At 37.7% G+C, this 72,089-nt stretch overlaps 4 protein-coding genes and 1 non-coding gene across 5 annotated transcripts; all 5 read right to left on the reverse strand.

Moving 5' to 3' along the window:
- Positions 1-7,558: 7,558 nt before the first annotated feature.
- Positions 7,559-8,500, reverse strand: LOC101558246 (olfactory receptor 11H6-like). Its single transcript, XM_004609719.2, has one exon. It carries the CDS (start codon positions 8,498-8,500, stop codon positions 7,559-7,561), a length of 942 nt encoding a protein of 313 aa, XP_004609776.1.
- Positions 8,501-22,740: 14,240 nt separating this feature from the next.
- Positions 22,741-22,873, reverse strand: LOC129403951 (small nucleolar RNA SNORA70). The gene has a single exon (XR_008629579.1). It is a non-coding gene; the product is annotated as a small nucleolar RNA SNORA70 (small nucleolar RNA).
- Positions 22,874-26,233: 3,360 nt separating this feature from the next.
- Positions 26,234-27,184, reverse strand: LOC101558509 (olfactory receptor 11G2-like). Its single transcript, XM_004609720.2, has one exon. It carries the CDS (start codon positions 27,182-27,184, stop codon positions 26,234-26,236), a length of 951 nt encoding a protein of 316 aa, XP_004609777.2.
- An 8,717-nt stretch (positions 27,185-35,901) lies between these two features.
- LOC101558780 (olfactory receptor 11G2-like) lies at positions 35,902-36,852 on the reverse strand. Its single transcript, XM_004609721.2, has one exon. It carries the CDS (start codon positions 36,850-36,852, stop codon positions 35,902-35,904), a length of 951 nt encoding a protein of 316 aa, XP_004609778.2.
- A 30,800-nt stretch (positions 36,853-67,652) lies between these two features.
- Positions 67,653-68,603, reverse strand: LOC129403472 (olfactory receptor 11G2-like). The gene has a single exon (XM_055132099.1). It carries the CDS (start codon positions 68,601-68,603, stop codon positions 67,653-67,655), a length of 951 nt encoding a protein of 316 aa, XP_054988074.1.
- Positions 68,604-72,089: the final 3,486 nt, after the last annotated feature.

The raw sequence follows: 72,089 nt of genomic DNA on the forward strand, positions 1-72,089 counted from the left end.
TGCTCTACCCTTTGAGTTATCTGCCTCTCTCTCTCTCTCTCTCTCTCTATATATATATATATATATATATACACACACATACATATACATATGTATATATATATATATGAGCTTGTTAACATAAATTGTGTTCCTTGAACTTATTGTATCTGTAGTTGGTGACTGACCAATTTCATAAAATTTGTGGTCATGCTGCCACATGAATGAGTGAACATGGATGAATCATGGATGAACATTTTGAAATACATTAGCTACAAAAGGCCATACATTGTATCATTCCATTTTTATGAAATCTCCAGAATGGGCCAATATCATGGGGGATGGAAAGTAGATTCAGATGCTAGAGAATGGAGAGGGGGTAGTAAATGAACTTTCTTTTTAGGGGTGATAAAAATATTCTAAAATTTGTTAGTGGCAATGTTTATACAGTATCACTGTATCACCGTCATCCTATTGCTCATCGATTTGTTTGAGCAGGTGCCAGTAACATCTCCATTGTGAGACTTTTTGCAACTGTTTTTGGCATATCGAATATGCCACAGGTTAATACAGTAAACTAAATTAAAACAAAATTGTTCACTTAAAAAAAACAAATTTTGTGGTATTGAACTATGTTCCAACCAAGCTGTTAAAAACAGAAAGGTTAAAGATGTTAATTTCTATGACTGGATTGTGGTCTCTGAGAACAGAAAAGACATGTTGTTAATTACTTAATCATTAGTTATTGCTAATTAGTTGTTGCTAGTTTGGGGCCACTCCAAAGGGTGGTACAAAGCTAAGATCATTTTCATATTGTTTCTTCTTTTAAAAAAGCATAACCCCCAGCTATAATCATTAAAACATTCCAATTTATTAGTATTATATATTTTTTTGGGGGAAAGCAACGATTATTATTGTTTTTTTTTGTCATTCCTATTGCTATTAAAGCAGGCAGAGGCCCTTGAAAATGAATTTCAGATAAATTTAATCAAGTCAGAATCAGCTTGAGTCCATCAAAGATCTATAGAATAGCAATTAAGGGACAGTTTTGCATCTTCCTTGACTGTGAGTCCACAAAGCCACCTCAGGACCTCCTCAGACCTCCCCAGTAAAGAGACAAAGAGATAGGGTACCACAGACGGATGGTGAAAATGACCCATTTAATGCAGAGCTTCTAGCACACTTATAGAGCATTTGAAGGAGGCTGAGATATAGGTCATAGGTGTGATTGATCATTTACAGAGATAAAACATTTTGACAGGGCTAATTCTCTTGGGAGATTAACTCAAGGAGACACTCTGTATAGACAATCTATATTGCTTTTCTCTTTCCTTCTAGTTGCATGTGTTAAACAATTAAGTTTACTTCTTATCTACACTTGCAGTTATTTGAATAAATATAGTAAGAGATAAATATTCCAAAACTTAATTCTAGGGTCTCTGAGAGCAAGCAAATCTTTTACTGTAAATCTCAGACTAGGTCCTCAAGCCAGTTCATCATCTTCTTCCCCATGGGGGTCCTGTTTCTTTAGTCATAACAGCTTGCATCAAAACATTTATGCTTTCTAGACTGTTCCCATTTCAATGTCAGGGTAGCTTCGCCACTCACCCTGGGTTCAACCCAGTCCCATGGCAGGACCTTCCTTTTGGGGTATTAGGAACTTTACCAAAGCCCGAGTCAAGTAATTATGATGGATGTCCAGAAGTGGATATATTTCAGAGTCAATCAACTCCCAAATATTAATGGTACACAGCATTAATCGTCTTTCTGTGTTTAGACAAAGAACATTGCTTTTATAGTAAAATATAAAAAGGCTATAGGTGAAATGGACTGGAGCAATAGCACAGCAGGTAAGCCGTTTGCCTTGCATGCGGCAGACCAGGGTTTGATTCCCCCTCTTCTCTCGGAGAGCCTGGCAAGCTACTGAGAGTATCTCACCCGAATGGCAGAGCCTGGCAAGCTACCCATGGTGTATTTGATATGCCAAAACAGTAATAACAAGTCTCACAATAGAGATGTCACTGGTGCCCGCTTGAGCAAATCGATGAGCAACGGGATGAGAGTGATACAGTGATACAGTGATAGGTGAAATAGAAAAGCAGGTAATTCACTACAAATACAAAGTCCAAAGTTGCCAGAAAGTTTTGGCTTTTAAGTAACCAAGACTGACTTGGGGAACTGTGACAATGAGAGGTAAAATACAAAGGGAAGGTTAAAGATAAACTCAAGGGGATTAGGGATACTCCCAAGAGCGTGGTAAGCTTTTCTGGGAGGAGGAAAAGGAACAATTCCTCCCCGATGAAGCCTAAAACACTTAGGGTTAATATCCAACACTTTACAATGTAGTAGCAATAGACCCCAAGGAGAGAAAGCTTGGAAAAGGCCAAAACCAGCTTTGGAGATGTCAGGTGCACTTGTCACCTTGCCTGAGAGCCTCCCACACCTGTTCTCATTGGGCAAACAATGGATGTAGGTGATTTGGGTGCTTTCACCCCAGGATGTGTGTTCTTGAAGTTTCCCAAATGGTGTCTGTGGGAGAAGTGGGGAGCAAGGGAGGAAGTAGCTTTTATAGAGTCTTAATGCCTTTGTGCTCAACCCACACTGGTCTTCCTGGGGATGTACCTGGGACAGTAGGACTGTAAAATTTGCTATAAGCACCAGCATGAGCATCCCACCAGTCCCACTGGGTAGTCATTAGGCTACACCTAAAGTTCACTTAAATTTCAGAGTGAAATCTGTTTGCCCCCTCTCCCCTATACGCACACACACACACACACATACACACACACATACACACATACTCACTCACACTCACACACACAGTTTTTGGAAGCCGTGACATCAGGCTGAAGCCAGGGATTGCTCTTTGCAGGAAGATGAAGGTCAGTCCTGACCACTGCCCAGTTTCCAGATCCCGTGGAAAAATAAAAGTTTTACTTAGAAATATGAGAAAGAGCGAGCAAGAGAGAGAGTGAGAGCAAGAGAGAGAGAGAAAAGAGGGGAGAGAGAGGAGAGAGGAGAGAGAGAGAAAGAAAAAGGAGAGAAAGAGAGAAAGAGAGGAGAGTAAGAGAGAGAAAGAGAGAATCACCACAAGGCTTCTCCAGAGAGGAGAGAACTGAGGTGCACACTATAAGTTGAGGTGTGGATGACTCAGGATAGGTATGCGTTCCCTTTGCCTTTGCAAGGTTGATTTTATAGTTTAACTTTTCCTCTTTTTTTTTTTTTTAAATCAAATTGCCCCTGTTCTAGGCTTTCTTTTTCTTTTCTTTTTTTTTGCTTTTTGGGTCACCCCTGGCAATGCACAAGGGTTACTCCTGGCTCATGCACTCAGCAATCACACCACCTGTCGGTGCTCAGAGGACCATATGGGATGCTGGGAATTGAACCCGGGTTGGCCGCGTGCAAGGCAAACGCCCTACCCGCTGTGCTATCGCTCCAGCCCCCCTGCTCTAGGCTTTCTATCTGGGTAAGAATCTTGCTAGGATGTTGTCAAGGGAAGAGCTTAGAACTTTTGGTGGTTTTCTTTCCTGTTTCTTACCACAGTCTTTTGTTTCCACTGAAAGATCTCTTCTCTGGAAGGTTCCAGCCTTCTCCAGGTGGTGCTGATCCTAGTTAATATCTTATCAAGCTTCAATTCCCGCATTTGTGAAAGATCTTCATGCTTTGGGATTACTTTAAGGCTGGCAACAGAACTTCTTTATGTTACATCTTTTAGTACTTCCTGAGAAACTGATTTGTACCTGCCCCGCACCCTCCCCACCTCACACCAGTCCCCTGATTTCACAACTGATTCTTTTTACTTTATGGTATACATTCTCCAGCTTGCCTGGGAGTTTCTCATACCTGACTACTGGGTGTACAACATTTCATCTTAACTTTATGTAGTACAACATTTCACCTTCACTTCATGTAGTTCATCCCATTCCTGAGTGTTGCTTACAGAGCAACTTGGCTGTGTAATTACTTTATGACTCTCCCCCCTACCCCCTGCGGCAACTCCCTCCTACCCACCCCCCCCACACTTCCCAAATTACACTTCTTTGCTACACTCTTTGTCTTCTGAAATTTTTTTCTGCCATAATGGAAAACAGGCCTGGAAAATGTGGGGAGAGGTCAGTCCACTGTGCAAAGCTTTAGCGAGTCTTGACCCTCCTGGGCACTCACTGCTGAGGCTCTGTTGGATCAAGCGGAAGGTTGGTAATAGCACACTCTGGTGCCTACCTCTCCCTTTCGTGGCTCCCACCAATAGCCCCATCTAATACTCATTCAGTTTGGTTCATTTGTAGGATAGCTTTTGTTTTGTTTTGTTTTGGTTTTTGGGTCACACCTGGCGATGCACAGGGGTTACTCCTGGCTCATGCACTCAGGAATTACTCCCGGCGGTGCTCTGGGGACCATATGGGATGCTGGGAATCAAACCTTTGTCAGCCGCTGCTTGCAAGGCAAACACCCTACCTGCTCTGCTATTGCTCCAGCCCCTGTAGGATAGCTTTTGAAAAGGAATGTGGAAGTGTTATAATTTTGTGTTACCATAGATTGTAGGAATTTCAAAAGTTGAATACAGTGGTTCATAACTATCTATGTAGTGTAGGATAACATAGCCTCAGGTAGTTTAGGTTTATTGGGTTACTCCCATCACAGTGCTCCTATTCCTCTTTTTTTATTTGTAGCTTCTTTCTTAGTGTTCTGTTGACTTGTAAAGACTGTTTTTCTCTTCTCCTTGAGTCCTTTGCATAGTTTATTCAGAGCCATGTCCTTTTTGTATGGACACAGGAAGACTTAACAAATGTTATGCTTTTATAACCTGGGAGTCATTTGACTCTACATGATATTTTCCTCCTGGGCATCTGTTCTCTCGACCTAAGCCTCAGCTGCCCTTACTTCCTAGCACCCCCAAAAGCAGGGTCCCAACGAGGGATGAGACAGACCCAGGGCAAGCGGTGAGTTGTGTGCTACCCTGGCATCAAGATGGGCCTGGCCAAAGTGCCTAATGCTTAACTATAAGTTAAGAGCTTGATCATGGACAAATGTTGTCCTGATCCAAACAGTGATAACTAGATTTGGACCCTGCTAGTGTTAGGAGTGATTAATCTGGCCTGAGTGCTGTGGTCTGAGTCTGTGGCAAGATGTTGCCAAGAGAGCTGCCTTGCAAGCCTCAATGTATCTCTTGCTATGTCCATACAAAAATAACTAGTATTAAGATGTTAATAAGTGTTTGGACTAAGGAAAAGAAAAAAAAAAAAAAACCTAAGAGTCAGGAAGGGCTTTGGAATGCCCTGCCCTCAGGAAGGGTTTTCTTATGTTGATTTTGCTACCTGGCTGGGTGTAGCCTAGAGAGCAAGGTGGGAGAGACAAGTAGGAGGAGAGACTAGAGAAGTGAGAGCCTTCAGTAGATCGAGAGAGAGGACGGAGCTGGGAGTGCGAGAGATGAGAAAGATGGAAGATTGAATAAATGGTAACTTATCAGCAACCAGCTTGGTCCTCGTTCCTTCCGTCGCCTGCCCTTGACCAACAGCCATACACAGCGGTTCCAGAGCACCGGGGCGGTGAGACAGAGCCACCCGGAGAGCCTGCGAGTGCACGAGCCCCTCGGCAAGCTTTAGTTTTTTGCAATGTAATACTATCTCCTGTGAGCCTTTAAAAAGCACCAGTGTCCAGTGACCAGAAGGACTGGTCCACTGTTGGAAGCCTGCCTCAAATGCTGGGAAGAAGGCAGTTGGGATAGAGAAGGGACCACTATGGCAAAGATAGCTGGAAATCATCACTGAATAAGAACTGCTGAAAATAGATAAAGGAACAAACATGAGAACCTCTCTGTATCTGTATTGTAAACAAAAATGTGTGTGTGAGAGAGAGAGGAGAGAAAGAAAGAAAGAGAGAGAGAGAGGCTGTGGGGGAGGGTGTTGTGATGGAAAATGCACACTGGTGGAGGGATGGGTGTTGGAACATTGTATGACTTGACACCCAACCATGAACAGCTTTGTGTCTGTATATCTCATGGTGATTAAATTATAAAATAATAAATAAAATGACTTTAGGGGTAAAAACAACTACAGCAGCAACAACAACAACAACAAAAAACACCAAAAACCCAAACAAGAAACAGCACCAGTGTGTAGGTCCTACTGTAGTACTGAGCTAATCAATGAAGAACTGTGGCTCAGGAGTGAGCCTTTCAGAGAATCTGGGGCAGAAGTGGTTTTCCAATTTAAATGTGCCTGGAAATCAATGAATGATAAAGTAAAAACTTTGCTTCAATGGGCCAGTGATAACCCTGAGACCCTGCCCTCTCAATAACCCCCCCAAAGCAGGAGTAACCCTCCCTGAGTATCACCAGGTTTGCCTAAAATGCTTTTTCCCAGGACTGGAGTGATAGCACAGCTGGTAGGGCATTTGCCTTGCACGCAGCTGACCCAGGTTCAATTCCTCCATCCCTCTCAGAGAGCCTGGCAAGCTACTGAGAGTATCCCACCCGCACGGCAGAACCTGGCAAGCTACCCGAGGCAAGCACGGGTGTGGTATATTCGATATGCCAAAAACAGTAACAACAAGTCTCACAACGGAGATGTTACTGGTGCCCGCCCAAGCAAATCGATGAACAATGGGATGACAGTGCTACAGACAGTGCTACAGTGCTTCCTCCCAAACCACACTTTCAGTAGAAAAGGTTGTGTGAAAAAAAGTATATGTATATACATATATACATATGATACTTATATACACATATACATAGAAATATATATACATGTACACATATAGACATATACATATATACATACACATATACATACATATGTACACATATACATATACTTACATGTACACATATAGACATATATACGTAAACACATATACATGCATATGTACACATATACATATCCATACATGTACACATATAACTACACACATACATACATATATGTGCAGAGTGAAAGCACATTTAATTAGATGAGAATAAAATAAATCACATTATTGGGCAAAGGGATTGATGAAGAGAAGGAAGGCAGTAATTTCTAAGGATTAACTTTTTGGGGACACCTCCCAAATGGTGCTCAGGCAGTCGAGTGGTGACTCCTGGAGACTACACTTCATCCAGGAGATGTTCTTTACACTTTATCTAGGAGATCTAAAATATAGATTGTCACCTAATTTGTATGCTTTCTCTAGATACTGTCCTGACCATCAAGAATGATCTAATTACTCAGAAAATATGAATATACATTTATTTAAATTGACATTTTGATTTTTTTGTAGATGTTCTGTTGGGTTCTAGAATTTCATAAGTTAAAAAAGCATAGTCTCTGAATTTAAAAAATAACTCACATTCAAATACAGAAGAGTATTTGCAAACTTCTAATTATAATACAAGAAATAATAAAAGATACATTAAATAGAGTTACAAGTAATGTGTGATGGAAGAGACAATGAATTTTTCCTAGGGAAAGGCTTCACCATGATCTGGCATTTAGAATTTTGAAATGCCTACTCCAAAAAGTTCACTTCTGTTTTCCAGATTTTCAACAGGAGGCTCATAGACGGAGCTCCTTTGGGATTAAGTCACTAACATTACAAACCACTTTTAAGAACCCCCAAAAACTTTCTTCAAGGCATCCTTCATTTCTTTATTCCGAAGGCTGTAGATCATGGGGTTGAAAAAAGGGGTCAAAACAGAGTAGAACAAAGTTGTGAACTTCTGCATACCCTCGGCTTGTCCTGACCCTGGACTCACATATGTCATCATGACAGAACCATAGAAGAGAAACACCACAGCTAGGTGTGAGGAGCAGGTGGAGAAGGCTTTCTTCCTCCCGGCACCAGAGGGCACCTTCATTACAGCCCTCAGCACCAGGGTGTAGGAGCCAGTAATGTAGAAAAATGTGGCAAAGATGAGAAGGGAACTCATTGTGCCACATATGAGAACAGTCCCTGGAATAGGGACACAGGCTGAAGCCAGAGCCAGCAGAGGACCCAGGTCACACAGAAAATCATCAATCACATTGGGACCACAAAATGGTAGCTGGGTAACAAGTATCACTGGGATTAGAAACCAGAGAAAACCATATACCCAGCAAAAGATGACTAGGCTGTTACAGAACTTAGTAGTCATGATGGTGGGATAGTGCAGTGGGCGGCAGATGGCCAAGAACCGGTCATAGGCCATGATAGAGAGGAACAAGCACTCAGTTGTTCCCAATGAGAAGAAGAAGTACAACTGGAGGAGGCATCGAGCAAAGGAGATGGTTTTGGTCTTGGAGAGGAAGTTGGCCAGCATGTTGGGAACATCAGAATTGACATAGCAGATCTCCAGGAAGGAGAAGTTGGCCAACAGGATATACATGGGAGTGTGGAGCCTCCGGTCCCAGCGTACAGCACACACGATGGCCATGTTCCCAAGGAGAGTCAGGATGTAAGTCATGAAGAATATGGAAAATAGGACTATCTGTGTTTCCCAGTCACAAGAGAAGCCCAAGAGGATGAACTCCCTCACAGTGTGGGAAATATTTCTGGCGTCTGAGGTCATTTCTTTCTATGCTGGTTAGAATTGGAGGAGAAATAACATATATATGGGGGGTTACACCTCTTGCTTCTTCCCTTCCCTCCACCTACCATCACCTGCCCTTTGTGAGCACATTTTTCTTCATCATGATTGGGGCAGCAGGGGTTGTGTCTAGACCAGTGGTGTCTGTTTTTGACATTGATTATACACATGTCTAAATTACATACATTCATCAAGAAAATATTGACAACAATTTTTTAAAAATTTCTTTTAAAATTAAAACAAACAGGGAAATAAAGTTGTTTTGTTTCCTTCAGTGATCTGCCATTTGCACTCAGCTTTGGAGAACAACATTCCAGACATAGTTGAATGACTAAAGTGAAATAGGGTTACAAACTTTTAAATGGATAATTCAATGATAAGAAATTGGGCTGGAGTGTTAGTACAGCAGGTAGGGTGTTTGCCTTGCATGCGGCCGACCCGGGTTAAATTCCCAGCATCCCATATGGTCCCCTGAGCAATGCCAGGAGTAATTCCTGAGTGCATGTGCACCCCTGTGTATAGCCAGATGTGACCCAAAAACCAAAAAAAAAATTAGAAGTGGTAGATTTATTGAACAAAAGAGCAATTTTTCCTTACTGGCATTAATCAGAGAACATGAAGCTTTTAAGCAAAGTATGAAAATAATCACAGAATTAAAGGTGGCATTTCTAGACCATTATTGCTGTATTTTTTTTATATCTATGGATGGTTGTGGTACATACAATTCAGACTTGAACATTTTCATAGTCACTTGGGGAAGGTTTTGAAAAGTGAAAGTCCTGGAATTTAACCTAAATTTGGGATCCACTTACATGGTGGAATATGACCTAGAGACTTTGCATATCTTGACTCTGCTATTTCTTAAGCAAAATTTCCTTAGTATAGAATTTAACATCTGAAACATTGCTACTTTATCTATAAAACATAGATTTCAATATCTTCTAGGAAGATATCATGAAAAAAATTTTAAAGTAAAATTTCTTATTTAGGAAATAGAAGAGAGAAACTTGTAAAGTAGAAAAAAGGAACCACACACTCCCTGTAGGGTTGTGGGGCAACCCCCCCAAAGAAGTGCACCCCAGAGTTGCACATCCAGAATAGATGGGGGGGGGGAGACTTCAAAATGAGCTTGCCTTTTCTTAAATGACTAATCCTCTGGGAGAAATTCAACAAATTTATGCGTAAACTTAACCCACAACAACTATGAAGGTTTAATTTGTAGTTTTCATGTCATGTCTGCAAGGGCACATAACCATACAAGTAGCACAACAAATTTATTCACATAGAATTTTCTGAGGATGGCCACTCATACATCTATTGCAAACCACAACACCCAAAAGGAGAGAGAGAAAACAAAAAGGATGCCCTGCCACAGAGGTGGGGTGTGGTGGGAAGGGATGGGGTGAGGGTGGTGGGAGGGATACTGGTGGTAGAGAATGGGCACTGGTGGAGGGATGGTTTCTCGAACTTTGTCAGACGGAAACACAAGCATGAAAATGTGTAAATCTGTAACTTTACCCTCATGGTGACTCACTAATAAAACATTTAAAAAATAAAAAAAAGAAAATGTGTAGACCCAGGATCATTGCACATTATAATTAAAATGGCTCAGAGAAATACCAGTTATTCAATGCCAAGAGGACACACCAATTTCTGAGGGTCTTTTTAGCCACATGGTTAGGGAAGAACTCACCCCTAACAATGTAATTAGATGTTGGCTATACTATCAAAATGAAGACAGCTTGGCTCTCATCCTATTTTTAGGTTCCAAATTGGGGAATGGAAGATTCAGAACTTGGTGTGATTGAGAACCACCTTGCATTTGCAAATTTAGAGTGAACGGAGCGAATGTCCAGTTCTTTACATTGTCATGTGATGGAGAAGATAATTGCCTTAAGTTCTGACATTATCTACTATTTAAAAAATTATTATTATTTTTATTATCTGCTTTTTAATGGAATTTTGCAGAAGGAAACTTGCTTTTTGGGGGAACAGCTTGAAGGAACAGTTAACCCTTAGGTACAAGCCAATACCAGTTAACCTTCCTATTAATACAAAGAGTATAAATTACCTTTTAAGTATAGTGATTGCCTTTTTTGTTATTTTAGAGGGGAGACTTAGCAAGGATTTAAGTCTTTACTTAATAAATGAAATAAAGACTCAAAGAGGCTATGCTCAAAAGGCTACTTGGTTTCCAAACCAGAAAGACATGGTCAGGATAGATAGTCAGGATAGTATTGTGGCTCTCATCTGACTATTCAACCATTTTAGAGACATGACAGAATAAATGTATCTAAAATGTCACCTATCCCAGGGAAAAGGTGCTTGGAGTTTTTATTGCCCCATAGCTATTTTATATTTTAGTAATAAGAATAGTTAGGGTATACAATAGTTGAAAAGCTGAATGTGTGAAACTTGTTTAGTGTGGTCATCAGCTGACCATGAAAGTGAGATTTATGCCATGTACTATTTCATGACAGTAGAGCTTGGCAAGCTACCAAGAGTATCCCGCCCGCACGACAGAGCCTAGCAAGCTACCCGTGACATATTTGATATGCCAAAAATGGTAGCAACAAGTCTCACAATGGAGACATTACTGGTGCCCACTGGAGCAAATCGATGAACAACAGGATGACAGTGCTACAGTGCTACAGTCAAAAAAAAAAAAAGATGACAAGGGGCATGTCTTGGGAACTTTGGTAGTGGTGAGGTAAGAAAACTGTACACCAAGACCATAAATGTTAATGCCATTTTAAACACATTGACTTACCTATAACAAAGAAAAAGGCGAAGAGATCCATTTCAAATAAATTGGAGAAGGCAATTCAGAGATTTTCTTTATCTTTTTTTTTTGGTGGGGGTGGGGGGGTAGAGGTTTGTTTGGGCCACACCTGGCAGTCCTCAGGGCTTACATACTCTTGGTCTTTGCTCAGGGATCACCCCTGGCAGTGTCTGAGGGAACCATAGGAGGTGTCAAGGATGGAATTGAAAGTTGCTGTACACAGAACAAGTGCCTTACCCATGGTACTCTCTCTGGACCCAGCAGATAGTTTTTTAAAGTTAATCACATTTAATTGACTTTACTGATATGCAACATTTAGCTCCTCAATAGTTATTCATTACCTGTGGCAAATCAACGTTCATTCCTTGATGTAAAATCAAAATAAGATATTGAGTTAAAAAAATGAAATGAGAAGAAATTTAAGATCAGATGCTAAGAAACAGTAAGAGGCAGAAGACACATATAGCAGAACAGATAATTGCTTCTTAGAATTTTTGGATGTTATACTATTATTGGGGCTGGAGCGATAGCACAGCGGTTGGGCATTTGCCTTTCAAGCGGCAGACCCGTGTTCGATTCCTCCGCCCCTCTCGGAGAGCCCGGCAAGCTGCTGAGAGTATGGAGCCCGCACGGCAGAGCCTGGCAAGTTACCCGTGTGTATTGGATATGCCAAAAACAGTAACAATAAGTCTCTCAATAAAAGATGTTACTGGTGCCCGCTCAAACAAATTGATGAGCAACGGGATGACAGTGATACTGTTATTAGAAACTTTGATCATTAGCCTATTATTAGTTTTATTTAAAAATACCCTACCAATTATATATTTTATCCTTGCTTCCTATTCCTGTCATCTTGAAGTTCTATTTTATAACTGTTTTTGTGGCAGAAAGGACAATTGACTCAATGTGTTACCTTCTAGAGACTCACTTAAGGGAATGGTTGACTTTTTTTTCAGATAGCTAGGTTCCTCCTATATTCAAGGAAATAAACTGAAATCAGTCTAGGTATTTCTTTGGAATAATACATTGCTTACATTTTGTGGTATCAAAAGTATCATGAATTAGGAAGGGATCTAAAAATATCACATCTTAGTAATCTAAACTCACTGAATCTTAGAACTGGAAGAGATTTTTAGCATCACTAGCCTGTGATCACTAGTCACAAGATGTCATTGGAAATCAGGAAAGCTTTCATTTTCAGTAGCTTCAAATTTCCTTTCTTGTATTATAGGGTCACTTTACTATTTTGATTTAGGCTCTGACCTTGGTTTCAGTGAAGAGAGTTTAGCAATTAAGTACCCAACATATGTATATGCATTGCTAAAATTTTTGTTTGGTTTTTTGGTAGTATAGTCAGTCATGTTCAGGATTTACTCCTGGCTCTGTGTTTTCGGATTACTCCTGGCTGTGCTCAAGGGACTATTATATACAGTACTGGGAATTGTACTCAGTTTGACTCTGTGCAAGGCATGTGCTCTATCTGCTGTGCTATCTGTTTGGCCCTGTTTTTTAAAAAAAATTTTTGGGTGAAGAGGCAGCACACCCAGTAGTGCTCAGGTGCTATTTTTGGCTCTATGTTTGGCTATTACTCCTGCTTGTGCTTGGGATATTGAACCTGGGTTAACCATATGCAAGGCAAGCACTTTACTCCCTGTACTAGTTCTTTGGTTCCAGTGTTAGGATTTTGAACAAGCATTCTTTCTATTTTTCAACAACAGCTAACATAATGATTGAGTCACAGGAGGCAGTTCTTGGCAGCACCTACCAGATTTGCATTCTTTTAATGGTATTATGTTGATACTCAGAATACTTCTGAGCCTAGAATATTGAATACTGGTAGAATTTTTTGAAATATAAAAATATTAGAATTTTGATGTGAGTTCTCAAGTATTTTTTGAAATCTGTATTTATGATAAGCATTTGTGTTTTTTTTTTCAGCTGAATACAACATGATTTTTAGGGTGTTCATCATCCTAGTTGCTTTTTTTCTTGTTCATGTCTTTCTGATGGTGTGATGTTTCTATAACAACGAGTATCCCTAATTCTATGTATTAGCAAAGAGCACAGCTATATTATAATCTCTGCTCTAGAAAGTCATGTAAGTCTTAAGTTAACATTGTTTATTGTTTATTTTGAGCACTATTATTATTATCACCATTATTTTGGGTTTGGGGCCACAACTGGTGATGATTACTCCTGGCTCTGTGCTCAGGCAGTGCTCACTGGGCCATAAGTGGTAATGGGGATTGAACTGAGATGGCTATTGTGCAAGGCAAGTGCTTTATTTATTTATTATTATTTTTTTAATGATTGTTTTGTTTTTAATATGTCATACTCTTATTGCAATTTTACCAAGGCAAAAAATACGTAACATAAAACTACCTTTTTTTTTTTTTTTTTTTTTGCTTTTTGGGTCACACCTGGCATTGCACAGGGGTTACTCCTGGCTCATGCACTCAGGAGTTACTCCTGGCGGTGCTCAGGGGACCATATGGGATGCTGGGAATCAAACCCGGTCGGCTGCGTGCAAGGCTGCGTGCAAGGACCTACTGCTGTACTATCACTCCAGCCCCATAAAACTACCTTCTTATCTATTTTTTTAGCCTTTTTAAAAAATTTATTTTATTTTTATTTTATTTTATATTTAAAAAAATTTTTTATTAGTGAATCACCGCGAGGTACAGTTACAAACTTATGCACTTTCGTGTTTGCATTTCAGTGCTTTAACCTTTATACTAGCTCTCCAGCCCTTTATATTTTTGACTTTTTTTAACTTTGCATTTTACAAAAATCTCTATAGCTTGTTCACAATAACTTACTTAAAGTCTTTTTTTTGACACATGAGATGTTTGGTTTGTTGAGTTTTTAAAATGAGAGAGACTATTTAATTTTACTAAGTGTATAAATCTCTTATGATCTTATTTCAAATATTAGCTTTCTTTTCCAAAAATGGAAAATAAATCACCCATAAATTTGATAAAATTTTTTGTTTCACCCAAACATTTGATTAAAAATTATGTCGAATGTGAGAAAAATGTTATTTTAGTTCAACTAAAATGGCTAACCTAAAAATAGTTTTATGGTATAAAGGCAGAAAAATGCTTATGTCTAGAAAAAATTCTGGCATATATTATCAAACAAAAGTTTAATAACATTTTTGCAACACAATTTTGAAATTTAAGATGATTACTAAATTTTGGTGTTTTATTTTCTTTAAGTATCTAGAAATTTTTTGTGAGATTGGCTTTGAAATCACATCTAAAACTTCTTTCTGCACCCTGATATATAATTTTCCTAGGTTTAGGAACGTAAGCCTATTTTACATATTGATGGTCCTTTTATTTCATTTTCATGTATCAATTCTCTTATATAGTTGTTCTGTTTTCTTGAACCTCTTTTTCTTGGTTTGTTTTTTGGCCACATCCAATAGAGCCAGGGGCTATTTCTGGCTCCGTGGTCAGGAGTGATCCTGTCACTGCTTCTGGACCTTGGCGGTGACCATTTGTGATGGCAGGAATTTCAACCAGGGTTGGCTGCAGACAAGGCAGGTGTTTTACTTCCTTTTTGTACTTTGGTCCTAGAGCTTTTTTTGAACATAGTCTACTTTAAATCCATAGGTACCTTGCCTTTCTCTCTCCAGAGATCAGGAACCAACTCAGCTTTTTCCTTCCCTCTCACAAACTGTGCAATTCCAGAGACCCTCTCATTGCAATACTATTAGCAGGTTTTGGAAATGCCTTCTGTAGACATATCCTAGTAAAGTGAAAAGCTAACTAAATTTTTAGTCAGCTTTTTTAGAGAAACCCATTTTTTATAATCACTTCTTTTCATTAAACTTTCTATTTGATGTTTCCTTATCTCCCTTACCCCCTCCACTAAGGTTTTTTAGAAATACTCCTAACATGACTTGATGAGTTGGGATTTCTGTTCCTGGAAAATAAATCACAAAGCTACCCATCTGATATTTAGAACTTTATAATTAAGAAACAGTATTTTATAACATAATGTAACTAGTCAAATGTTTTAAAATTACTCTATTTTTTCACTGTTTCCATAACAAACTATTGCTTATTTTCATTAGGTATTTTTATAATTTGCTATCAGTTGTTTGGAAGTTTATAGACTAGTTACAATCTTTCCAGGCTTATTTTCTAAATTTCATTTGCTTTAATAACTAGTCTGGCCAAACCATTTAAAAAAAATTCAACAAGTTTACTGAGAAGCTATTGCATTCTTATGTACTTTTAAATGCAAGAAACATTTTGAAGAGTATATTTACACTCTTGAATGGTGAAATGTCTTAAATTATGAGATACTGTTCTTTATAATAAACTCAAGGGTCATTTTTAAAAAGTGAATATGAAATTTCAGCACAAATTGACAAAGCTAAATTTATAGCTTTCAGATTTCTGGATGGAATTTGTTAAATTTAAATATAAAATGTATTTTTTCTTGCTTTTTAAACTAACAAAGATGAATAAAGCTAATACCAAGGTTGGGAAAGGGGCAATAAAATGATTATCCAGAAAAATTGTTGGAGGGGATAAAAAAAAACTTGTAACTTTTTTACCTGGCAGGACTTTAGAAATGCTCAAAGTCTTTATGTTCATACTCATTAAATCAAAAATCAAAAATAAATAATTAGCAAGGTTTTCTTAACAATGCATAACAATTTTTAGGAATTAAAATATAGATTTTGATTCAAACCGGGTAGAGAAATTCATGGAAAAAATAAAACTAGTGGATGCTTCTCAAAGTCAGATGATAATTTATAATATTCTTCATAGGCATGCAATTTCTCAAGATTTTAATAAACATCTTTTATAATCTGAACAAAATCATTATCTAACATGGTTTTTGGAGATATTTACTCTTTGGGTCTTTTACCTCCTCTAAGCACTTTAAGTGACATAACGCTATTCCTGAATTGTTCCAAGCTGTTATGAAGTCCTCATATTTGGGTCATGTTTGACTTACCACGGAGTAACTTATCTCCCATTCACTTCTATGTGACACCAAGTCAATGAAGCTGGCTTCCCTGTGTCAGGGCTGAGAAAGGGAAAAGTCTTCACGGTACAACCCGAAGACTGGGCTTGAGTTCTGGGTGATCAATGCCATTTCATAAACCTGGAGTGAGGATTAGGAGTTAAGTTTGAAAGATCAAATGTAACATTATGAGAAACAAAACCCCATATCTGAGAATGATTCCTTATCTCTTACCTTAATAGGCTCTGGGCTGGTTTGTTTTCTCCCAGTGGAAGGAATCATATCTTATCCTGGGTCTACTTTTCTTCCCTAGAAAAAAACAAAAAAACCATGATATTATCTTGAATTTTGGATTTGCTTTTCTTCAGTAAATTTTATTTTTAGGAGAATTCTGCAGTGAGAATTTGGGTCACAAATACTGTAGTTCTAACAGAAAAATTATATGAAGGCAATATTTTAATTTTTCTCTAATATTTCTCATTGATAACGTTGGAAGGGAATTATTTTTCTTCCCCAACAAGTAAGGTAGAAAAGCAGTTTCTAAAACTCACATTTCCATACTCAAAATATAATGGATATATTTTTTTGTCCCACATTCATGAAATAGAGGTATCTGTCCTTTGTTGATGTTGATTCAGACACTGATAAGATACTGATAATTCAGATGCCTTTTTCTTGCTCTCCAATTTCCCTGGGTCTCAGAGTTCTGTCTCTTGTGCTTTCAATTTCAGTGCTTTTGGGAATTTTCTTTTTATTTTTAGTTCTGAGGGACATGTTGTTTTTGTTGCTGTCTTCTTTTTTTTTCCCTCTCCAGCAGTGATAAGAATGGAAGCTTGGTATCTCCTTTGTCCCTAGGTAAAACTATTGCTGGGTCAAAGCCAGCTTTCCTAAAGGGATATTTTGCCAAGATTCCCTGGGTGGACCTTACTCAAAGGATCAAACCCTTGATAAGTTAATTTCAAATATCTGATACTCTTTTTTTGTCCAAGTATTCTATTCTGATCTATTGGCAAGGTTCAGTTGATATGATATTCTGCACCTTTCATTAAAGGAACTCCTATTTTGTCTACTCATTTGAATTCATTGCATAGATCTAAAAGTCTATCCATGCTTGGAGCTTTCATTTACCTTGCCATACAAATATTAGTGATTTATATTGATTCACTGGAGCTATAGCACAGCAGGTAGGGTATTTGCCTTGCCCTCGGCCGAGCCGGGTTCGATTCCTCCGTCCCTCTTGGAGAGCCCAGCAAGCTACCGAGAGTATCCCGCCTGCACGGCAGAGCCTGGCAAGGTACTGGTGTTGTATTTTATATGCCCAAAACAGTAACAACAGGTCTCACAATGGAAACGTTACAGGGAACAACGGAAAGACAGTGCTACAGTGCAATGTTTGTTATATGCCAAGAAGTAAGATGAGTAACATTTATAAATAAGCTCATTTAGTTCTCATAATAGATCCAGTAGTTTATAAATTATTCTATTTATTTTGTAAAGTCATTAAAACTTAGAATTTAATCTATTTAGGGTTTCACATAAAATTATTTAGAAGCCAATATCTGAGTTAAGTTTTCTAAAATACTAATAAACCATTTACAATGCATCCTTGCTTGGAAGAGAGGAAAACTCATCTCACATCAAGCACTATGTCAAATTTTTCTATGTAAGTTATGTTACTTAATTCTTGCAAACTCTTTGCTATAAGTATTACCGTTGCAATGTAAAAAATTCAAAGTAAAATGAAAGTAATATTTTCATACAAAAATTTGGGAGACTCAGAAAAATTAAGGGGTTAATTTCATCTGCTGTACATAAGTTCAGATTAAAAACTTGACATAGTTCTCTGGTCTTTTATGATATAACAATTTCTCATATACACATACACACATATGGTCATAACATTTACAACTCAGCATCTTCCTTGTATTTTTTAATGCAGTTCAACCTAGGCACTGTATTAGAATATTCTACTTGTATTTTTATATAGGAATTAAAAAATGTAATTCAAACTTTAATATCTTAAGAATTTACAATAATTACTTTGATGATATTTTTCTTAATGTATTGAGAATAAAAATAAAATTGTTGTGGAGGCCATTCCCAGTGATCCTTGTGGGCAATTCAATTGCACAGCCAAGCTGTATGGGTGGGATCATGCAGGCTTGGAATGAAACTCAGAGCTTCACGCAAGCCAAATGCTCTACCATTTGAGCCACATCTCTGGCTCTTAGATTATTTTAAATGTCCTAATCTTAAAATAATGTAATAAAGATTCACTGTCACTGTCACTGTCATCCTGTTGTTCATTGATTTGCTCGAGTGGGTGCCAGTAATGTCTCCAGTCATCCCAGCCCTGAGATTTTACCAGCCTCTTCTTACTCGTCCTTCCAAACGGTGCCATATTGGAGGCTCTTTCAGGGTCAGGGGAATGAGACCCGTTATTGTTACTGTATTTGGCATATCGAATATACCATGGGGAGCTTGCCAGGTTCTGCCGTGCATAATAAATATTATTGTGTCTATTTGTTTAATGTTGCAATATTTTCTAAAATAGGTTGTTTGAAAGAGAAGTATACTGTAATGTAAATCTTCAATTTTTCAATACATATTGCCAAATTGTCTTCCAAAAATATTTATCAAAAGATATGCTGATGAGGATACTATCTCCTGGTATGTTTTTATTTTATTTACTTATTTATTTACTTATTTTTAATTGATTAATTAATTTATTTTTTAATTGAATCACCATGTGGAAAATCACAATGCTTTCAGGCTTAAGTCTCAGTTATACAATGCTGAAACAACCATCCCTTCACCAGTGCACATATTCTACCACCAAAACCCCCCCAGTATACCTCCTATCCCCCTACCCACCCACCCCCCGCCTGTGTAACTGATAAATTTCACTTTACTTTCTCTTTACTTTGGTTAAATTCAATATTTCAACAAAAAACTAACTATTATTGTTAGGAGTTCCCCACTAGAGTCAGACCTGCTGTGAAGAAACATGAAGTCTCTCTTAGCGATTTCGGCCATGTGGTTTTGGATTTCTGTATTTTAGCAACTAAGTCCAGGGAAATTTCTTCCAGAAATTGGATCATTGCAAGCTTGTATCTCTCATTTGTGGTCCTCATAATATGGCGGTCACCACGCCCTATCCCCCCCCCCCCCCCCCACGGCAAGGAAAAGGCTAGAGAGAAAAACCTTTCCCCTCCTGGGCAGGCATAGGACCGAGGCTTAGTTCTCAGTCTGGAGACACTTCTGCAAGGAGATGCTGGTACCAAAAGTAGTTTAGCTGGCCTCTGTGATCATGCTCGTGCAGCTTTGGTGAGGCCGCACACATGCAGCCCCCGGGATCACATCTCGGCGACTCTCCTGGTATGTTTTTGATCAGCTTAAGCACTTTAAGCACTGTTGTCATATTGTTCATCGATTTGCTTGAGCGGGCACCAGTTAAAGTCTCCATTGTGAGACTTGTTGTTACTGTTTTTGGCATATCAAATATGCCATGGGTAGCTTGCCAGGCTCTGCCATGCAGGCGAGATACTCTCAGTAGTTTGCTGGGCTCTCTGAGAGGGAGGAAGGAATCAAATCCAGGTGGGCTGTGTGCCAGGCAAATACCCTACCTGCTGTGCTATTGCTACAGTCCTGATTTAATCAGCTTATAGATTGTATTTTAAAAATATATCCCTAGGGCCAGAGATATGGAACAGGTAAGGAGCTTGTCTTGTATACATCTGAACTCAGTTTGTAGTTTTATATTTGTTTGTGAACTACACCTGGCTATTCTCAGGGTTTACTCCTGGCTCTGCACTCACCTTGTACAAGGCCAGTGCCTTATCTGCTGTACTGTCTTTCTAGCCCCTTCTGGCCCTGATTTGATCTCTGGCACTGTGTATGGTCCCCCAGCAATGCCAGTAGTGTTCCTTGAACGAAGATTCAGGAGAAAGCCTGAACATCAGCCATACCCTCAAATCTCTACAAATGAAAAGCACTTACATCACACTTTATAGATATATTTATTTGGTTACTAATAATGCTAACCTCCCTGCAGTTTTTTAATTGACCATATAAGTTTAGAATATGCAGCATGATGTTTAATTTACATACACTATAGAATGACTGCCAGAGTAACTGTAGCTATCATTCATTATCTCATGGTACCAAAATTAAAGAAAAATTTTTCCTTATATAGAAACTCAGGATTTTTTCATAACGTTCTTATATATTATATAGCAATGTTAACTATAGCTATTATGTTATGCATTCCATACATAGTACTAATTTATGTTTTAGAACTGTAAATCTATAATTTAACAAACTTCACACAGTTCTCCCTCTTACCAATTCTTGCCTATGGTAATCACAAATCTGATCTCCCCTAGATTTTTATTTCTGTTTTAGATTCTTCATATAGGTGTGATGACACATTTTGTGTCTTTCTCTGTCTGACTCATTTCATTTAATATATCACTTTTAAGTTCCATCATTTGGGGGTATGAATTTGCTGTGTGTATAGTATGATTTTCTCTTTTTTTCAGCTTAATAATATTAAACTCTATATATTCCATATTTTTAAAAATATCTTTGTTAATTGATGGACAGTTAGGCTGTTTCTATGTTTTAACTATTATAAACAATTCTGAAATGACATGAGTGTGTATCTTTGGCATAATCTTTCACCTTCTTCAGATATATTCCTTTAAGTGATATTTCTGGATCATATGGTAATTCTATTACCATTTGTTTTTGGTGGTGGTGGGAGACACCCCTGGCAGTGCTTAGGGGACCATCTGTAATGCTGGAGGTTGATCCCAGGTAGGCCATGTACAAGACAAGCACTCTACCCGCTGTACTATAGCTCAAGCCCTTATTCTTAAGTTTTTGAGTAAACACCATACTGTTTCCATTTGATTGTACCAGTTTATAATGCTAATAGAGATTTAGGATTCCTTTTATCCCCCATTCTCTTCAGCATTTACTTCTTGTTCTTCTTCTGATGCAAACTGTTCTAACAGTTATGAGATATTTTGTTGTTTTGCTTTGCATTTCCCTGATGATTAGTGATTTTGAACATTTTTTCTATACGTATTGAATACTCATATATCTTCTTAGAAAAAGTATATTAAAGACCTTTGCCAGAGGCCGGAGTGATAGCACAGCGGGTAAGGCATTTGCCTTGCATGTAGCTGACCCGGGTTCGATCCCTGGCATCCCATATGGTCCCGCAAGAACTTCCAGGAGTAATTCCTGACTGCAGAGCCAGGAGCAACCCCTGAACATGGATGGGTGTGACCCAAAAAGCAAAACAAAAAGACCTTTGCCAATTAAAAATTTATATAATTTTTCTACTGTCTTCAATTAGTTTATATATTTAAGTGTTAACTTTTTAATGATTTTACTCTCTATGACTTGTTGCCTACTAAAATCATAGAGAGTAATATATATACATATACATATATATGTGTATATATATAAGTATATATACACATACATACCTCTCGGAGAGCCCAGCAACCTACCAAAAATATCCCTCCCGCACAGGCAGATCCTGGCAAGCTACTCGTGGCATATTCGATATGCCAAAAACAGTAATGATAGGTCTCATTCCCCTGATCCTGAAAGAGCTTCCAATCATTAGGAAAGACGAGTAAGTAGAGGCTGCTAAAATCTCAGGGCTAGAGGAATAGAGGAATAGGAAATGAGGAATAGAGACGTTACTGGTGTCTGCTCGAGTAAATCGACGAACAACGGGATGACAATGTTACAGTGACAGTGAACTTTCTAATAAATATATATTTTGTAATTTTCACCATTTTTTTGGTTGGCCTTTCATCTTGTTGATTATTTTATTTTCATAGGATGGAAAGCAGAATTTCTGGGCAAGGGAAAGAGGAATTTAGAAGGAACTTGGACTTGTAAGTGAGTAGTAAGCCATAAAGACTCCAATCTTGCTTCTTCTTATAATCTCTCCCTACTGCTCCCTCATTTGGCCTTTGCTTTGTCTCAGTCCTAAAAATTATTATTATGCATTGCATATTTAATGTTAAACAGTTCAGTTATAAAAGCTGTTGAGAAGAACAAAAGCACCAGGCCCTAAATCTTGAAGATTATCATGAAGACCCCAGCGATGGTTGATATTTAACCAAAGAATTTCAAAGTTTTATAAGGAATAGACCACTTAAACCAGACCAGACTGCCTCGAGACAGGACTCTCTTTCCTTCTACCCTCAACTACAATTTTTTTCTAACTTATTTTCCCAACCAGTCCAAGCTCTAACCTTAAAGTAAGATGTTTGTTTTTCTGTTCATTTTCTTTTATGACAAGAAGTCCAAGATGCCTATCATTTTTCTCAGGTTGCTAGGTCCTGCATGAAACTTTAAAAAAAAATCAACCTTATCTCCTGAATTGTCTTTCAAGCAAGGAGCCAATCTATGAATGTCCACTGCAAAGGGCTGTCTCTGAAGTCTCCTAGGGTGACTTATATAAGTATCAGATTTTGGGAACTCCCAATGAGTCTACTGCTTGCAGTCATTGTGTACCGACCCCAAGGGTAAAAGAGCACAGTTGACTTAACTGAGTGCAGAATTTTGATCATTTCTTTCACTGTGCAGAAGTGTTTTAGTTTGATTTAGTCTCACTTGCTTATTTTTAATTTTACTACATGTGCTTTAGGGATCATATCCAAAAAAGTCATTGTCAAGATTCATGTCAATGGACAGTTTTTCTATGTTTTCTTTGAGGATTTTTCCTTTTTGTTCTACATGAAGTCTTTTAGCTGTATTTAATTATTGTTTACTGAGTCTCAGTTAATTATAGTATATACTAGCAAAGACTAAGATTATGTCTGTGTATATGATAGGTTAGAACAATATGCATGTTTTGCATAAAAATGTAATGAAAATTTTGATTGGTTGAGGTGAAATGAGAAGACAGATTTCATCAAACTTTGTCCTACAAATCTTTCATGAGACAAAGAAATATGTGGTGCGTTACAAAAATACTTCTTTGATTTGAATTTTCACTAACAACTCCAAATCAGACCAGCTACATTTCCAGTGTGCTGTATCATTGATAGTGGTTACCATATCAGACAGAGCAGCATTAGAGCTTTGTTTCTCCTTAATAATTAAAGGAAATGGGGTGAACTGTGTCAGTAGATTAAAAACTTTCATATGTAACCATACATGACTTACTCTATTTTATTTAATTATCCATTGTTTCCCTTCAGAGATCTTTCTCTTAAGGAAGACTGGAGCACAGAGGCTGTAGCGATAGCACAGTGGGGTAGGGTGTTTGCCTTGCACGCAGCCAACCTGGATTTGATTCCCAGCATCCCATATGGTCCCCTGAGCACTGCCAGGAGTAATTCCTGAATGCATGAGACAAGAGTAATCCCTGTGTATTGACAGATGTGACCCAAAAAGAAAAAAATAAGGAAGACTGGACTTGAAAACATGGTTTTTAGAGATGAGAAGTGATTAAAAAACTTGGAAACAGAAGAAGAGATGGGGGAGGGGGCAATCTTTTTGTCACAGTTAGAGATAGATAAGTGCTTTTAAAGGGAGAGAATATAATGTAATTAAAAATTTTATTAAAGAACTATAATTTATAAAGTTATTGATAATTGAGCTTTAGGCATGTAATATTTCAACACCAATTCCACCACCAGTGTCAAATTTTATCAGTGTTCCAAATCCCATCCTTACTCCAATCTTCACCCCCATCCCCTACTTGTCAACATGACAGGCACATTGCAAAGTTCCAGTGGATGCAGTTTAGATCTCATGTTTTCAGTGTTGTAGAATCTGTGGTCTGGATATATAGATATGCCAATCACCTGTATCAACAGTATAACTGAAGCCCTGACGCCTTTTCACCCATTATATTCCATTCACTTTCCCAATCAATTTCTTTCCTTCTCTGTCCTTCTGTTCTCTAAACATTGAGTCAAGGGTGATATAGTTCTAGGCATTCCCCATTTATTTTTGGGGAAATATATTTCCTAATCCAGGATTATATATACCACAGATAAATGAGAAGACCCTGTGTTTATCTTTCTTTTCTTGGCTTATATAACCCAACATGATATCTTCCAGTTTCAACCAAGTTGCAGCAAATAGCATGATTTCATTCTTTTCTGCAGCCTCAATGCAATTAATTTGGCATTATAGATATTACTAAACTTCGCTAAAAACAGTTGAATTAATTTTCAAGTATATGAACATGGCATTAATAATAAATAGATCCAGAGGATGTTGTATATTGTAAAATAAACAATTGTACTCCAAATACACTCAGTAGAATGCAGTTCCATCAAGTGATTTAGGAGGAAATAAAAGTTATCATATCAAAGTTATCATATCATAACATGTCATATCAAAAAGTTATCATATCAAAACATATATCATACATATATTCAAGGTTGGACTTATATAGAAATCCTTCCTTTTAGTTGTGATTACTAAAAGTTATAAAGCTCCATCATGACATATCTGTCTTGGAGACTTATGGTAACTATGGTGTACTGAAATCTTCATGAATGTTCTTAATAGAACAGACTTTGAGTCCTCCCAAGTGGTGCATTCAGTTCCTCTATTAGCAGCAATTACTATCAAGCTTGGGTTTCATTCCATTAATAGAAGGCAAACTGAAGTAGAAGGTGATGTAAATAGAAGGTGATCTTCCTAGGATACAGTATACCTTAGATATATGGGCCTCATTGATTATTATTAAAAAGTTTGTTACAAATGCAGAAACCATACAGTTTTAGAAATATTAATAGTGCATTTTATTAATTACTACACATTTTAATCATTTTTGTAATCACCAGATACAAAGTAGAGTGACAGAAACATAAGCAACCAAAATGGAAACAATAAAAATACTGAAGAAAACATCAGCATCTCACAATCATATTTGAAATGTTTTAAAAGAATTCTTAATAAAGGCTTACATAAATCGTCCAGCTCTCTGATTTAGATTTTCCCACTCACCTTGTTATAGTAAGTTATAAACACATCTTTTATTAAGAAATTTTCATAAATCATATGTATTCAAGGCCAAGCACCTCAAATACTTTGTTTGTTCCTAAAGGAAGTCCAATTAAAGTTGCCCTTCACTTAGTGAATTAGTTGATTTCCTGAAGATATCAAATGTAGATTTTTAAACTATACCTTAATTCTTTATTGTCTTCTGCTGTACTTTAGAGAGTCATCCTTGAAAAGCTATGGTCGATGGTTAAAATAAAATATATAATTGATACAAAAGTTTTAACATATACTTTAAGAAGAAATTCTCTAGGGATATTTTAGATAATACTTATGAAAGACAGCAAAAGTGCTGAAATAAAACTTAGTCATAAAAACTATCAGTTGACACTGGATTTGTAGCAAAGGGAACTAAATCTTAAGAATATGACCATTTACATCTAACACCTATATTTTTCCACTCTCAAATAAGCAAAGCAACTAAATTCCTTGTTTCAATTTTGAGTACTCTCTGATCTATTACTTATTATACAGCTAAAGCACAAATCTGTTTCTATGGAGCAAAACAATTATTTTTCAGAGGTAGAGTGATCATATCATATACATTCAAGTTTGGACTTATATAGAAATCCTTCCTTTTTATTGAAATTACTGAGAAACTGTGTATAGTGTTAGTCAAAAAAATTATATGATCTATGTTACATTGTTATATGTTGCTTCAGGATTTCCTGAAATACAAAAATTTGGTACTTTTTGAGACTAGTGATGAGTTCAATTCTTAGAAAATTAATTTATTTTACAAATCAGTCTAACCATTTATATAGTTAATGGAATTTAAGATGATAATGGGTATTATTTTAACAGGTAACAAAAAAGTACTAAATTCTGTAGAGGATATTCTGCTCATAAATTATTAAAGTAGACTTAATTAAATGTGGTTTTTTATGGTTTCTGATTTATGTCTTATTCACAGGTATTTCAGTTCCAAAAACTTTCTTTAGGGCAGCCTTCATATCCTTGTTCCTGAGGCTATATATTAGAGGATTACAGAGGGGTGTTATCACAGAATAAAATAAGGTCACAATTTTCTGCACTTCCACTGGATGTTCTGATCCAGGACTAACATACATCACCATAACAGAGCCAAAAAACAGGAAGACCACTGCCAGATGAGAAGCACAAGTAGAGAAAGCCTTGCGCTTGCTTGCTGCTGAGGGCATTCTTAGCACAGACAAAATCACCAGAGCATAGGAGCACAGAACAAAGAGAAAGGTACCAATCATGAAAATAGCATTGAAAGTAGAGTAAGTACGCTGGATGATGTTGTTTTCAGAACAGGATAACATCATCAATGGGACAGGATCACACATAAAATGGTTGATGATATTTGGGCCACAGAAGGGCAACTGTGAAATGAGAACAACTGGAGTTAGGAAGATGATGAAACCACAGGACCATCCAAAGATGACAAGGCCAGTGTACAGCTGTTTGGTCATGATGCGCGGGTAATGCAGAGGACGGCAGATGGCAAGGTACCTGTCAAAGGCCATGATGCAAAGATAGAAACCCTCATCGCACCCAAATGAAAAGAAGAAGTAGAACTGTGCAAAACACCTCAAAAAAGAGATAGCTTTGGTGGTGGACAGAAAGTTGACCAGCATATTAGGGACAGTTGTGGTGACATAAAATATTTCCAGGAGAGAGAAATTCCCCAAGAAGATGTACATGGGTGTGTGGAGGCGTCGGTCCCACCTCACAGCACAGGCAATGGCTGCATTCCCCATCAGGGTTAGGGTGTAGGTTACTGAGAAAAGCCCAAAGTAGAGGAGCTGCATTTCTGGGCTGGAAGGAAAGCCCAGGAGGATAAAGTAGCTGACAGAGGTGGTTTCTCTGCTGGAAACATTCATCTGTCTGAAACATGAAGATAACATTGGTTATTGCACTTTAATGGAGTATGTGAGTTCTTCCTGAGAAAACCAAATTTATTTACTTTTAAAAAATAAAGGTCTTTTTTAAATTAAAATGAGCAAAAACCAATGATTTCAACCTATTCCTTAAGTATATGTTTTCATTTAAAAAATTTTTAAAACTTAAAATATAGAATTTTTTCTATTTTACACTTTAGACACTGTGGTTTACAAAGTTGTTCATGATTATTTATTACAGGCATTCAAGATTCTAACACCAATCCCACCACCATTACACCTTCACCATTACACTCCACCATTGTTTCCAATTTTCCCAGCAACCCCTTAAGCCTGCTATTTTTTCCATTTTGAATAGATGACAATAGAAAGATAAATTAAAAAGTACAATCTGAGGCAATTAAATAAGGTCAAGATACTAGATTACAGATAAGAAATGCAAAACTTGTAGTTTTTTGAATGTCATGAATATCTATGTATTTGAACCCATTTAACCTTCTGTAGCACAAACATATTAATGTCTGCAAAATTTCTTCTGATGTGTTATGTAAATTATCCTATTATTACTTATAACATTGATATCAAAACACATGAACTACTACTCAGAAAAAGACATTTCAAATATTTTGTCTCACTGAAATACAAAGATCAGGCCCAGGAATATTCTTCTTTATGCTTGTTTGAAATCTTGTAAAATAATAACTCAAACAACCTCTTGAGTACTAGGACAGGCTTATAAAAAATATGACCATATTCATCTCTCTCTCTTTCTGTCTCTCTCTCTATTGTTTGTTGCACAGTAAGTCCCACACTCTGGTACTAGAATTTTTTTGTTTGGAATTTGATAGCCCCTTTGACTGTGAGAAATCAGTTACTTTGAGGCAGCTGCCTTCAGAAAGGTGATTTATTTGAACCTCTCGGCTATTAAATGTGAATTTCTGCAAAAAAAGTTGAAAAGCAGACAACTTATTTTTCTAACGGTTAGAGAGGCAGTATAGTGTGTAGGACACCTGCCTCCCCCATGACTGGTTCAATACTCAGCACCACAGGTGGTTCCATGAGCTCTGCCAGGAATGATCTTTGAGCATCTGACCAGGAGTAAGCCATGAGCATAGCCGGATGTGACTCAAAATAAAAACTTCTATTTAACTATCTCATAATTTTTCTGCATTTGGCTAGTTTTCCTTTTTTGGATATATTTATCATATGGGCTGGAGCAAGAGCACAGCGGGTAGGGCATTTGCCTTGCAAGAGGCTGACCCAGGATCAATTCCCCTCTTGGAGAGCCCGGCAAGCTACCGAGAGTATCTCATCTGAATGGCAGAGCCTGGCAAGTTCCCCGTGGAGTATTCAATATGCCAAAAACAGTAACAACTCTCACAATGGAGACATTACTGGTGCCCGCTTGAGCAAATCGATGAACAATGGGATGACACTGCTACAATGCTATATACTCAATATAGTCTTTTATTTTTTTAATTGAGACAAGCCTGAAACATGGAATATCTTGCTTTAATAATCCCATGCCTTCAATTTAATTTGCTGTTATTGAATCAAAATTTAAATTTCATATGTCTTGTGTCCTTAGAACTCTACCATCACATTTGTCATACAAAGTGGAAAGACTGCCAGGTTAGTATCTTCATTGTTCTTGTGGCTATGTATCAATTACGAATGTTCATGAGAATTTATATTATTTGTTTCCCATAACTGTCACTTATATCAAGTGGCAGTTGAGCTAGTAACAGAGCTTCTTAAGTTGATCAGGTTCTTTATATATTTTTATTATACTGGAAGACATGTTTCTTCCTTGATCTGATATGATTATTGAATAATAGGAAAAATTTCATTTAGGTATTTTATTTTGAATAATTTTATTATTTTGTTAGATGTGGTAATTGTACACTATCTGAAAAACAATAGGTATTCTCTTGCCTTCAGACTGCACACTATGTTACTAAATAACTCCTGGCTAGTTATATAAATGAAAAATAGAGTGCCTTTAACCTAATATTTAAATTATTATAATGCTCATACTTTGTGTACAAAATATACATAGGGAAAAGTTATAGAGGTAAAGAGAGTAAAGCATATTTTTATCATGACTGAACATTGACATCATTTAAAATATACCTAACTTATAAGGTGTGCACAAATATTCTTGTGCATTTTCTGGGGGAAGCATTTCTGATAGTGCTTGAGTTTTTTCCTGGCATGTATTGCATTTTAATCATTTCTAGCAATGCTCAGGGAGCCACATATCGTGCAGGGACCAAACGGGGTTTGGAAACATCTGAGACAAGATCTTTGATTTCTTTACTATCTCTATGGTCACTAATTTATTTTTATTGGAAAAAAAACAAAATTCGCTCATCTTTTGTCATACAAATATAGTTATTTTCGTTATTCATTTGAATGAATCTTTAAAATTCATATTTTTTCTCATGTAATGTCTGTGACTTGATGCCATGGTACTCCAATGTAAGTTACCTTAGTAATTATCACTGACACTAGGACCTTGGAACATTATATCAGTATCAGTACTCACCCTGTTTGTGTTTCCTGTATCTTAAGAATGCTAACTGTATAAAGTCACAATCCAAAGGAGACACTATAAATACAAGAAACAGAAAGCACATAGATGCTGAATAATTTTATCATTTAATAAAAAAATGAAGATGTATATCTAGTGAAAATAAGAGTAATATTTGATTTTGAGAGAATCTTTTCAGAATGGAATTAAAGATTTGTTATATTTTCTCATTGAAGATGCAACACAATTAATAATATTGATAATAAATTCCCCTCCAATAATTTAAGTTACATATTTTCATGCACTTTTCATCTTTTTATGAACAATATTCATTCATATTTTAACACATAAGAAAACAGAAATACATTTTATCTTCCAAGACTTGTGGAAAATTAATATTTCAAACTCTCTTACTTGAATTTTACTCTATTTATGTATTCAGATCTTTAGAGAAAAAAGATACCAATTTGTATTACTTCATTTCAGTCGAAAACTCAGGGTATTTAGAAGGGAATGCAAAATTCAAATCCCTCCCAGGATACATGTAGAGAAGAAAGGTCAGAGAGGCAAGGAAATATTACCACACAGAGTGAAAACCATGGAGGGAGCTTCTGAAGAATTGGGCCATCTAGTTTATAACCTGCCATGAGTTCCAAACAGTGAACTTCAAAAGATTTTTCTCTCCATCTTGAAAGCTCTTATTTATGGTTGAGATGAAAACCCAGATGAAGTTATTGTTTCTGTTTCCTTGCATCATGGTCTTGTGAGATTTGGGATCCTTTCCTCTATAATTTTAAAAGTATTTGTTCCACAGTTGAAATCATTTCTGAATTCTACTTATTTACAATGAAGTCCCAAGCCTTGTTATTCTCGGAGGACTCTTACACTTGTAAAACTAAGCTCTTATCTTCTGTGGTTCTTCTACTAACAGGGCATACAAAGGTTCCTAGGGGATAATTAGCAGTAGAACTTATTATAATAACTATAATAGGAAAATGTGTTATTTTGAAGAATAAAAAATTTTTCATCAATATTTTCAAATTAGCCTGACCATATTATTTATTTGAAATGTTAAAAATGTAGGCAAAGACATATTGTTTTGCTTTGTAATATAACTTGAAACGGGGACGTGTGATACCTCTACCTTTGTTCTTATTTTCCAGTATTGCTTCAACTATTTGGGTCTTTAAGATTCTGTACCACAAAATTTTATGATTGTTTTTCCATTTCTGTGAAAAAGTGACTTTGAATCTTGATAGTAACTGTACCGAGTTTGTAGATCAGTATATAAGTTATGGACATTTTAATAATATTAATTCTTCCAATATATTGTGTTTTCTTCAATTTCTTATTTCAATGTTATGCTTTTCAGTATGTAGATGTTTTACATTCCTGGTTAGTTTGTTCCTATATGTCTTATTCCTTTGGAAGATAGTGTTCTGGTATTATTTTCTTAATATACTTTGAGATATTTAATTTTGTTATATAGAGCAAAACATTTTCATGTTGATTTTGTATTTGCAATTTTACTGAACTTATTAACTCAGTTGTAGAGTTGTGTGGAATTTCAGCAATAAGAGATCGGAACGAGGTCTTGTAGTTATTTCTGGGACTTCAGTCAGGTCTAATGATTCCTGCTGTTCCCATGTGGGTGTGGATTCTGTCGTGTCTTTGGGTAGAGGGAAAGTACTTAGTCCGTTTGTTCACAGAACTTGCCTGAGGAAAGTTTCTATTTCAAAGTTCACAGTGGGGTCTGCAGATGACGTTATGAAGGGCAGGGACATATGGCTCCCACTGTGTCCCTGTGAGGGCTCCTATGAAGTCACTGAGTCAGTAACTAGAGAGGATGGAGTGAGCTGAAACCATAGCTAGGGTAACTGGGAACAAATGGACTGCAGTCTATGTACTGGTCTTTTGGGATACAGGTGTATGTTCTTCCTGTTAAGTCCCACACATAGGAGACTTTCCCCCCCTAAGTATGACTAAATGGGGTGGAGCCATATCACAGGGATGCCTTACTAGATTCAACTGAACCAGTGCTGCCAAGTTTGTTTTTGAGAACAAGAGAGGAACATGTCCTCAGCCAAGCCCTGAGCAGCCATGATTGCTGCTGAACTGTGCATGCGAGTGTTATTGCGAAGTCGCAGGGTTCATTTGAGCTCTGCAACAGATTCTGCAATTGAGTCCAATCAATTTGCTTCTGTAAGGTCAGTTGACCCTGACTCATATTGGGTCAGTAGACAGAACTGTTTCCAGACTGTTGTGAAAGAGCCGGAGATAAATTATAGTTTGCTTCAATGAGCATTGTAATAACCATTTTGCAGTCTCTTTTACGTGTTTACAGCTCTTTTATGTATTTACAATTTTATCATATTAGAAGTTTCCCCCCAGGGTTTATCTTGGTTTATTAGCGGGGGTGACTTCCTCTGTCTCCTCATCATGTCTGGCACTCTTTAAGGGCTTGGTTAGCGGTCAGTGGCATGAGTCTATGTGGGCTGCCAAGGGTGCAATTTGTCATGAACTTGCATAGTGTACAGTGGTGTGTCTCTGGGCGACAGTTGAATGTCTGTGTTTAGATAAGCCTGGGTGGCATCTGGTCATTACACCAGAACCTAGAGGTGAGGATTAGGAATGTAGACTTTTTGCTTTAATAGAAAATTGATCTTCCATGAAGGCAGAGGGCAGTGTGAATATTCTGCATTTGGGTTGATCTTAGGCACCTATATGAACAAGATTGTCATCGAGGTTGACGTCTATCCCACCAGGCATGTAAATTAAAGAGAATTCCAACACTAAAGCCACACTGCCATCTGTAGGAAAACAAGAGAAGCTACCCTCTCTATGAAAAAAGATTCAGGAAAACTTAAAAAATAAGATGGAAATGTTGAAGAAGAAGAGCAACTCTTCAGTGTAACCTTAAGAGCATGGGTTATGAAAACATAACAGGCGAAGGATTTACCCATTAAATCATAATGAAGCCTCACACTGTTAGAGAATCTTAATTGAACACACAATACACACTTCATGCTCTTTTCTAGTAGCAGGACGTTCCTCACTAAAGAGATTGAAGATATTAAAAACAGTCTAAGCAGAGATGCTTGATATAAGGAACACAAGAAACGGCTGTGTTATACAGTATTATGCAGCAAGAAGTGTGTTTTTCTTGCATGCGGCTGACCCAGGGTCAATCTCCAGTACCCGCTAGCAGGGATCCCAGCAAATAGTTGGATTTCAGGAATAAACGCTGAAAACCATTTGTGTGCAACCTCCAAATAAACAATGTAATTAAATAAAATATAAAACATAAAGCATAACAAATAGACCAATCTCATGGAAGAAAAAATAAGAAAATAGAATATAAAATTATAGTAATAGCTCAAATGTTATTTTAGTTCTGCATAATTCATATAAGAAATTCTCTATTTGATACTGAAAGGTCTTATTTTTTCTATTATAAACAACTCTGGGGGCAATACGTTAGACTAAATTCCTTATTGCATAATTGCTGCCTGAGATGTATGTATATATATTTTAAAATGAATAAAACATTTTAGTAACCTGTTTTGCATACATTCTTAATGGATTTTATTACTAGTTTTCATAAATTTAAACAAAAGTTTTGCTTGTTTTTTTGCTCACTATTTTTATATGAATAACTTTTTTGTTTGAAATAATTCCTCCTATTTCCATATGATATTAATTTATTAAATAAAAATATATTTCCTTATAATATTAACATTCAAGTTTATAACATTGAATAATTTTCAGGTATACAGTTTTATATCACGATCACGAAATCCCGTTAATCACCGATTTTTCGGGCGGGCTCAGTAACCTCTCATTTCGTCCTTTCCTTGAGATCTTAGAAGTCTATCTGGACTAGCCCTCCCAATGATGTCACACTGGGGGCTCTTTCAGGGTCAGGGGAATGAGATCCAGCTTGTTACTGGCTTTAGCATATGAATACACCAGGGGAAGCTTGCAAGGCTGTCCCATCGATTTGTTCCCAGGGGCCACCAGTAACCTCTCTCATTGTGAGACTTATTGTTACTGTGTTTGGCATATCCAATACATCACAGGTGACTTGCCAGGCTCTGCCGTGTGGGCGCGATACTCTCGGTAGCTTGCCAGGCTCTCTGAGAGGGGCGGAGGAATTGAACTCGGGTCGGCCTAGTGAAAGGTGAACGCTTCCACATGATGCAGCATGTGGTAGGAAAACCAGTACCACGTTGTGCACAGGAACCCTATGATCATGTGCACATTATTTTTCTTCCTAGAAGTGGGATATTCAAGGCAAAGGAAGGTTGTAAATCAGAGGCTCTGAAGGAAAAGAGTCAAAGCCACACAAAGCAACAATACAAGAAAAACAAATTAAACTCTCCCAAATGAAACGATTTAATCAATTTGCTTGACATTTCTGCTTTGTTTTCTCAGAAACTAGCACTGCTTTAGGCTACTGCTGTACTGGAGGCTTAGCACGGTTTCTCACTGAGCCTGTCCTAAGCAGCTCCTCAGTGACTAAGTGGTTTCATTCACCTTGAAGAGTAACTTTATTTTGGGGTTCATTATACCTCTGTGAATAGTTTACAGTTTTACATGCTTCATATGAACCCTGGGGCAACTGAGGTAAGGGCTACCTGACATGACTCATTCTTCTGACTCAACTACAGAATGCCTCCCCTGTAACCATAATACAAATGTTTGTATTATGTTCATCTCATAGGTCCATCTATATGCTGCCTTTTCAAATCTTTGTGATTCTCATCTTTCTGTCTGGTACATTTAAGTTCTGACCAACAAGTGGCTCATAATATTAATTTATCTGTGTCTCTACCTTATTTTACATAGTGGACCATTTCCCCTCTATATGAAACAGACAACTGACTGGATGTATGAGGATTTTCCACACCATTCTGCTCTGCAGTCAGCTCTGGGAGTGGCTGTAGTGAGAAGTAACCCATTTTCCCATTGCAAGAACAGAGATTTAGACAATCGGTCAGTGAAATAAGTCTCAGGTTCTAATTCTCCATTGTCAGCAGGTTGCAGGGGATCTCACTTACTGTGATGCCTAGGTAGACTGAGGAAAAGTTAGTTGTGTAAATGCACCAGTAAATGTCTCCTAATGTACCAGAATAATCTATAATATTATTGACTGGCAGCAAACTTAATGCGAGAGCAAATGTAACATGGGTAAAAAAAATCCATGCAATTAATCATATAGATGCTGAACATCTTTATTGTGATTAACACTATATATATATATATATATATATATATATATATATATATATATATATATATACTTTTTTGCTTTTTGGGTCACACCCAGCGATGCTCAGGGGTTACTCCTGGCTTTTCACTCAGGAATTACTCTTGGCAGTGCTTGGGGGACCATATGGGATGCTGGGGATCGAACCCGGGTCGGCCGTGTGCAAGGCAAACTCCCTATCTGCTGTGCTTTCTCTCTGGCCCCTAACACAATATTTTATTAGGAATCATTATTTTTTTATATACTGTAAGTAAAAGACAGATGAATGGATTTGGCATGAACATATGAACATTTCTTAAACTTCACAGCTGAAAATAAGTGTTAGAATTATTACCTTTGAAATCAATTAGGATAAAGTTTTAAATTGTTTATATTTCATTCCTAGGTAGAGTGGTTTCTCAGAAAATTTCTCATATTCTTGATGCATGTTTCTTATTTGAATGTAAAAGCAAATAAATATATAAGATTACATTAAACCATTTATTTTATGAAACTTAGAGAAATCCTATCGGTGCTAAGATTGAAGCAGGGTTGGCAGAATGTAAGACATGTGCCTAACCTCTGTACCATCTCTCTAGGTCTGAAGGTTTTGTTTTGTTTAAATAAAAGAAAGTCCAGTTAATGCTGTGCATCACTTTGGAACAAACTTCTTGAATGCTACATATTACATAAATTAAACTTTATATAGTATACTTTTTATGTTTTGGGTAATAATATTTCTTAAATGGCAGCAAAACTAAAGATCACAAAGTAATAATACAAATAAACTATTTTACGAAATAGTTTTAATGGGACTGGAAATATGTTAAGGCTAAGGGATTTGCTTTGCAAGTTTCTAACTTCAGCTCAATTCCTGGCACCACATAGCACCACCCCATTTATATAAATGGTTCTCATTTATATTTTGTGGATACCTTGTTCAATCCTGAAGATTTTCCTAAGGGCAGCCTTCATCTCCTTGTTTCTGAGGCTATATATTAGAGGATTACAGAGAGGTGTTATCACAGAATAAAACAATGTAATAATTTTTTGCGTTTTTACTGGATGTCCTGATCCAGGGCTGATATACATCACCATAACTGACCCAAAAAACAGAATGACCACTGCCAGGTGAGAAGCACAAGTAGAGAAAGCTTTGCGTTTGCTTGCTGCCGAGGGCATTCTTAGCACAGACAGAATCACCAGAGCATAGGAGCACATAACAAAGAGAAAGGTACCAATCATGAAAATAACATTGACAGTAGAAAAAATGAATTGAGTGATGTTGTCTTTAGAGCAAGATAACATCATCAGTGGGACAGGATCACATATAAAATGGTCAATTGTATTTGGGCCACAGAAGGGCAACCGTGAAATGAGAACGACCGGGGTCATAAAGATGACTAAACCACTCGACCATCCCAAGATGACAAGGCCAGTGTACATCTGTTTGGTCATGATCCGCGGGTAATGCAGAGGACGGCAGATGGCAAGGTACCTGTCAAAGGCCATGATGCAAAGATAGAAACCCTCATCACACCCAAATGAAAAGAAGAAGTAGAACTGTGCAAAACAGCTTACAAAAGAAATGGACTTACTGCTGGATAGAAAGTTGACCAGCATATTAGGGACAGTTGTGGTGACATAAAATATTTCCAGGAGAGAGAAATTCCCCAAGAAGATGTACATGGGTGTGTGGAGGCGTCGGTCCCACCTCACAGCACAGGCAATGGCTGCATTCCCCATCAGGGTTAGGGTGTAGGTTACTGAGAAGAGCCCAAAGTAGAGGAGCTGCATTTCTGGGCTGGAGGGAAAGCCCAGGAGGATAAAGTAGCTGACAGAGGTGGTTTCTCTGCCGGAAACATTCATTGGTCTGGAAGACATGGAGAAGACATTGGTTATTGCACTTTAATTGGGAATGTGGGTTCTTTCTGAAATCACCACATTTCTTTCGATTCTGTTCCAAAACAGCTTTGCTTAAACACTAAATCAGTGACTTTTATGACACAGACTTTGAACATACATATATTAGTATCATAAATATTCAAAAATAGAGATAATTTGAGCTAAGTGATTCCTCCCCCCCCCCCCTTTTTGTTTGTTTTTGAGCTGTGCTCAGAGCTTACTCCTTGTTCCTTGCAGAGCTCAGGGGACCATATGGGGTGCCAAGAATGAAACCTAGCTTGGCCATGAGCAAAGCAAGTGCCCCATTCACTGTAATATCCAGTTCCTTGAGTGTATACTTTACCTTGCTAAGACTATTAGGCAAAGTCCTAGTGTATATCTCTTTGGTATTATGAAAAAATGCCTATTAATCTACTTGTTCATTTGTTTACTTGAACTGTTGAAGCTACATTTCTGTCCAGGTGAACTTCTTTGAATAGTATTGGAATAGTACTAGATATGATATAAAATACCTAAGACTAGATTACCTAAAATATGATAATTAAGTGATATATCTAGCTATTTTAAAAGACCACATATAATATAATTACTCAACAAGGCACAATTTTATGATTGCTTCATTTACAGCTCATTCAACTTATTCATTATGTTTTTGAAGTGCTATTAAAAAGACCTCTATCGCCCTTGAATCTGTGGTGTTTATGATTGATGTGTATCATTTTATATTAAAAACAGCTTTGAAAAAAGAAACTGGATATGTTATATACTTTGACAAAGAATCCTGTACTTTGTCTCTATATGATCCCAATTGAGCATCTTGATGTACTTCCATTTGAATATGTACTAGATATGCCAATTTAGTTCAATTGACTTTAGGAATACAACTGGTTTGAGAGACTGTAACCAGTTCAGTATGCCTGTGCCATGTAGCCATAGTTCATGTGGTCACTTTATAATGGACTGACAGGAAATTTTTATTTTTTTGCAAATGCTTTCTTTAAACATTTTTGCCTCCCCTTCCACAAGCGTTTTCATATTCCTTTATTTGCAGCACTTTCCACATGTTCACTTTTATCCCTTTTAAATGGACCTTACTTATCTTTTTACACCCCATGTAATGCTCCACCTGACTTTTCCTATTGGTAAATCTGAAACATGGGTTTTTTGACTTCTTTTCTTCTGCTTAGTTCCACCCTAACCTAAGATAGCTGCTATTAAATCATGACCAAATTTTTCTGTTTCTTAGGACATATTTTTGGCCTATTATTTTAGGTGAAGTAATTTTTCAAAAACATTTATCAGGCATCTTCATTTTGAAAATAGAAAATAGGGCAGGAAAAACACCCAGGATAGATCTGTGGAGTTTGTACTTTATTATTATTATTATTATTATTTTTGCTTTTTGGGTCACACCGATTGATGCTCAGGGGTTACTCCTGGCTCTGCACTCAGGAATTACTCCTGGCAGTTCTTGGGGGACCATATGGGACGCAGGGGATTGAACTCGGGTCAGTCGAGTGCAAGGCAAACATCCTACTCACTGTACTATTGCTTTGGTCCAGATTTGTGGAGTTTGTAATCAAGCTGTTGACAGCCAAATCATAATGTATTTTTGTTGAATTCTTATTTTTCCTTCCTGGAAATATTTTCACATTTTCAAAGATTATTTAATAAATCAAGGAAGGATTTTCAAGGAGAGAATGTAGGACCATGAGTTAGGAAATTTCTTTACATATTTATACATAGGAAATTTTAACAGAATTACTTGGTCAGACTGTGTATTTCACACTCATCTAATTATTGCAATGACAGCTAAACATAAATGACTACTGCTTATAGATTCTTAGTGATCCTGGGACTGTATAAAAGTGAATGTACAGTCTATAAATTTCATAAAACATTCAATTAAGTGAATTTTAAAAATAATTCACTTATATGGGTCTTTGGGGGCAATTATATCTCCCAATACCTTGAATTATATTTTTATATTTTAATGAACTGTCTTTTGGATCTTTAGACATATTTGTATTCTATCTATTCAGGGCATTTCTTTAAGCTTCTAAGGTATTTTATTTAATATAGTGGTCAGAGAAAAAAGATTCATTTCAAATAATTCTTGGTACTCACCCTTTAAGTTTTTGAATATTTCCTGGAGATAGCAATGGTCAGTTTAGTGTAAATCCTGCATGTAAATGCAACAAAAATAATTACCATAACCCTAAACATGCTGAATATATTGTTATTTACAGAATTATTAATTCACAGTATAAAAGATCTCATTAACATAATGAAAGTGAAAAGCAATGCACAAATTTAGAAGAAAACATATTATGGAAAATATATTCTTTTTTTTTTTTTTTGCTTTTTTGGTCACACACAGTGATGCACAGGGGTTACTCCAGGCTCATGGACTCAGGAATTACTCCTGGCAGTGCTGGGGGACCACATGGGATACTGGGAATCGAATCCAGGTCAGCCACGTGCAAGGCAAATGCTCTACCCGCTGTGCTATTGCTCCAGCCCCATGGAAAATATCTTTAATATTCCTATTTACCCAGGACATAATAAAGAAGTATCATTCTCCAATGACTTAACAGCTAATATATATATTTACTTTAAATCCTAAAATTCTTTGTATATGCATCTATTTTGGGGGGCAAGGGGGATTGAAGGTGGCTTGAACCACACCTGGTAGTGTTCAGGGGTCTGGTAGTAGTTGAGGGACAGTATACTGGGGTTTAATTGGGGTCAGCTGTACACAAGGGGTTGAATTGGGGTCAGCTGTACACAAGACAAGTAATTTAACCCTTGCACTGTCTTTCCAGACCTATACATCACTTTGTCATCTCTCAAAGGCATATGTGAATTTATTTAAAAATATTCTTCAGATCTCAGGGAAACAAGAACATTAATATTTTTAGTTTAGTTTTTAAAAAAACCAAGATTCCATTCAAATAATTGTTTTCTCATGGGCAAAAAGAAATTATATTTGCAAAACTTCAGTAAATGTGGCTCATTCTATTAAACAGTTTATACTCACTATTTGAATGAAGGCTGAGAAAGTTAGAGATGGAAGAAAAATTATTACTCCATGGATCACATAAACATATGAAAGAATTTAAAAATATTGGATGGTCCAGTTTGTAATCTCTTGTGAATTGCCAAGAATGAACATAAAAAGCTGCCATTCTTTTCCAACTCAAAAGCACATATTTGTGGTCAAAACAAGCCAAGATGAAATGTTTTATATATGTTCATAGTTGCTTGCATCATTGTCTTGTGACTTGAGACTCTCTCCCTCTATATTTCTTGTTGATTTAATGTTAATCCTTTATTACTTTTGGAATTCTTATGCACAGTCAAGCACCAAAGTTTATTATTATTCCCCAAAGAATAAGGGAGAAGTAGAAGGAGACTTTTATCTTTGTCTTTCTTTTGTGTCCTTGTTTTATAGATGGTTTCTGGGGAATAATTAAGGGCTATAGTGATAGGAATTGTCATAATAACTAAAATGGGAACTCTGCCATTAGTTTCCCTATATTTAATTTGAAGAAGAAAAAATTATTCTTTAGCTCATATAGTTTATTTAGTGAATTAAATTAATATAGAGCAAGAATAATTGTCTTTACACATGTTCAATAAACTTAGTTTGCTTTTAATTATCCAGCAGATATTCATTGAATGCATACATCTTTATCAGGTCCCAACACTATTTTAGAAATATGCCAAAAAAAAAGTTTTCTCAGTCTCTATACTCTATTCGAGAGAAAGGAAAATAAAAGTAATTATGCAGTGTATTAGAAATAAATATGGAAAATATTAAGCAAGGATTTGTCAGAAAGAGAAATTTTCACTATAAATAGAGAAAAAAGGAATACCTAACAGAAAAGGAAATATTTAAGTAGCGTTTTAAAATGAGAGAAAAATGTTTGCGTATTTGAGGAAGTGCTTTGCAAGGCACAAAATAGTCAATCATCAATGATGTGGATGAACCTACAGATTGGGGAATCTTCTGCTTAGTAAAGTTAGTCAAACTGAAAAAGAGAAATTGTACATGTTTCCAGTCTTATGCAAAAATCTAAAGAATAAAATAAAATAAAAGCGAAGCACATTGGAAACCAAGAGAACAGTGTTTCCAGGAGGAGCCAGAGGAGTGAAGAAAAGTAGGGAACATGTTAATCAGAGGATACAAGGTTGAAGCTACAGAGAATGAATGGCTAGAGATTTATTTATTTATTTAATTGAATCACCATGTGGAAAGTTACAAAGCTTTCAGGCTTAAGTCTCAGTTACATAATGCTCGAACACCCATCCCTTCACCAGTGCACATATTCCACCACCAAGAACCACGGTAAACCTCTGCCCCGACGACCCCCCCAGCCCCCCACGCTGCCTGTGTAGCTGATAAATTTCACTTTACTTTCTCTTTACTTTGATTACATACAAACAAAAAAACTCACTATTATTGTTTGGAGTTCCCCCCTACCTCCCAAGTGTCGGACCTGCTGGAAAGGAAGCACTTGATAATTTGTTTTCCATTGCTGAGAATGAAGAGATATGAGATCGTGTGGCCACAGTAGCTGCATCGAGGTTCTAGATTTTTGTATTTTATTATTTTAGTGACTAATTCCAGAGAGCTTTCTGCCAGAGGTTGCATCATTGCTTGCTTGTACCTCTCTGCTACTTTATATTCCACATATGAGTACAATCTTTCTGTGTCTGTCTCTTTCTTTCTGACTCCTTTCACTCAACATGATACTTTCCATGTTGGTTCACTTATATGCAAATTTCATGACTTCATGCTTTCTAACAGCTGCATAGTATCCCATTGCGTAGATGTATGAAAATTTTTTTTAGCCAGTAATCTGTTTTCGGGAATTCGGTTTTATTTTTCAGATTCTGGCTATTGTAAACTGTGCTGCGATAAAAATATAGGTGCAAATGTCATTTTAACTATGCTTTTTTGCTTCTCAGGGGTATATTCCTGGAAGTGGTATTGCTGGATCAAATAGGAGATTGATTTCTAATTTTTAGAGAAGCGACCGTATTGTTTTTCAAAAGGTCTGAACCAGCCAGCATTCCCACCAGCAGTGTAGGAGGGTTCCTTTCTCCCGACATCCAAGCCAATAGAGGTTGTTTTTGTTCTTTGGATGTGAGCCAGTCTCTGTGGTGTGAGGTGGTATCTCATAGTTGTTTTGATCTGCATCTCCCTGATGATTAGTGATGAGGAGCATTTTTTCATGTGGAATGGCTAGAGATTTAATGGTGAATGTGATGACCAAGCTTAATACTACTACTGTATTGAATACTAGAAGCGTGTCAATAACAAGCTTGAGGCTCAGAGAGTTTTGATAAGAAGAATATAGATAACATTTGATTTCAGGTTGGATACAGCTAATAATGAATAGACCATTCATTTGTGCATTTGTGTGTAAGTACTTAACAAGAATGACAGTCACTTTAGAATAAAATTCCAAAGGAAAGTCATGAATCTTCCTTGCTTATATGAACAAAGGAGTTTGGAAGGAGAAAGAAAGGGGAAGCTAAAACCACAATTGTTGAACAAATTTGCCTGTTGAAATACATAGCTTTGGCTTTATCTCATACAGAGTTAAGTTAGAACATTAATGGAAGATTATCTTAAAAAGATTGTATTTTAATTTGGTCACTGTCACTGTCACTGTCATATTATTGCTCATCAATTTGCTCGAGTGGGCATCAGTAACTTGAGGTTACTTGAAATTTGTTGTTACTGTTTTTGGCATATCGAATATGCCACGGGTAGCTTGCCAGGTTCTCCAGTGCAGGCGAGATACTCTTGGTAGCTTGCCGGGCTCTCTGAGAGGGGCAGAGGAATCAAAGCCGGGCTGGCTGCATATAAGGCAAACCCATACCACTGTGCTGTCGTTTTCCAGCCCATTTTAATTTAAATTTAATTTATTTAATTAAAATTTTAAAAACATGAATCATCATAAGATACATAAAGCTGACCATGATTGAGTTTCAGTCACATAGTGGTCCAACACCCTTCCTTTACCCATGTGCATTTTCAGCCACCAATGTCCCCAGTTTCCCTCCTGTACCCATCTACGCCCTTAAAGACTTTCCTCTCCCTTTCTCTCTTTCCTTTTAGGCATTGTGATTTTCAATACTGTTACTGAAAGGGTATCATGCGTATCACTTTACCTCCTTTCAGCACTTGGTTCTTGTCCAGAATGATCATTTCCAGTTATCATTGTTACAGTGGTCCCCTTTATCCCTGTTTGTGGGAAGCTTCCTACTATGCAAAAGTCCCACTGGCCCTTGTTTCCACTGTCTTTGGATATTATCCACATACTGTGATAAAAACTGGCAGAGTCACTTGACCCCATGCTTGACTGTCTTCATCGGGGTTCCCTTAGAGGGGGGCGGGTTGAGTTTCCCTGCCCGCCCCAAGCAGAGTCCTGGCAGCCAAAGACGTCGGAACCCAGCCACAACCATGCCCAAGGCCACTCTCCATACACTCAGAGGGTCACTCATGAAGGATCCGGCAGAGGAACCTAGGTCTGCAGGACCCAGGGTTGAGATCTCCAAGCCTGCTCAGATCAGAACTGGGCCTCCTCCACCCAGATCCCCCACTTTCCAGTAGCTAGGCAGTCCCACTCACAAACTGCCCTTGGCAGGCATGTAATCCCACCAACGGCCAGGATCCAGAGGCTATAAAACAAAGCTCCTGGAAGCGTGCAACTGAGAATTACACCTCTTATTATCTAGTTCTCTCTCTCGGAGAACCGGCAAGCTACTGAGAGTATCCTGCCCGCACAGCAGAGCCTGGCAAGCTCTCCGTGGTGTATTCGATATGCCAAAAACTGTAACCATAATGGGTCTCATTTCCTTGACCCTGAGAGAGCCTCCAATGTGGCACTGTTGGGAAGGGTGAGTAAAAAGAGGCTGCTAAAATCTCACGGATAGGACTAATTGAGTTGTTTCTGGAGCCTGCTCAAACAAATCGATGAAAAACAGGATGACAGTTACAATGACAGTGATAAGATAAAAATTTCCTTATTTTTAAAATGGGCTGAGATTCTCCAACATGTTTTCTCAAAATACATCTTCTAGTGCTCTTTAATTTCAGAAATAATACCATTAGGATGTTTGACACATAGTAAATTTTTAATCATATTAAATTGCATGCATATAAAGGGACATTAGCTTTGACTTGTAACTAGGTAATTTCACTTTCCGGGACATAAACAATTTGAATGATGAGTTTAGAAAATGAAACAGAAAAAATAATGAATAGAAAAAAATGAATGTAGAGATTATTATTAGTCTTACACTTTCATCTAAATTGAATTGTTATTAATGATAAATTCTACCACATATTTCATTGGAAATCTAAGAAAGCACATCCTAAAAGTTCTTACATAGAGTGAATTTGTGATGTGATAGATGCTAATAAACTTACTGTGGTGATGAATTTTGCAAGTTACTATGTTGTATAGCTTAAATTAACACAGTGCTGTATGCCATTGGTATAGAAATAAAACAAAATTTAAAATGTGTTCAAACTTTGATATACTTTGATACATCCCACCATTTTCTATAACTAAACTGTTTTATTCATGCTATAACCATGGAATTTTGAAATCCAATTGTAATAACTTAATATATCTTAAATCTTCAGTAGTTTAATACTGTCATGAAAATCATTTACTTTGGTACAAGTAAGGGATTCTATCACATTTACGTATTACATGTTTCTTTACAATTAATCTATTGGTTGCTAATTTATTTATAATTTTGATTAATTTTCCAAGGCTTATTTTCTATCAAATGAGCTTTAAGGGATGACATTAGGTAGCAGAAAATGTTGATGGTATGAATACCATGTTGAGGAAAGTCTTAGGGAAGAGTGCAATACCAGGTAATGCAAACTTTCTGTCATACTCTGTTTACTTCTATGATGATTATAATTCTGGGTTCTGTTAAGAGGAGACTTATGAGGTCCCAAGTATACCACGTGCTTCACTAAAGATTCTTGAGTCCTAAATGAGCTTTAGGCAGCAAGTAAATCTCCAAGACTGTATTTATAGAAAATACAGACCATACAAAGTTATTTGTATATATGTTTATTTTTATGTATTATTTTTTCCCTGAAGGATAGATCACTGTATCACTGTCATCCCATTGTTCATCAATTTGCTCGAACTGGCAAATCGATGTAGTAAATATCCCTGTCATGTGCTAGTGTAGTGCAATGGCGTATTGGAAGGATAGATATATGTCAATATATTGGTTCTGATCAAACTTTCATTGGGGGGTTGCATAAGGTCTAAGACTTTACTGCTGAAGAGAACTTGGTGGTTGCTTTAGCTAGAGACATACAAGACTCCAGAATATAGTCCAATTATGTTGATTCAGATTCTGTTCATAAAGTAAAATCCCTCATCCTTCATTATTAGGGAAGAATTAGAAATAAGGACGAAACATTTTTAAAAAAAATTTTTATTTTTAATTAGTGAATCACCGTGAGGGTACAGTTACAGATTTATACATTTTTGTGCTCATGTTTCCCCCATACAAAGTTCGAGAATCTTTTCCTTCACCAGTGCCCATTCTCCACCACCAGTAAACCCAGCATCCCTCCCACCCTCTCCAGTCCCGTCTCCCCCAACCCCAAACTGCCACTATGGAAGGGTATTCCCTTTCGTTCTCTCTCTCTGATTAGGTGTTGTGGTTTGCAATAAAGGTGTTGAGCGGCCATTGTGTTTAGTCTCTAGTCTACATTCGGCACGTGTCACCCCTCCCCTGCATGACCTCAGACCACATTTTACCTGGTGTTCCCTTCTCTGAGTTGCCCAGAATGAGAGACCAGCATCCAAGCCATGGAGACAACCTCCTGGTACTTATTTCTACTATTCTTGGGTGTTAGACTCTTAGCCTATTATTCTATATTCCACAGATGAGTGCAATCTTTCTATGTATGTCTCTCTCTTTCTGACTCATTTCACTTAGCATGATACGTTCCATGCTGATCCACTTATATGCAAACTTTCTGACCTCCTTTTTTCTAACAGCTGCATAGTATTCCACTGTATACATGTACCAAAGTTTCTTCAACCAGTCATCTGTTCTAGGGCACTCGGGTTTTTTCCAGATTCTGGCTATTGTAAACAGTGCTGCAATGAACATATAAGTGCAGATGTCATTTCGACTATACTTTTTTGTTCCTCTGGGATATATTCCCAGAAGTGGTATTGCTGGGTCAAATGGAAGCTCAACCTCTAGTTTTTTGAGAATCGTCCATATTGTTTTCCAAAAGGGCTGAACTAGTCGGCATTCCCACCAGCGGTGTAGAAGGATCCCTTTCTTCCCACATCCTCTGCAACAGCGGTTGCTTCTGTACTTTTGGATGTGTGCTAGTCTCTGTGGTGTGAGGTGGTATCTCATGGTTGTTTTGATCTGCATCTCTCTGATGATTAGTGATGCAGAGCACTTTTTCATGTTCCTTTTGGCCATTCGTATCTCTTCCTTGGAAAAGTTTCTGTTCATTTCTTCACCTCATTTTTTGATGGGGTTGGATGTTTTCTTCTTGTAGAGTTCAACCAGTGCTTTATATACCATTGATATCAACCCCTTATCTGATGGGTATTGTGTAAATATCCTTTCCCATTCTGTAGATAGTCTTTGTATTTTGGTCACTGTATCTTTTGCGGTGCAGAAGCTTTTTAGTTTAATGTAGTCCCATTTGTTGATCTGTTTCTACTAGATTGCTTAGTTCCGTGTCATCTTTGAAGATACCTTTATCTTCAATATCGTGGAGGGTTTTGCCTACCTTGTCTTCAATGTACCTTATGGTTTGTGGTCTGATGTTGAGGTCTTTAATCCATTTTGATCTGACTTTTGTGCATGGTGTCAGGTCGAGGTCTAAGCCCATTCTTTTACATGTGGTTGTCCAGTTGTGCCAGCACCATTTGTTAAAGAGGCTTTCCTTGCTCCACTTCACATCTCTTGCTCCCTTATCAAAGATTAGATGATCGTACATTTGAGGTTGTGTGTAGGGATATTCCACCCTGTTCCATTGGTCTTCAGCTCTGCCTTTGTTCCAGTACCATGCTGTTTTAATTGTTACCGCTTTGTAGTAGAGTTTAAGGTGGGGAGGGTGATGCCTCCCATCATTTTTTCCCCAAGAATTGTTTTAGCTATCCATGGGCGTTTATTGTTCCATATAAATTTCAGGATTGCTTGATCCATTTCTTTGAAGAATGCCATGGGTATCCTTATAGGGATCGCGTTAAATCTGTATAATGCTTTGGGGAGTATTGCCATTTTGACAATGTTTATTCTCCCTATCCATGAGCAGGGGATATGTTTCCATTTCCTCATGTCCTCTTGTATTTCATGGAGTAGCGTTTTATAGTTTTCTTTGTAGAGGTCCTTTACTTCTTTAGTTAAACTGATTCCAAGGTATTTGATTTTCTGGGGTACGATTGTGAACGGGATTGCTTTTTTCATGTCCCTTTCCTCTGTCTCATTGTTTGCATATAGGAAGGCCATGGATTTTTGGGTATTGATTTTATAGCCTGCGACTTTACTGTACAGGTCCATTGTTTCTAAGAGTTTCTTCCTAAAGAAGAGCTTTTAGGCTTCTTTAGGTATAGTATCATATCGTCTGGGAATAGTGAGAGGTTGATTTCTTCCTTTCCGATCTGAATCCCCTTAATATCTTTTTCTTGCCTGATGGCTATTGCTAGTTCTTCCTGTACTATATTAAAGAGAAGTGGTGAGAGTGGGCATCCTTGTCTTGTCCCCGATCTTAGAGGAAAGGCCCTTAGTTTTTCTCCATTGATGATAATGCTTGCCATAGGTTTGTGGTAGATGGCTTTGACTATCTTGAGAAAAGTTCCTCCAAAACCCATTTTGGTGAGAGTTTTTATCATGAATGGGTGTTGGATCTTGTCAAATGCTTTCTCTGCATCTATTGATATGATCATATGGTTTTTATCTTTACTTTTTTTGATATGATGGATTATGTTGATCGATTTCCGAATGTTAAACCATCCTTGCATCCCCAGGATGAATCCCACTTGGTCGTGGTGTATGATCTTTTTGATGAGTTGTTGGATTCTATTTGCTAGTATTTTGTTGAGGATCTTCGCATCAGTGTTCATCAGGGATATTGGTCTATAGTTTTCTTTGTTAGTGGTGTCTTTGTTTGCTTTTAGTATTAGGGAGATATGTGCCTCATAGAAACTGTTCAGAAGGGTTCCTGTCTTTCCAATTTTCTGGAGAAGCTTGAGGAGAACTGGCAACAAGTCTTCTTTAAATGTTTGGAAGAATTCACCAGTGAATCCGTCTGGGCCTTGGCTTTTGTTCTTGGGGAGACTTTTGATTACGGTTTCGATTTCCTTGATATTTATGGGCCTATTCAGGTATTTCGCATCTTCTTGGTTCAGTCTTGGGAGATTGTAGGAGTCAAGGAATTCGTCCATTTCTTTTAGGTTCCCTTGTTTCGTGGCATACAGACTTTCAAATTAGTCTCTGATGATCCTTTGAATCTCCTTGGTTTCTGTTGTGATGTCCCCCTTTTCATTTCTGATTCGGTTTATTAGGGTTTTCTCTCTTTCTTTCTTTGTGAGTCTTGCTAGCGGTTTATCAATCTTATTTATTTTCTCGAAGAACCAGCTCTTTGTTTCATTGATCTTTCGGATTGTTTTTTGGGTTTCCATATCGTTAATTTCTGCTCTAAGTTTTATTATTTCTTTCCTTCGATCTGGTTTGGGTTCCTTTTGCTGGTCCTCTTCTAAGATCTTGAGCTGAGAAGTCAAGCTATCTATATTGGTCCTTTCTTCCTTTCTGAGGAAGGCTTGCAGAGCTATAAAATTTCCCCTTAACACAGCCTTAGCTGCGTCCCATAGATTCTGGTAGCTTGTGTCTTCATTCTCATTTGTTTCGAGGTATCTCTTGATTTCTTCCTTGATTTCCTTTGTGACCCACTCGTTGTTCAATAGTGAGTTGTTTAATTTCCAAGTGTTTGATTTGGTTCTCCGCATCTGTGCGTGATTATCTTCCATCTTCAGTGCATCATAGTCTGAAAAGATAGTTGATACAATTTCTATCTTCCCGATTCTATTAAGGTATAATTTGTGGCCCAGAACGTGGTCTATTTTGGAAAATGTTCCATGTGCGCTGGAAAAGAATGTGTATTCTTTCTTTTGGGGGTGTATAGCCCTGTATAGGTCTATTAGCCCTGTCTCCTACATTTCTTCCTTCAGAGCCATCGTTTCCTTGCTGAGTGTTGTTCTTGTCGATCTATCCAGAGGTGATAAGGCAGTGTTGAAGTCTCTAACTACTATCGTGGTGCTAGTTATGTCCTCCTTAAATTCTGTTAGGAGTTCTTTTAAGTATTTAACTGGTTGTTCATTAGGTGCGTATACGTTTAAGAGTGTGATTTCTTCCTGTTGTACATATCCCTTGATATAGAAATAGAAAATGACCTTCGCTGTCCCTTCTGATCTTTTCAGCCTGAAATCTATGCTATCGGATATTAGTATGGCCACCCCCGCTTTTTGTTGAGGGAGCTGTTTGCTTGCAGGATTGATTTTGAGTCTGTGTTTGTTCTAACTATTCAGATGTGTTTCTTGTAGGCAGCAGAAAGTTGGGTTTAGTTTCCGAATCCATTTTGCCACTCTGTGCCTCTTGATTGGTGCATTTAGACCATTAACATTAGAAATTATTGTCATGGGATTTTGTGCCATTTTTCTGTAGGGTTTGTTATTGTTGTAGGTTTTTTCCTTGTCTTATAGTAGCCCTTTGAGTCCTTCTTTTAAATTTGGTCTTGAGTCTATGAAGTTCCAGAGCTGTTGCTTGTCCGTGAAATAGTGTATGGTTCCTTCAAGTTTAACTGAGAGTTTAGCCGGGTAGAGTATTCTTGGTGAGGCATTCATTTCATGAAGTTTTTTCACTATATCCCACCATTGTCTTCGGGCTTGGAGGGTTTCTTCTGATAGGTCTGCTGTGAATCTAAGGGGTGCGCCTTTGTATATGATCTCCTTCTTTGATCTTGTTGCTTGCAGTATTGTGTCTCTATCCACGGCATCCATCATTCTGACTATGATATGCCTTGGGGATTTTCTATTTGGGTCCCTTTTAGCTGGTACCCTTCGGACTCCTTGGATCTGGATGCCACATTCTCTAGCTCTGGGAATTTTTTAGCAATGATGTCTTTAATGGTGTTTTTTTTTCATTGCAATTGGTTCCATGTGGTTCCGGCACTCCCATGATTCTTATGTTGTTTCTCCTGAGGTTATCCCCTAGGACTCTAATTAGCTCTAGAGCCATTTTGAGGTCTTTTGCCATTATTTGTTTTTCCCTATATGCTTTGTGCAGCTCATTTTCAAGCTCACTGATTCTGTCCTCGGCTGTTGAGGGCTCCTACGGAGTTTTTTATTCCATCTACTGATTCTTTTAGTTGTGTGACTTCTGTTCATAGCTTTGAAATTTCTGCTCTCATTTCTTCCTGGATTATCTTGGTGGAGCGTTCCAATGCTGCATCCACATCCTCCCTTAATTTATTGGAAGTTCGTTCCATAGTTGCTTTGAGTTCGTGAACCATCCTCACAATTTCCTCTCTGAATTCTTTATCTGAGAGGAAGTTATATTTCTGGGAAGTCGCTTCTGAGGTTAGTGAGATATTTTCTTGGATCTCTCCTGGTGGTGGGGATTTTCGCTGTTTCTTTATGTTGTTATGGGCTTTACTATCCGGTGGTCTCCTTAGCTTGGGAGGGGCCTCAACTGAAGATGTGGGGCTATGCTCTTTTTACAAAGGACTTTTATGTGCAAGTTGATGTGTTCACTGACAGTTTTTGTGAAATGAGGATAGGCTAGGTTAGTTGACTATTAACATATAGTGACTAAGATGACGAGGGAATTCTTCAGAGGAGTGGGTTCTATCAATTGTGGCCAAAGAACAGTGCAAGGAATGGTTAAAAAAAAACAAAATAAAAAACTGCGTCCGAGTTAGCGGCCTGTGCTCTGGAAAGAGGCCACGCTCACTTTTGAGGCCTCGCCCCCTAAGATGAGGACACGCCCCTAATCAGCAGAGTGGGGATTGGTCAGGAACCAACAGCTGTGGTGGGAAGGTGCCAGGCGGGGGTCGGGGCGTCAGGGAAAGCCCCAAACCGAGGCAGGCAGGGGGTGGGGAGGGGGGCTTCTCCGCTCTGAGGCAGGGTCTCCAAGGAATTGCCTATTTACCTGCAGAGTGGGGATTGGTCCCACTAGTTGTTCTCTGGATTTTTGTTCAATTTGATTAGTAGTTTAAGGTCACTTAAATATTTTCAACATTCTTTGCCTGGTGTGATACTGGGAGGAAATAAAGAACTTGGGGTGTCAATTGCATATTTTAATCCCAGCAGAGTGATTACATGGTTTTCATAGTCATGCAACACATGCCTTTGCTTAGTGTACTAAGTACTACACAAAACTCTCCACCACTATCTTTGTGTTATTTCCAATAATCTTGATTTTTCTCGACTCTTACCATATTCACTCTCAGTGATCTGTATATTATCCCCTTGGCATGCAAACCATTCATGTGAGATGAAGTTGAAATTTGACTCCCCAGTTGTGATGTCTCTTCTATAACCTGGATCTATCTATCCAGTTTCTTACTCAGTATTTCCTTTTGGTATCTAATGTAAGTAAAATTTAATATACCTATGACTACACTTAGGATTCTTCTTATCCCAAATTTGATGATCCTTCTTTCTTTACCACATAACCAAGTGGTATTTCCATTTATTCATTTACTCAAGCCCCATGATGCCCTTTAAATTCTCCACAACAACAAACTTTCTAGGTCTTATGTTCAAATTGTTCAGAATCTGAATAATTTTTAGCTTTCTCATCAGCTTTCTCTATTTTTTTTTTCTTTTTGGGTCACACCCAGCGATGCTCAGAAGTTACTCCTGTCTTTGCACTCAGGAATTACTCCTGGCGGTGCTTGGGGGACCATATGGGATGCCGGGGATCGAACCTGGGTCGGCCGCGTGCAAGGCAAACGCCCTTCCCGCTGTGCTATCGCTCCGGCCCCAACACCAGCTTTCTCTAAAATGAAATTTTTCCTAGTACAAGAGTTATTAAACAATCTGCTTTCAATTATATTTTTACTTATGTCTAACTGACATAAGATATAATGTTTGCTTTAGGAGTACAATACAATTATTTGATATTTAGATATGTTGTAAAATGATCACCATAGTAAATCTATTTAACATTTGTCACCATACTTAGTGCTTCTGTTTTTATATGCTTTGAGCTTACTATCTACAAGTTCCTAGATTGGTAGCTTGAAAAGATATGTTCCTGCCAAAGACTTGTTAAATATACTTAAGATATACCCCAAATTCTTTACCATAGCCTATATAAGGCTAATGAGAACATACATATCCTCATTCCTGCCACTCTTAGCTCTACTGATCCCACTTCTGTCTTGTTGATACCTGAGTGTGCTGTGTGGGGCCTGTACAAGGCCTGAAATATTTCTTATTCATTCTCTCCCATGTTCTTTACTCTACCCTGATTGACTGCATGCAAAGCAAATGCCCTATCCACTGTGCTATCGCTCCAGCCCAAACAAAACACAGAACATAAACTTTATATGAATCAGTTCTAACAAAGGAGCTTATATGATGTTGGAAATTTATATTATCTGAGCCAGTTCTAATAGTATAGTTCATATTAAAGTTAGGGAACACTAGTTTCAATTAAAAAACATCCAAATTTATATTTTCTCTGAAAAAAAACGGGATTATAATAATGTGAAAAAGACATTAGCAAAAAAAAATCTGAGCTGAAACTTACCTGGAGCTATTGGATTATAAGATTGAATATGGTATAGGATAGGTCTCCATATTTAGGTTTATCTCTCCTGGAATATGCCAATCATGCCATCTTCTTGGTTTCTCATTTCGGCTGGAGAAATGTATCATAAGGTCAAATACCGAGGAATAGAAAACTTATAAATAGGTTTTTGTAGCAGGTTTTTTAAAAGGGTGAGCTAGTTATGCAGCTAATAGTGAGTATAGAAATTATGTGAAGCTCACACCACGACCATATTGCTTACATACAGTTCTAAAGGGTAATGAGATTTTTCTTGATTTGGAGAGCATCAATCACACCCATACCTCTGAAGAATAGTATGTAATATTCGAATTCTGAGCAGCAACTTCCCCAACCTGGACTGCCCATTTTAGAGAGGTGGTGGTCCAGAGCAGTTAGTGTGTGCACTCAAGCCTCTCTCCTGAGCTCTTATCATCCCTACATTTTTAATAAGTATGTTAAGAGTATTTTTTTTTCTCTGACCCTCTTGGATTATGCAGCTTCTCCCCAGTGGCTTCATCTAGGGATAACAATGAGAAAGTTTTGGCTAGAGCTCAGAAAGCATTTTTTTTGGACTAAGGTCTAAATTGGTCTAACCTCTAGGGGTAAAGGGAACGATGATAAAGTATGGATCACTGTATCACTGTATCACTGTTATCCTGTTGCTTATGGATTTGCTCGAGCCAACACCAGTAACGTCTCCATCGTGAGACTTGTTGTTACTCTTTTTGGATATTGAATAAACCACGGGTAGCTTGCCAGGCTCTGCCATGTGGGCGAGATACTCTCAGTAGCTTGCCGCGCTCTCCAAGAGAGGCGGAGGAATCGAACCTGGGTCAGTTGCGTGCAAGACAAACCCCTACCTGCCATGCAGTATGGATATAAACCAAAAAATCAACTGTCCTAGGTCCATATCGATAGGACAGTGGGTAAGGCACTGGTCTTACAGACAGTCCAATGGATTTTATCCCTGGCACCCCATATGGTCCCCAGAGTGATTTCTGAGTGAAGAGTGATTTCTGAGTGCAGAGCCATGAGTAACCACTTAGCACTGCTGCAATTGGCTGCCAAACAAAAAAAAAATTAATTGTCCTTAAGCCTTGGATTAGAATATGGACAATGACTAGAAGCATTTGTGCATATTTATATAGTAATGCAGTTGTATTTTTTCTTAAACTAAATTTAAGAATGAAAATATATAGACAAAAATCAATGAAGCCAAAAGAATAAAGACAGGTTGGTTTTTGCAAAGAATTCGCAAACCACCTCAAAGACTTACTCTAGCTATTCTCTTATTTCTGTAATTTTTATAGCAGAGTCCCAAATATACTCTGGTAATGTTGAGTGAGGTTTTTGATCAGTAATAATTGTTTTATTAGTACTTGTTTGTAAACTTTTGTCCCACAAGTTTGTGAATTTGTTCTGTTAATCTTATTTCAGCCAGAGAAAAATAAGTTAAATATTTAGGTAAGAATATTGTTTTCCAGAATTAATAATGCATGACTTTTAATGCATAAGAATGGGTGATGAGCTAATCTTTTGCATTCTACATTGGTGATGTAGAGCCCTTCATAACTTCTCTGTCTCATAATTAAGAAGTACATGAACACACTAAAGCAAATTTGGATTGAAGGACTCTGAGGGCTTGAAATATGGAAAATGAATAAAAATGGAAAAACACCTAGCTTCCAAGTACCGTCTAATATGTTATTCCAAGGTATCTTCATCTGCGTCATTTTCAGTGAGGAGAAATAGTTTGTACTATACCTATAGTCTACATTTCTGAAAGGTAAAGTCTACCTTTCTACCTTTCAGCCTTCCAGTTGAGGTTCCCTACATTGAGGGCCTTGCAGGGAATTATACCTGCATAGTTGACTCTCTCACCCACTGTCTCTTACCCTCTGTCTTTTGCCCAGATTTTTTCTTTTTTTATTTTCTGAGTTACTCACAGAAGATATACTACTTGACCTTTCCTGGAAAATAAATAGTTCTCCTTGTGCTTTCAGCAGACAGGGCAATGGTATCTGAGCAGAGGGTACTAAGCTTATTGGTTCTAGAAATTGCAGCAGGAATAAAACATCTCAGTCCTGATCATTGAATAAGAAGTAGTCAATCTTATCTCCAGATTGCAACATTCATTAGTTAAAGCGTGGGTGCATTTTGTTCTGTCCAACTCCAGTAGGCCTCTAGGACAGGCAGGTAGAATCCCAAACCCATGTCAGCTGGCAGAGTTTTCTCCAGGATGGGAATGAGTTCTTCCTGCACCCAGGCTTGGGCCTGCCCACTATAGGATACAAAGACATCAAGGGGAAAATCAACCTCTGAGGAGCCACCCATCCAATTTCTAGGGCCAGATATGGTAAAGGCAAGGCCATTTAGAACAGCCAAATGGTGTGAAGAAGGTCAGCATGAGAGAAGCTGGTTGGGAAACTCAAACTCAAGACCATGTGGGCAGTGACCAGAAGGAAGTGAGCAGAATCATGTTAAGGCAACCAGAGGCTTTGGCCCTACAGACAGATTTTTCCAGCCCATACACTAAGGTCTGAGGCCTATTCTGCCCAAATACCTACCCAAGTGCTTTCCCACTGCCCCTTGAAGGTGACAGTTGAGAAATATACACATATATTGAAGCATTTGTGCAGTTCATATTCTTTTTTTTTTTTTTTTGGTTTTTGGGTCACACCTGGCGATGCACAGGGTTACTCCTGGCTCTTCACTCAGGAATTACTCCTGGCGGTGCTCAGGGGACCATATGGGATGCTGGGATTAGAACCTGGGTCGGCTGTGTGCAAGGCAAACGCCCTACCCGCTGTGCTATCACTCCAGCCCCCTAGATTCTTGAGGTTGTGGTCCAACCTCAGGGCTCATTCAGACTTGAATAGCAACAATGAAAGGTTTAAGCCCTGAAGCTGAACCCACAACTCCAAACTTAACAGTGTGAGGATCTAGGGATGCTTGATCCCCAGTCTTAGGAGTACTCAGGCACAGATGGCTCAGCTTCTGGGCCCCTGAAGCTTTGAGGCTGGAAGATTCAGAGAGGGAAGAGGAAAGAAGGAGAAGGGTAAGTCATCCTGAATTTCGTATCTTAATTTGGTTCTAACTCAGATCTAGGGTTTTTGGCTATCTCAATCCCTCCATGTTATCACTGAATACAGTGAAGATGATGTTACCTCTTACTCTTGATAACATCATCCTGGAGTTGAGAAAAAGCAGGGGAGGCTCTATGGGGCAGAACACACAACTTATTGCAGGGCATGCCTAGAATTCTCAGGTTTGAACTGATCCATCCTCTGGGAGCATAATGTGGGCCATGCTTATTCATAGACAGACTCTGAAGCCTGGGCAGGTCATTCAGGAACCTGAAGTTGATGCCTGTAGGATCCCAGGTAACTCATGTGAAGTGGGGAGGAGAGAGGCAGGGATCTTGAGAAGGAAATCTATTGTTTTCTCTCTATCCTGGGAATGGCTTGGAAAATCTTGAACTGATGAGTCTGCTGTGAGCCTTGCTCTTTGCAGGAAAGCCAGTCCTAGACCTTACCCAGGGCTTTGGGTCCATTAACTTTGCCTCTTGGAAAAGAATTTCAGGAGGAGACAGGCAGTGAAGTAAAAATAGGTTTTATTTGGAACTTTTTTGGGTGAGGTGGAGAGAAAGAAGGATGTGGGGTAGAGTAACATGCTTAAGTGGGCTTTTCTAGAGTTGAGATCCACAGTACACATTCCAGTATTGAAGGTATGAAAGTATATAACTCAATAGGGGAGATGTGCACAGCACAGAGACTGTCGCACATCCCCAAAACAAAAGCAACCGGTGTTGGCGTGGATGTGGGGAGAAAGGGACTCTCCTTCACTGCTGGTGGGAATGCCGACTGGTTCAGCCTTTTTGCAAAACAATATGGATGATTCTCAAAAAATTTGAAATTGAGCTTCCATTTGACCCAGAATACCACTTTTGGGAATCTATCCCATAAAGGCAAAAAGGTATAGTAGAAATGACGTCTGCATTTATATGTTCATTGCAGCACTGTTTACAACAGCCACAATCTGGGAAAAAGCCAGAGTGCCCCAAAAAAGATGACTGGTTATAGACACTTTGGTACATGTACACAATGGAATACTATGTAGCTGTCAGGAAACATGAAGTCATGACATTTTTATATAAGTGCATCAATATGGAAAGTATCATGTTGAGTGAAATGAGTCAGAAAGAAAGAGGTAAACATAGAAATATTGTACTCACATGTGGAATATAAAGTAGCTGAGAGGTACAAGCTTGCAATGATGCAATTTATGGCAGAAATTTCTCAGGACTTAGTTACTAAAATACTAAAATACAGAAATCCAAAACTGTGCGGCTGCTAGTGCGGCCGCTTGACCTCATATTTCTTCATTCTCAGCAATGGAAAACAAATTTTCCAATGCTTCCTTTTCAGCAGGTCCGACTTTAGCGGGGAGAAACTCCAAATTATAATAGTAATTTTTTTGTTGAAATATTTATTTTAATCAAAGTAAAGTGAAAGAAAAGTGAAATTTATCAGTTACACAGGTGGGGTGGGGGGCTGGGGAGGAGGGTTGTGGGGGGGGTATACTGTGATTCTTTGTGGTGGAATATGTGCACTGGTGAAGGGATGGATGTTCAAGCATTGTATAACTGGGAGTTTATCCTGAAAGCTTTGTAAATTTTTACATGGTGATTCAATAAAAGAATAAATTAAAATAAATTAATACATAAATAAAATAAATTTAAAAAATTAACTCAAGATCTATCCATGGGCCCATAGTTGTTGTGTATATTAGGCTTTGATTCAGCAGCATATGATAATAATAATAAATTCCCCTCCAATAATTTAAGTTACATATTTTCACGCACTTTCATCTTTTTATGAACAATATTCATTCATATTTTAATGCATAAGGAAACAGATATACATTTTATCTTCCAAGACTTGTGGAAAATTAATATTATCAAACTTTCTTACTTGAATTTTACTCTATTTATGTATTCAGATCTTTAGAGAAAAAAGATACCAATTTGTATAACTTCATTTCAGTCGAAAACTCAGGATATGTAGAAGGGAATGCAAGATTAAACTCCCTCCCAGGATACATGTAGAGAAGAAAGGTCAGAGAGGCAAGGAAATATTACCACACAGAGTGAAAACCATGGAGGGAGCTTCTGAAGAATTGGGCCATCTAGTTTGTAACCTGCCATGAGTTCCAAACAGTGAACTTCAAAAGATTTTTCTCTCCGTCTTGAAAGCTCTTATTTATGGTTGAGATGAAAAGCCAGATGAAGTTATTGTTTCTGTTTCCTTGCATCATGGTCTTGTGAGATTTGGGATCCTTTCCTCTATAATTTTAAAAGTATTTGTTCCACAGTTGAAATCATTTCTGAATTCTACTTATTTACAATGAAGTCCCAAGCCTTGTTATTCTCAGAGGACTCTCACACTTGTAAAACTAGGCTCTTATCTTCTGTGGTTCTTCTACTAACAGGGCATACAAAGGTTCCTAGGGGATAATTAGCAGTAGAACTTATTATAATAACTATAATAGGAAAATGTGTTATTTTGAAGAATAAAAAAATTTTCATCAATATTTTCAAATTAGCCTGACCATATTATTTATTTGAAATGTTAAGAATGTAGGAAAAGACATATTGTTTTGCTTTGTAATATAACTTGAAACGGGGACGTGTGATACCTCTAGCTTTATTCTTATTTTCTAGTATTGCTTCAACTATTTGGGTCTTTAAGGTTCTGTACCACAAAATTTTATGATTGTTTTTCCATTTCTGTGAAAAAGTGACTTTGAATCTTGATAGTAACTGTACCGAGTTTGTAGATCAGTATATAAGTTATGGACATTTTAACAATATTAATTCTTCCAATATATTGTGTTTTCTTCAATTTCTTATTTCAATGTTATGCTTTTCAGTATGTAGATGTTTTACATTCCTGGTTAGTTTGTTCCTATACGTTTTATTCCTTTGGAAGATAGTGTTCTGGTATTATTTTCTTAATATACTTTGAGATATTTAATTTTGTTATATAGAGCAAAACATTTTCATGTTGATTTTTGTATTTGCAATTTTACTGAACTTATTAACTCAGTTGTAGAGTTGTGTGGAATTTCAGCAATAAGAGATTGGAACGAGGTCTTGTAGTTATTTCTGGGACTTCAGTCAGGTCTAATGATTCCTGCTGTCCCCATGTGGGTGTGGATTCTGTCGTGTCTTTGGGTGGAGGGAAAGTACTTAGGCCATTTGTCCATAGAACTGGCCCTGAGGAAAGTTTCTATTTCAAAGTTCACAGTGGGGTCTGCAGATGACGTTATGAAGGGCAGGGACATATGGCTCCCACTGTGTCCCTGTGAGGGCTCCTATGAAGTCACTGAGTCAGTAACTAGAGAGGATGGAGTGAGCTGAAACCATAGCTAGGGTAACTGGGAACAAATGGACTGCAGTCTATGTACTGGTCTTTTGGGATACAGGTGTATGTTCTTCCTGTTAAGTCCCACACATAGGAGACTTTGCCCCCCTAAGTATGACTAAATGGGGTGGAGCCATATCACAGGGATGCCTTACTAGATTCAACTGAACCAGTGCTGCCAAGTTTGTTTTTGAGAACAAGAGAGGAACATGTCCTCAGCCAAGCCCTGAGCAGCCATGATTGCTGCTGAACTGTGCATGCGAGTGTTATTGCGAAGTCGCAGGGTTCATTTGAGCTCTGCAACAGATTCTGCAATTGAGTCCAATCAATTTGCTTCTGTAAGGTCAGTTGACCCTGACTCATATTGGGTCACTAGACAGAACTGTTTCCAGACTGTTGTGAAAGAGCTGGAGATAAATTATAGTTTGCTTCAATGAGCATTGTAATAACCATTTTGCAGTCTCTTTTACGTGTTTACAACTCTTTTATGTATTTACAATTTTATCATATTAGGAGTTCCCCCCCAGGGTTTATCTTGGTTTATTAGCGGGGGTGACTTCCTCTGTCTCCTCATCATGTCTGGCACTCTTTAAGGGCTTGGTTAGCGGTCAGTGGCATGAGTCTATGTGGGCTGCCAAGGGTGCAATTTGTCATGAACTTGCATAGTGTACAGTGGTGTGTCTCGGGCGACAGTTGAATGTCTGTGTTTAGATAAGCCTGGGTGGCTTCTGGTCATTACACCAGAACCTAGAGGTGAAGATTAGGACTGTAGATTTTTTGCTTTAATAGGAAATTTATCTTCCATGAAGGCAGAGGGCAGTGTGAATATTCTGCATTTGGGTTGATCTTAGGCACCTATATGAACAAGATTGTCATCGAGGTTGACATCTATCCCACCAGGCATGTAAATTAAAGAGAATTCCAACACTAAAGCCACACTGCCATCTGTAGGAAAACAAGAGAAGCTACCCTCTCTATGAAAAAAGATTCAGGAAAACTTAAAAAATAAGATGGAAATGTTGAAAAAGAAGAGCAACTCTTCAGTGTAACCTTAAGAGCATGGCATATGAAAACATAACAGGCAAAGGATTTGCCCATTAAATCATAATGAAGCCTCACACTGTTAGAGAATCTTAATTGAACACACAATACACACTTCATGCTCTTTTCTAGTAGCAGGACGTTCCTCACTATAGAGATTGAAGATATTAAAAACAGTCTAAGCAGAGAGATGCTTGATATAAGGAACACAATAACTGGCTGTATTATACAGTATTATGAAACAGGAAGCATGTTTTTCTTGCATGCGGCTGACCCAGGTTCAATCTCCAGTACCCGCTAGCAGGGATCCCAGCAAATAGTTGGATTTCAGGAATAAACCCTGAAAACCACTGTGTGTGCAACCTCCAAACAAACAATGCAATTAAATAAAATATAAAACATAAAGCATAACAAATAGACCAATCTCATGGAGGAAAGAATAAGAAAATAGAATATAAAATTATAGTAATGATTGAAATGTTATTTTAGTTCTGCATAATTCATTTAAGAAATTCTCTATTTGATACTGAAAGGTCTTATTTTTTCTATTATAAACAACTCTGGGGGCAATGCATTAGACTAAATTCCTTATTGCATAATTGCTGTCTGAAATGTATGTATATATATTTTAAAATAAATAAAATATTTTAGTAACCTGTTTTGCACAATCTCAATGGTTTTTATTACTAGTTTTCATAAAGTTAACCAAAAGTTTTGCTTGTATTTTGGCTCACTATTTTTATATGAATAACTTTTTCTTGCTTGAAATAATCCTTCCTATTTCCATATGATATTAATTTATTAAATAAAAATATATTTCCTTATAATATTAACATTCAAGTTTATAACATTGAATAATTTTCAGGCATACAGTTTTATATATTCCACCTAAAGTCTAGGTTTGTCAACCATCATACAGCTGAGTTTTTTGACCCATTTTACTCTATAGTGAGTGAAACCTACCCCTGATAACTACCAATCTGTTGCCAAAACCTAAGATTCTGGGCTGGAGAGGTATTACAAAGGTAAGACACTTGCCTAGCTGTGTGACTGCAACCCTGCTTTGAATTGTGATACCACCTCTGGTCCCCTGAGCACCTTCTGGGGTGCTCTTTGAGCACAGTCAGGAGTAAAACCTGAACACTGAACCAGGAGTGGTTCTTGAGCACCACCTAGTGCATTCTTCCTCGACTGCAAATCCCTAATGGCAACACAACTCAAAATCTGTTCACTTGTTTTGTTTGTCTTCCACATATAAGTGAAATCACAAGCATAATATCTTTCATTATCTAATTTATCATTAGAATAATCCCTTAAGATGTATTCATGTTGCTTCCATTTGACCCAGCAATACCACTCCTGGGAATACATCCCGGAGAGGCAAAAAGGTATAGTAGAGATGACATCTGCATTTCGATGTTCATTGCAGCACTGTTTACAATAGCCACAATCTGGAAAAAACCAGAGTGCCCAAAAACAGATGACTGGTTAAAGAAACTCTGGTACATCTACACAATGGAATACTATGTAGCTGTCAGAAACCATAAAGTCATGAAATTTGCATATAAGTGGATCAACATGGAAAGTATCATGCTGAGTGAAATGAGTCAGAAAGAAAGAGACAGACATAGAAAGATTGCATTCATATGTGGAATATAAAATAGCTGAGAAGTACAAGTTTGCAATGATGCAATTTCTGGCAGATATTTCTCAGGACTTAGTTACTAAAATACTAAAATACAGAAATCCAAAACCGTGCGGCCGCTAGTGTGGCCACTTGGCCTCATATCTCTTCATTCTCAGCAATGGAAAACAAATTTTCAAATGCTTCCTTTTCAGCAGGTCCGACTTTAGGGGGGAGAAACTCCAAACAATAATAGTGAGTTTTTTGTTGAAATATTGAATGTAATCAAAGTAAAGTGAAATTTATCAGTTATACAGGGGGAGGTGGGGGGCCGGAGATGTGGGGGGGCGGGGTGGAGCTATACTGTGATTCTTCTTGGTGGAATATGTGCACTGGTGAAGGGATGTTCGAGCATTGTATAACTGAGACTTAAACCTGAAAACTATGTAACTGTCCACATGGTGATTCAATAAAAAAAAAGATGTATTCATGTTGACAATGGCAATTTTTAATATATTTTTTATAGTTTAGGGGTATCTCATTGTGTACATGTGCTCTACCTATTCATTTTCAGAGGGCCATGTAGGTTGTTTTCATATCTTGGCAATTATAAATAGCCCTTTATTAAATTTAAGGGTGCTTATGGTTTTCTAATTAGTTTTCTCACATTTTCAGGTAAATGTAGGAAAGTGGTATAATTTAGTCATACCATATTGAAATTCTTAGGTTTTTATAAGGGTTACACCCAGTGGTTTAGGTAGGACTGGGCCTTCCCCTGGCAATGCCTGACCCAATGATGAGGGCATGCCAGTTTAGTGCTTAGCCCCAGCAGTTTAATGTTTGGCCCAGCAGTACCCAGAGGTCACTGAAGCTGTCGTAGTAGCATTTGGGGGCTACTAGGCTCCATCTTGTAATGCTCTGGGGGCCATGTGATGCCAGGGATTAAACTCAGAGCCTATTATATGTTAGGCATATGTATACCACTTGACCATATCCCTAGTTCTATATTCTTAAGTTTTTGAGAAATCTCCATACCATTTTTCATAGTGGCTATAGTAATTTACGTTTTCTTCAACGGTGTGTATGGGTAACCTATTCTTCATAAGCTCACCATTTTTTTTTATTGTCTGTACTCACAGGTATATCAATATGTCTTTTTAGATTTTAATTGCATTTTATTGGTGGTGGAAAATGGTAAGGAGATTCTCAGTAAATATGATTTATTCAGCAGAATTTCAATTTTCAGAGGCAGCAAAGATAAATTATGCTCTACAACACTGGAAATGATGGGCATTTCAACTGTCCACTTACTGGTCCTCAGAGTAATGTAATTTTAAGAATTGCTAAAATTACAATTTTAGCAATTTCCAATTCAAAGGATCAAACCCTTTGAATTGGAAATTGATGAAACATGTTTAATACTTTCTGGAGAAAAGGGTGTTAAACTTAAAGTATAGTCCGACACTGGTTGCACTGATATCTTTGCTTACTCCTGTGGTCCTCAAATAAAAGCAGTTCCCCTTCCCTACAAGGGGATTTTGACATTGTTTAGAGCAATGGGTTTCAACATTTTACACCTGTGGACAGGCAACAGTCTATGTGGATTGCCAGTTAATAACCACTGCAGGAGAGCAGCAGTTTTCAACATTTTTATACTTGATTGTAGTGGTTGTAGACTGTAGTCTGGTGGTTGAAAAACCACTGGCTTGGGACAGGTACTTCTGGATTGAGCTCAGGGTTGCTGCTACACTGCACAGAACAGGTCCTTACGACAGAGCATTCAGCCAATAACATGAATAAATGTTTAGGATGACTAAACTTCCTTAGCCCTTAAAATTGCATTCTTTTGTCTTATCAACTGGACCGCTTCCACATGATGCAGTATGTGGTAGGAAAACCAGTACCACGTTGTGCACAGGAACCCTATGATCATGTGCACATTATTTTTCTTCCTAGAAGTATGATGTTCAAGGCAAAGGAATGTTGTAAATCAGAGGTTCTGAAGGAAAAGAGTCAAAGCCACACAAAACAACAACACAAGAAAAACAAATTTACACTCCCAAATGAAACAATTTAATCAATTTGCTTGACATTTCTGCTTTGTTTTCTCAGAAACTAGCACTGCTTGAGGTTACTGCTGTACTGGAGGCTTAGCACTGTTTCTCATTGAGCCTGTCCTAAGCTAAGTGACTTAGTGGTTAAGTCATCACTAAGTCATCAGTGACTAAGTGGTTTCATTCACCTTGAAGGGTAACTTTATTTTGGGGTTCAGTATACCTCTGTGAATAGCTTACAGTTTTACATGCTTCATATGAGCCCTGGGGTAACTGAGGTAAGGGCTACCTGACTTGACTCATTCTTCTGACTCAACTACAGAATGCCTCCCCTGTAACCATAATACAAATATTTGTATTATGTTCATCTCATAGGTCCATCTATATGCTGCCTTTTCAAATCTGTGTGATTCTCATCTTTCTGTCTGGTACATTTAAGTTCCGACTAAGAAGTGGCTCATAATATTAATTTATCTGTGTCTCTATCCTTATTTTACATAGTGGACCGTTTCCCCTCCATATGAAACAGACAATTTCTGTGGAATATGTGGATGGGTGAGGATTTTCCACACCATTCTGCTCTGCAGCCAGCTCTGGGAGTGGCTGTAGTGAGAAGTAACCCATTTTCCCATTGCACTAGAACAGAGATTTAGACAATCGGTCAGTGAATTAAGTCTCAGGTTCTCATTCTCCTTTGTCAGCAGGTTGCAGGAGATCTCACCTACTGTGATGCCTACGTAGGACCGAGGAAGAGTTGGTTGTGTAAATGCCCCAATAAATGTCTCATAATATGCCAGAATAATCTATAATATTATTGACTGGCAGCAAACTTAATGTGAGAGCAAATGTAACATGGGTAAGAAAAATTCATTCAATTAATCATATAGATGCTGAACATCTTTATAGTGATTAACACAATATTTTATTAAGAATCATTCTTATTTTTTTATACTGTAAGTAAAAGACAGATGAATGGATCTGGCATGAACATATGAACATTTCTTAAACTTCACAGCTGAAAATAAGTGTTAGAATTATTGCCTTTGAAATCAATTAGGATAAAGTTTTAAATTGTTTATATTTCATTCCTAGGTAGAGTGGTTTCTCAGAAAATTTCTCATATACTTGATGCATGTTTCTTATTTAATGTAAAAGCAAATAACTAAATAAGATTACATTAAACCATTTATTTTATGGATCTTAGAGAAATCCTATCAATGCTAAGATTGAAGCAGGGTTGGCAGAATGTAAGACATGTGCCTAACCTCTGTACCATCTCTCTAGGCCGGAAGGGTTTCTTTCTTTCTTTTTTTTAATAAAAGAAAGTCCAGTTAATGCTGTGCCTCACTTTGGAACAAACTTCTTGAATGCTACATATTACATACATTAAACTTTATATAGTATTCTTTTTATGTTTTGGGTAATAATATTTCTAAAATAGCAGCAAAACTAAAGATCACAAAGTAATAATACAAATAAACTATTTTACGAAATAGTTTTAATGGGACTGGAAATATGTTAAGGCTAAGGGATTTGCCTTGCAAGTTTCTGACTCCAGCTCAATTCCTGGCACCACATAGCACCACCTCAGTTTAGAATAACATGGGGTTTGTCCTTTTAGCCTTGCTGCAGGGAACTTAGTTTACCTTAGAGCAATGGCCTTTCTGATTGGACACAGAAAGACAGTTAACATTATGCTTTGTAACTTGGGAGCTGATTGACTCCAATAATATTTACTCCTGGGCATCTACTTTCTCAACTCAGTTGCCCTTCATTCCTAGCACCCCAAAACCAGGTTCCCGACGAGGGATGGAATGGATCCAGGGAAAGCTACGAGCTACCCTGGCATCGAAATGGGCCAGGCCAAAGTGCCACAATACTCAACTGTAAGTTGAGAACATGGTCATAGACAAATGCTGTCATGATCCAAAAGTAACGACGAGACTAGGACCCTGCTGGGGTTAGGAAGACTAACCTGACGTGAGGACTGTGGTCTAGAAAATATAGTGAGATGTCCTCAGAAAGAACCAAACCTTAAGTTTGATACATCTCTTACTGTGCTCATACAGAATGACATTGCTAGAAATATTTGAAGTAAATTTACTATAACTATTTAAGCGGATTACTAGCTGAGGAAGGAAGAAAGGGACACACCCTGACACACCTTTGTTTGGACCCCACCCTTGAGCAGATCTACTAGTAATCTCCTTAGATGAGATTTTGTCAATCTCCTTGAGAAATGGTCTTATCCTTCTTTGTTGATTTGATAGTGTTCAACCCACCTTTGTATTACCACCCTATGTGATTGCTATATAAACTAAGACTGTAGCAGAAATAGGGGGAGACACAGACACAGAGATGACACCGAAGTGAGGGAGAAGACAAAGAAGCAAGGGCAGAAGACACAGAAGCGAAGGAGACAGCAGAGACAGAAGAAGAGGCAGCAGGACACAGACAGAGAGCCTCAGACAGAGACAGCAGGACACAGACAGAGCAGGACACAGACAGAAGAAGACATGGCAAGGAGAGAAGACAGAGACAGGAGAGAAGACACAGAAGCAAGAGGGAAGACACAGAAGCAGAGACAGAGACAGAGAGATATCGGAAGAGACCAGAAGAGATACTACAGAAAAAGAAACGGAGATAGACAGAAGAGAGCACAGCGGGACACACAGAAGCAGGGCACAAAGAGGAGCCATACCGATCAGGTTCATACACAGCGGCTCGAAAATTGGAACGCCAGTGTTGCCAGTGTTGCGCGTGAGAGAGAACCGCCCCGAAAGCCCACGGACAACAGAACATGACACACACATCACACCTCCCTTTCCATCGAGCGCGCCTTTGTAATTTCTTACACCTCAGCACCTCAGCACCACCAGAAGTGATTTTTGAATACTTCTACATTTGAACCAGAATAGCCACGGAGCATTGTTGGCAGTACTTTCCCCAAATATAGTTTTAAGAATGCTATGATAGTGCTCAAATAAATCACATCGTATAAATATTAAACCATAATGCTAGAAGCTATTCTGTTCCCCCCCCCCCACTTTTGGATAACAACCAGCAATGCTCAGGGGTTACTCCTAGCTCTGCACTCAGGAATTACTCCTGGCGGTGCTTGGGGGACCATATGGGATGCCGAAGATTGAACTAGGGTCAGCAGCATGCAAGGCAAATGCCCTATGCACTCTACTATTGCTCCGACCCTAAAATGATTCTTTAAATAAGATTTATCCTAATGTCAGGTATGCCTTAACAATACCAAGTCTTTGTTTAGTTTTTAGCTATACTATTCTAGATAACCAAAAGATTTAATTTTGTCTTAATGTTCAGTTGAAGTTATTTTATGTTTTTATAAAGATACACGCTATATTTTGACAAGTTATATTTCCTTCAAACTGGAATCTTTGTTACTAATCAATATGTTTCAATAGAAAACTCTTGAGTTAGCATCAATTCTCAGCATAGTTTATTGGTCTCCATTACATATGTACTAATTGAATTAGTTCAGTAATACAAAACAGATTTCTCTACTTAGAAGTTGAAGTACATACTAGAAGGACCACAAAATTGAATTCATGTTAAAAACTAAATTCAAAATTAGAGCATATTCTTATGTAAGACTAATGCATAACGTGGTAAATATTTTCCCTGAAAATGATAATAGGTATTATATAGAAGTCTATTAACCAAACAATAAACTTGTAGAAAATATGGTTTAATTAGGTAAATTGAGAAATGGAATTTGGTTCTCATTTATATTTTGTGGATACCTTGATCAATTCTGAAGATTTTCCTAAGGGCAGCCTTCATCTCCTTGTTTCTGAGGCTATATATTAGAGGATTACAGAGAGGTGTTATCACAGAATAAAACAATGTAATAATTTTTTGCGTTTTTACTGGATGTCCTGATCCAGGGCTGATATACATCACCATAACTGACCCAAAAAACAGAATGACCACTGCCAGGTGAGAAGCACAAGTAGAGAAAGCTTTGCGTTTGCTTGCTGCCGAGGGCATTCTTAGCACAGACAGAATCACCAGAGCATAGGAGCACATAACAAAGAGAAAGGTACCAATCATGAAAATAACATTGAAAGTAGAATAAATGAATTGAGTGATGTTGTTTTTAGAGCAAGATAGCATCATCAGTGGGACAGGATCACATATAAAATGGTCAATTGTATTTGGGCCACAGAAGGGCAACCGTGAAATGAGAACAACTGGGGTTATAAAGAGGACTAAACCACTCGACCATCCGAAAATGACAAGGCCAGTGTACAGCTGTTTGGTCATGATGCGCGGGTAATGCAGAGGACGGCAGATGGCAAGGTACCTGTCAAAGGCCATAATGCAAAGATAGAAACCCTCATCACACCCAAATGAAAAGAAGAAGTAGAACTGTGCAAAGCAGCTTACAAAAGAAATGGACTTACTGCTGGATAGAAAGTTGACCAGCATATTAGGGACAGTTGTGGTGACATAACCTATTTCCAGGAGAGAGAAATTCCCCAAGAAGATGTACATGGGTGTGTGGAGGCGTCGGTCCCACCTCACAGCACAGGCAATGACTGCATTCCCCATCAGGGTTAGGGTGTAGGTTACTGAGAAGAGCCCAAAGTAGAGGAGCTGCATTTCTGGGCTGGAGGGAAAGCCCAGGAGGATAAAGTAGCTGACAGAGGTGGTTTCTCTGCCGGAAACATTCATTGGTCTGGAAGACATGGAGAAGACATTGATTATTGCACTCTAATTGGGAATGCGGGTTCTTTCTGAAATCACCACATTTCTTTTGATTCTGTTCCAAAACAGCTTTGCTTAAACATTAAATCAGTGACTTTTATGACACAGACTTTGAACATACATATATTAGTATCATAAATATTCAAAAATAGAGATAATTTGAGCTAAGTGATTCCTCCCCCCCCCCTTTTTGTTTGTTTTTGAGCTGTGCTCAGAGCTTACTCCTTGTTCCTTGCAGAGCTCAGGGGACCATATGGGGTGCCAAGAATGAAATCTAGGTTGGCCATGAGCAAAGCAAGTGCCCCATTCACTGTAATATCCAGTTCCTTGAGTGTATACTTTACCTTGCTAAGACTATTAGGCAAAGTCCTAGTGTATATCTTTTTGGTATTATGAAAAAATGCCTATTAATCTACTTGTTCATTTGTTTACTTGAACTGTTGAAGCTACATTTCTGTCCAGGTGAACTTCTTTGAATAGTATTGGAATAGTACTAGATATGATATAAAATACCTAAGACTAGATTACCTAAAATATGATAATTAAGTGATATATCTAGCTATTTTAAAAGACCGCATATAATATAATTACTCAACAAGGCACAATTTTATGATTGCTTCATTTACAGCTCATTCAACTTATTCATTATGTTTTTGAAGTGCTATTAAAAAGACCTCTATCGTCCTTGAATCTGTGGTGTTTATGATTGATGTGTATCATTTTATATTAAAAACAGCTTTGAAAAAAAGAAACTGGATATGTTATATGCTTTGAGAAAGAATCCTGTACTTTGTCTCTAAATGATCCCAAGTGAGTATCTTGATGTACTTCCATTTGAATATGTACTAGATATGCCTATTTAGTTCAATCGACTTTAGGAATACAACTGGTTTGAGAGACTGTAACCAGTTCAGTATGCCTGTGCCATGTAGCCATAGTTCATGTGGTCACTTTATAATGGACTGACAGGAAATTTTTATTTTTTTGCAAATGCTTTCTTTAAACATTTTTGCCTCCCCTTCCACAAGCGTTTTCATATTCCTTTATTTGCAGCACTTTCCACATGTTCACTTTTATCCCTTTTAAATGGACCTTACTTATCTTTTTACACCCATTGTAATGCTCCACCTGACTTTTCCTATAGGTAAATCTGATACATGGGGTCTTTGACTTCTTTTTCTCTGCTTAGTTCCACCCTAAGGTAGTTGCTATTAAATCATGACCAAATATTTCTGTTTCTTAGGACCATATTTTTGGCCTATTATTTTAGGTGAAGTAATTTTTCAAAAACATTTATTAGGCATTTTCATTTTGAAAATAGAAAACAGGGCAGGAAAAATACCCAGGATGGATCTGTGGAGTTTGTACTTCATTATTATTATTATTATTATTTTGCTTTTTTGGGTCACACCCATTGATGCTCAGGGGTTACTCCTGGCTCTGCACTCAGGAATTACTCCTGGCGGGTGCTTGGGAGACCATATGGGATCCTGGGGATTGAACTCGGGTCAGCCGAGTGCAAGGCAAACATCCTACTCACTGTACTATAGCTCTGGTCCAGATTTGTGGGGTTTGTAATCAAGCTGTTGACAGCCAAATCATAACGTATTTTTGTTGAATTCTTGTTTTTCCTTCCTGGAAATATTTTCACATTTCAAAGATTATTTAATAAATCAAGGAAGGATTTTGAAGGTGAGAATGTAGGATCACGAGTTAAGAAATTTCTTTACATATTTATATATAGGAAATTATAACAGAATTCCTTGGTCAGACTGTGTATTTCACACTCATCTAACTATTGCAAGGACAGCTAAACATAAATGACTACTGCTTATAGATTCTCATTGATCCTGGGACTGTATAAAAGTACAGTCTATAAATTTCATAAAACATATTCACTGGTGAAGGGATGGGTGTTCGAGCATTGTTTAACTGAGACTTAAACCTGAAAGCTTTGTAACTTTCCACATGGTGATTCAATAAAAGAATAAATTAAAAAAATCACAAAAAGCCTCAGTCAACTAATGAATTTTAAAAAGAATTCATTTATATGGGTCTTTAGGGGCAATTATATCTCCCAATATCTTGAATTATAATTTTATGTTTTAATGAACTGTCTTTTGGTTCTTTAGACATTCTTGTGTTCTATTTATTCAGGGCATCTCTTTAAGCTTCTCAGGTATTTCATTTTATTTAGTGGTCAGAGAAAAAAGATTCATTTCAAATAATTCTTGGTACTCACCCTTTAAGTTTTTGAATATTTTGAATATTTCCTGGAGATAGCAATGGTCAGTTTAGTGTAAATCCTGCATGTAAATGCAACAAAAATAATTACCATAACCCTAAACATGCTGAATATATTGTTATTTACAGAATTATTAATTCACAGTATAAAATATTTCATTAATATGATGAAAGTGAAAAGCAATACACAAATTTAGAAGAAAACATATTATGGAAAAATTTTTTTTTTTTTGCTTTTTGGGTCACACCCGGTGATGCACAGAGGTTACTTCTGGCTCATGCACTCAGGAATTACTCCTGGCAGTGCTGGGGGACCATATGGGGTACTGGGAATCAAATCCGGGTCGGCCACATGCAAGGCAAATGTCCTACCCACTGTGCTATTGCTCCAGCCCCATGGAAAATATCTTTAATATCCTTATTTACCTACACATAAAAAAGATGTATCATTCTCCAATGATTTAACAGCTAACATATATCTTCACTTTAAATCCTAAGATTCTTTGTATATGCATCTATTATGGGTATTGAAGGTGGCTTGAACCACACCTGGTAGTGTTCAGGGGTCTGGTAGTAGTTGAGGGACAGTATGCAGGGGTTGAATTGGGGTCAGCTGTACACAAGGGGTTGAATTGGGGTCATGTGTACACAAGGCAAGTAACTTAACCCTTGCACTGTCTTTCCAGACCTATACATCCCTTTGTCATCTCTCAAAGGCATATGTGAATTTATTTAAAAATATTCTTCGGATCTCAGGGAAACAAGAACATTAATATTTTTAGTTTTTTTTAAAAACCAAGATTTCATTCAAATAATTGTTTTCTCATGGGCAAAAAGAAATTATATTTGCAAAACTTCAGTAAATGTGGCTCATTCTATTAAACAGTTTATACTCACTCTTTGAATGAATGCTGAGAAAGTTAGAGATGGAAGAAAAATTATTACTCCATGGATCACATAAACATATGAAAGAATTTAAAAATATTGGATGGTCCAGTTTGTAATCTTCTGTGAATTGCCAAGAATGAACACTAAAAGCTGCCATTCTTTTCCAACTCAAAAGCACATGTTTGTGGTCAAAACAAGCCAAGATGAAATGTTTTATATATGTTCATATTTGCTTGCATCATCGTCTTGTGACTTGAGACTCTCTCCCTCTATATTTCTTGTTGATTTAATGTTTATCCTTTATTATTTTTGGAATTCTTA

Source organism: Sorex araneus, chromosome 3 (genome assembly GCF_027595985.1).
Source record: "Sorex araneus isolate mSorAra2 chromosome 3, mSorAra2.pri, whole genome shotgun sequence".
Taxonomy (NCBI): Eukaryota; Metazoa; Chordata; class Mammalia; order Eulipotyphla; family Soricidae; genus Sorex; species Sorex araneus.

Coding starts and splice junctions, on each gene's coding strand:
- LOC101558246 (XM_004609719.2), bottom strand. CDS start 8,500: ATGACCTCAGACGCCAGAAATATTTCCCACACTGTGAGGGAGTTCATC.
- LOC101558509 (XM_004609720.2), bottom strand. CDS start 27,184: ATGAATGTTTCCAGCAGAGAAACCACCTCTGTCAGCTACTTTATCCTC.
- LOC101558780 (XM_004609721.2), bottom strand. CDS start 36,852: ATGAATGTTTCCGGCAGAGAAACCACCTCTGTCAGCTACTTTATCCTC.
- LOC129403472 (XM_055132099.1), bottom strand. CDS start 68,603: ATGAATGTTTCCGGCAGAGAAACCACCTCTGTCAGCTACTTTATCCTC.